At 44.9% G+C, this 63,113-nt stretch overlaps 3 protein-coding genes and 1 long non-coding RNA gene across 5 annotated transcripts; all 4 read left to right on the top strand.

Moving 5' to 3' along the window:
- Positions 1-18,673: 18,673 nt before the first annotated feature.
- LOC116989786 (zinc-binding protein A33-like) lies at positions 18,674-29,728 on the top strand. 2 transcript variants are annotated; one of them, XM_033047364.1, is made up of 6 exons: positions 18,674-19,130; positions 19,222-19,317; positions 25,367-25,600; positions 27,662-27,684; positions 27,777-27,913; positions 29,462-29,728. In XM_033047364.1, the coding sequence occupies exons 1-6, from the start codon at positions 18,720-18,722 to the stop codon at positions 29,650-29,652; spliced, it is 1,092 nt and encodes a 363-aa protein (XP_032903255.1). In that variant the 5' UTR covers positions 18,674-18,719; the 3' UTR covers positions 29,653-29,728. The 2 variants fall into 2 exon arrangements, with proteins under 2 accessions (XP_032903255.1, XP_032903254.1); XM_033047363.1 differs by having other exon boundaries at positions 29,459-29,728.
- Positions 29,729-29,828: 100 nt separating this feature from the next.
- Positions 29,829-30,380, top strand: LOC116989810 (E3 ubiquitin-protein ligase TRIM39-like). The gene has a single exon (XM_033047395.1). It carries the CDS (start codon positions 29,835-29,837, stop codon positions 30,294-30,296), a length of 462 nt encoding a protein of 153 aa, XP_032903286.1. The 5' UTR covers positions 29,829-29,834; the 3' UTR covers positions 30,297-30,380.
- Positions 30,381-31,864: 1,484 nt separating this feature from the next.
- Positions 31,865-36,719, top strand: LOC116989839. The gene is made up of 3 exons (XR_004416342.1): positions 31,865-31,976; positions 32,696-32,703; positions 36,709-36,719. It is a non-coding gene; the product is annotated as an uncharacterized LOC116989839 (long non-coding RNA).
- Positions 36,720-40,345: 3,626 nt separating this feature from the next.
- On the top strand, positions 40,346-62,823 carry LOC116989919 (nuclear factor 7, brain-like). Its single transcript, XM_033047473.1, has 8 exons — positions 40,346-40,386; positions 42,878-43,073; positions 43,159-43,254; positions 50,538-50,771; positions 54,350-54,372; positions 54,465-54,601; positions 56,632-56,675; positions 62,623-62,823. Exons 1-8 carry the CDS (start codon positions 40,346-40,348, stop codon positions 62,821-62,823), a joined length of 972 nt encoding a protein of 323 aa, XP_032903364.1.
- Positions 62,824-63,113: the final 290 nt, after the last annotated feature.

The following is a 63,113-nucleotide window of genomic DNA, read 5'->3' as shown; positions in this document are numbered from 1 at the left end:
CCCCCCCCCCCCCCCCCCCCCCCACCACCTCTCTCTCGTTGTCTCTGCCTCGGGGAGGGGGTAGATGCAGCAGCTACCGGTCATGGAGCACAAGCCTCCCCATCGGGCACCGGGCCCAAGTGTAGTTGGATGATCAGCCATGATCATATTGAATGGCGGTGCAAGCTCGAAGGGCCGAATGGCCTACTCCTGCACCTATTTTCTATGTTTCTATGTCTATGTTTCTATGACTTTTTTTAATACTGAAGATATGAAAGTGAATTAGGTGACAAATTAAACTTCTTTTTATGCTTTATCTGATGGGATAAATTGCAGACTTGATTTTTTAAATCTCAAAATTTTGTAACATTGCTTGATGGGGGCATGCACATTGATTTCTCCCAATTTTGTTAGCCCTTGCTGTCTCCTCCCCTTCCTACCTCTCCTTCAGCCCTCTGGCTGTCTCCTCCTCCTTTTTCCTCTATTCTCCCCGCCCCCCACCAGTCTGAAGAAGGGTTTCGGCCTGAAACGTTGCCCATTTCCTTCGCTGCATAGATGCTGCTGCACCCGCTGAGTTTCTCCAGCATTTTTGTGCACCTTCGATTTTCCAGCATCTGCAGTTCCTTCTGAAACAAATAACATTCACCAAAGATCCTATAGCTCCGCTATGGGACCTTTGCTGCCGCATTGAGTCAGTCGCATACTGGTGGGACAGGCCTCGTAAACATTGCCTCGTTAACCTGCCGTCACTCATGAGCGCGCTCCAGTTAAAGCTCCATTCACAAAATCCTTTGTTCTCTCTGACATCACCGGCCCGCCCACTGACGCGTGATTGGCCGGTCCAGATCACTATGACCCGCCCACTGACGCGTGATTGGCCGGTCCAGATCACTATGACCCGCCCACTGACGCGTCATTGGTCAGTCCAGATCACGATGTCCCGCCCCCTTAAGCGTGATTGGTGGATCCAGATCACCATGTCCCGCCCACTAACGTGTGATTGACCGGCCGAGAGATCACGATTGCCCGCCCCCAGATGCATGATTGGTCGGCCCAGACCAATATAGCCCGCCCCCCCCCCCCCACTGACCGCGTGATTGGCCCGCGCCATCCCTTCTCTCCAGGGATGTCAAGTCAAGTCAAGTTTATTCGTCACATACACATACGAGATGTGCCATGAAATGAAAAGTGACAAATGCTCGCGGACTTTGTGCAAAAAGACAAACAACCAAACAAACTATAAACGCAATCATAAACACACACATATTCTTTTACATATTAAATATTGGAAGGAAAAACGTTCAGTAAAGTTAGTCCCTGGTCCTTTGGGACTGCCCTGAGATACTGGAGGAGGAGCAGGAGCAGCATCTTTAGCTGGGACAGCCCTGAGATACTGGAGGAGCAGCAGCAGCATCTTTAGCTGGGACTGCCCTGAGATACTGGAGGAGGAGCAGCATCTTTGCTGAGACTGCCATGAAATACTGGAGCAGCATCTTTGGCTGGGACTGCCCTGAGATACTGGAGCAGGAGCAGCATCTTTGGGACTGCGCTGAGATACTGGAGCAGGAGCAGCATCTTTGGGACTTCCCTGGGATACTGGAGGAGCAGCAGCAGCAGCAGCAGCATCTTTGCTGAGACTTCCCTGAGATACTGGAGCAGCATCAGCATCAGCATCTTTGCTGGGACCAAAGATCTTATAAGATCTTTAGCTGGGACTGCCCTGAGATGCAGGAGCAGGAGCAGGAGCAGCATCTTTGTCAAGTCAAGTCAAGTCAAGTTTATTCGACACATACACATACGAGATGTGCAGTGAAATGAAAAGTGGCAATGCTCGCGGACATTGTGCAATAAGACAAACAAACAAACAACCAAACAAACTATAACCACAATCAGAAACACACACATATTCTTTTACATATTAAATATTAGAAGGAAAAAACGTTCAGTAAAGTTAGTCCCTGGTGAGATAGGAGTTTACAGTCCGAATGGCCTCTGGGAAGAAACTCCTTCTCAACCTCTCCATTGGCTATTTCCATGCCTGACCTGTCCCGCTGAGTTATAGACCCAGAGACAGACAAAACAAACAGACAACCGTGCAAGCTATTCATTCACACATGGTCAGTATCTGTACATTTAATAGTGTTATTTATTCATGCGGTGACTTCGACTTCTGTACATTCATCACCTATCGTTCCAGAGAGTACTCGTGAAAAAACGTTAAAACACGTGCAAAGGTTGTAATTTGTCTGTACACAAAAATGCTGGAGAAACTCAGCGGATGCAGCAGCATCTATGCAGCGAAGGAAATGGGCAACATTTCAGGCCGAAACAATTCTTCAGACTGGTGGGGGGGCGGGGAGAATAAAGGAAAAAGGATGAGGAGACAGCCAGAGGCCAAACTATCGCCAAGCCTACGCTTGGTCTCAGACTCTGTACAATAACATCACTTCAATACCAGACACTGTAATGAAGAAGGGGTCTAGTCCCGAAACGTCACCCATTCCATCTCTCCAGAGATGATGCTTGTCCCGCTGAGTTACTCCAGCTTTTTGTGTCTATCTGCAGTACCTTCTTATACGCTCGATTTTTATTTAATAATCTCATGTGTAAACTTGAATTCAATGATTCAATTATACTCTATTGTCACGTGTATCTTGTGACAGTGGAATTATTTGCTTTTGCATGCAAACCGGTAAAATACAGACCTCGCCTCCTCCATGGCCAGAGTGAGTCCCACCGCAAATTGGAGGAGCAGCACCTCATATTTCACTTGCGTAGTTTGCACCCCAGCGGTATGAACATTGACTTCTCCAATTTCAGGTAGTCCTTGCTGTCTCCCAGCTCTCTCACATCCCACTGTCTCTACCTCCTCCATCAGCTCATTCCATACACCCACCACCCCTTGTGTGAACAAAGTTACCCTTCAGGTTCCTATTAAACCTCTCCAACCTCACCTTAAACTTATGTCCTCTGGTACTTGATGCCCCTCCTCTGGGCAAGAGGCTCTGTGCGGCTACCCGATCTGTTCCTCTCATGATTTTTTTACATCTCTTCTAAGATCATCCCTCATCATGGAAAAGCAGCCAACATAATCAAATACTTGTCCCACCCCGGTCATTCCTTCTTCTCACTGTTCTTGTCGGGCAGAAGGTATAGAATCTTGAAAGCGCGTACTACCAGTCTCAGGAACAGCCTCCTCCCCTCTGTTATCAGGCTTCTGAATGGCCCTTCCATAAGCTAGACATTGTGTGTTGAAGGGCCTGTTCCTGTGCAGTATTGATGACGACTTGTTTTCTCTGTTGAGCGGCAGTGCAAGGTTGATTTTCTGACCAGAGTGGAGCTTACTTTACTTTAGAGATACAGCATGGAAGTAGGCCCTTCGGCCCACCGAGTCCACATCGACCATCGATCAACAATTAACACTTGGTCTCTGTTATCCCACCTTCCCGTTCACTCCCAACATATTGGGGCAATTTACAGAGGGTCAATTACCCTACAAACCCGCATGTCTTTTGAATGTGGGAGAAAACCGGAGCACCCGGAGGAAACCCACGCGGTCACCGGGAGAAAGTACACGTTCCGAACAGTGAACATGGTCAGGATCGAACCCGGGTCTCTGGCCCCGTGAGGCAGCGGTTCAATCTGGTTCTCCATATTACCTCAGAAATATGAACCCTTCCCTTTCCAGATACTGTACACTGCCCGACCTGCTGAATGCCGACAACGTTTTCTGTTTTTTTGTTGGCATTTTATGGTCAGACTCACGTTCCAATCACCCATTTAACTGGAAAACCTTTAGTTTAAGGGAATGAAATTCATGTGTGTATATATTTATATCATGGTGTATGGACAAATTTATCTGTACTGTAGTAAATGCCTTACTATTTTTCTGTGTGCTTAAGCAAAGCAAGAATTTCATTGTCCTATACAGGGACACATGACAATAAACTCACTTGAACACTTGAAATTTACCCGAAGCTGATTACAAATGACATCGGCTTTCTGGTCAGGGCTGTGATTGACGGGGCTGAGCTCCGCCCCCACCCCCAGTCGTGCCCCGCCCCTTTCATTGTGCCCCGCCCCTTTCATTGATTGATCCACAGCTCCGGGCTCCCCCGGGTCCTAAACCCCGCCCATACGTTGTTGTCCAGCCTCACTGACCTCCTCTGGCAGCTTGTTCCATTTCCCCACGACCTTCTGTGTGAAAATATTGTTCCTCAGGTTCCGATTAAATCTTGCACCTCTCACCACAAACCTGTGTCCTCTAGTTCCCGACTCCACTACTCCGGGTAAAAGACTGTGCATTCACCCTATCCATTCACCTCTTGATCCCATGCACTTCAGCCTCCGGCGCTCCAATTAATTGCTGCAGGGCGTCAGCAGTTTCAGCGAATGGGAATGCGTTTTGAACCAGGACGTGGAGGTTAAAATGGCTGCGAAAGACCCGGTCGAGAGTTTAACCGAGGAGGCAGTTTGTCCCATCTGCCTGGATTTCTTCACCGATCCGGTTATACTGGAGTGCGGGCACAACTTCTGCCGCTCCTGTATCACACAGAGTTGGGACAGGGAGGGGAGAAACTCCTGCCCGGAATGTAGAGAGGAATTTGCAGACCGCACCCTCAGGGTGAATCGGGCCTTGGCGAGACTGTCTGAGAAAGCTCGAACACTGAGCCTGAATCGGACAGAGAAGGAAAGTAAACTTCACTGCGAGGAACATCAGGAAGAACTGAAGCTGTTTTGTGAAACTGACAAGAAGCTGATCTGTGTGATTTGTGCAGCTGGGCGGGAACACAGAGATCACCGCTTCATGCTGGCGGATGAAGCTGCTGAAATCTACAAGGTAAAAGCAAACCGATTTTGATCGCATCTTTGTTTAAATCCATCTTTATAATCTAACACTTTTATTCTCTGATTTTCAACCACAATCCCAGGATCAGGCGAAAGCTTCCATCCAGTCTCTCACAAAAAAAGAAATCAAAGATCCAGCGAATGGAGCAGCAACAGAAACAGAAGATTTCTGGAGTTCTGGTGAGGCTTTTAAGTTTCGATTTCCTGATCTGTGATGTGTGTAATAAGGGCAGCGCAGTGACACAAGTAGTGCTGCTGTCTCCTAGTTCTGGTGAGCGGGTTCGATCCTGACCTCGGGTGCTGCCCGTGTGGTTCACGACTTCTCTATGTGACCGCGTCGGATTCCTTCCACGTCCCCAACACACGCTGGTTCAATGGTCAATCGGTGATTTATAATCCCTGGGAAATTGGGTGATGGACGGATAAATGGGATTTAATGGCCATGTGAAAAGGAATAGGCAGCAGGGAATTGTATTGGGGGTAGAGGATTGATGGGTTATAACATTACCTTCACGACATTTCAGAAGCATTTAGACCGGGGGTGGGGAACCTGCGGCCATTACGTGCGGCTTTTTGAATGAATCCAAATTTTGTAGAACAAATCCATTCATTTTAATTAATATGTTTTTGTTTGTCTTTTATTAATTTTATTTTATCTTAAAATGAACGTATTTAAAATACCGAAGAGTAAAAGAAGATTCAACTAAATAAGCCTCCCCGACTGACGGCCACAATTAAAACATTAGTGAGTCATGAGGGCTATTTTAAAACCTGTTATGTTCATGATTTAGTTCTAATGCGACTCTACAATGTACGTTAACCTCCCTGCCTAACTGGCGCCACCACCGCCTGAGGCTGGTTGACCAGAGGGGAAATGTCTGGGAGAGTCCGCTGGCCGTCCAGTCTTCAGTATTATCAACTTTTGATAGTGGTACACGTGCCTTTACGTTTGAAGTTGAATTTGGGAATAGTTAAACAGCGTATTTGAACGACTGTATTTTTAAAAATTCTGTCTGATTAACAGCCCATCATGTAAAAAAAAACCCCAAAAGAACGCTGAGGGAAGAAAAAAAAAGTTTTTAATGAGTATTGCGAACTGCAATATTATCAAAGCAAGAATTTCATTGTCCTATCAGGGACACATGACAATAAACTCACTTGATTTGACTTGACTTGTTTCTGCTCAAGTTAAGATGATTTGCTTGCTTTGTGATACTGTAATATCAACATTGAAGAAATCCAATGCTCATCAGCATTATGCCACTCCTAAGGACCACAAATATTTCAACTTAGAGAGTGAGGTGCGAAAGGTTGCATTGCAGAAATTAAAAGATGAAAAGCAAAAGCAGTTATTTCAAGCAGCGGCAAGACCCGGAAATAATGCTACTGAAGCGACTTGTATACTGGGGGGGTGAAGGGAAGCCATTTAGCGATGTAGAAACCGTTAAAGAATGCATTGTCAAAGTTGAAGGATGCTTAGACCCCGATAAGGTTTCACAGTCCAAACAACTGCCTCTTTCAAGGAGAACTATCATTGATCAGCAGCATGAATTAGGCCTCAACGTCACAGAACAACTTCACGCAATACTCCAAAGGAAAATACATATTAATCAATCGCTTTGGATGAATCAACTGATACTACTGACTCGGCGCAGGTTTTATACTTAATTCGGGCCATAACAGAAGATTTTCTTTGCCACGAAGGGTTAGTCGCTTTGGGCACTCTTACAGGTAGAACACGAGGAATAGATTTCTTCAACAACTTTCAAGATAAATGTCGTGAAGTTGGACTGGATTTGGTTAATTTAGTGAGTGTATGTACAGACCTTCCATGACAGGAAAACGTGAAGGGTTTATTACACAGATAAAAAAGGTATTATCAGATTCAGATGCTCTAATTTCATTTCATTGTATCTGACATCAGCAAAATCTCTGTGCTAAATCTACTATGTTGCAACCAAATATTCAATGCTTTCCCAAAAAAAAGCAGTTATAACAAAGTCATTAAAAGTTTAGTTAACTTTAGAATTCACAAAATGCTTTCATTTTCTTGAAGTTAGTACATAGTTGTTAGATTTTTACAAAACAATGTACATTTTGAAATATATCTAATTGAAGTTTCTTGGATGCGGCCTTATTAGATTACAGCTAACTTAATGTGGCATTCCAACATGAAAAGGTTCCCCAACCCTGATTTACACAAACTGTCTAAATGCTTTGAAAGTCTGAAGAAGGGTCTCGACCTGAAACGTCGCCTATTCCTTCTCTCAATAGATGCTGCCTCACCCGCTGAGTTCCTCCAGCATTTTTGTCTACCTTAGACAAACTATTGAATTGCCAAAGCAAATAAAAATTGCACAAGCCAATTGTCACCGTTAAAGTCGTGAGGAAACACAATAAATATTGTTCTTCACCTCTTATTTCACAGGAACAATCACACATCCTTCAGTCCAAGATCACATCCCAGTATGCTGAACTGCACCAGATTCTCACTGAGAAAGAGCAGCGCACACTGGCAGATATCCGGGAGGAAGAGAAGAAGATTCTGAATACAATGGAGAAAAATCTTGGAAAGATTCAAGAGAATTTAAATTCCATTCAGGAGGAACTCTTAAAGTTGCAGCAACAGATGGATCAAAAAGACAGTGTGGTGTTTCTGAAGGTGAGGGGTTACACTACAGTTTGGTGAAGTGAAAGTGCAGTCACAAAATGGTGGGTGACATTTAAGAAATAAATGCTGCATTTACCAGTAATTCGTAACTGAGTAAATGTTCCCTCTGTTCCAGCTGTTGTTGTTCAGAAACTAATTGGCCTCCCGCTGAATCTATGGGATCTCAGGACTGTCTGGCCGGAATGTAGAGAGGTGTTTGTATTATGTGGAATTTAAAACAATGACAGGTGATCCTATATCTGATCCCAAGGACCACGAATGGACAGAGGGCAGTGAATATCTGGGATTCTCCAACCAAGAGACTCTGAGAGGTTTTACATGTTAGATGTATTTAAACCAGAGGAAGATACATTTTAAAAATGGGGGGCATTGTAATCGATGGAAATGAGGCAAAGAGGGGGAGTTCAGTCCTGGGCTAGATCAGCCATGACCACATTGTGGGGATTAACATTGAAATCTAGAATGTGGCGCACACATCAGATTGATCATCTATATCCGGTTCCCATCAGCAGTGGGTGGTCACCTTGAGGGAATTTGCACTGTTTGATCTGTCCATCTTGTTTCACCATAGAATGACATCCCATTCTACATCATAGACAGGCCATTTGGCCCATCCTATCCAGTCAAGATTTCTGCTCCACTCATCATCCCTCCTATCTACTCTCCATACCCGGTAACTATATCCCAAATTCCAGGAGCGCTAATGTGTTTATCCCGCTTGCACTTAAATTTATCTCAGCTGTTGGCGTCAGTCCCTCCATTGCAAGTGAGTTCCATGTTTTCATGACTGCATTCCTTTCGGTATTTATTGAAGACCACATTACATTTCAGCTTTGATTATTAGTCTCCCCTTCGATTTGAGATATAATTTCATCCCCACCCATTTAAATCCACCGATAATATTAAATTCTCTCATCATTCCTGACATCTCCAGATAAAATCCCACGACCTGCCCAGTCTTTTCATTAAGTTCAATCCTCACAGTTATGATGTCATTCTCATGAACATTCCTTGTGCTTTCCCCCATCGTTCTACATCTCTGCGACAATATCCGCTTTCTTTCTGCATGACAGTGGTGATAAGTGTTGGGAAATGGGAATTTTCAGAGGGTTGTAGAAATTTGGTGAAATTCCCGCTGTCGGGATGAGGACGGTCCATCTCAGTCAATTGAGATTTGTGTTTTATTTCTTTCAGGAGGAAGCTGGTGGCAAGCGAAGTTAGGACATTGTCTTGACGGAAACATTGTAAGTGTTTTGTGGAACAGCTTAAAACATTTCTAATGCTCAGTTTGTAACCAGCTGTTCAATATTTGCAGGGTTCGTGATGAAGCCAAACCACTGTCGGTGGTAGATGATGCCTTGCCGATTGAAAAGTTTCATTGCCCTGTTTTGTTCAACACGGCATTCAAAGAAACATCTGATGACTTCAAGCAAGGTAAAGCTTGTACCTTTTCCATTATTCTTGTTTCTGATATCTTTAAGCAATACCTAGATGCAAACATTAATAGTATTGTGGACTGAAGGGGAATTGGAGATACTACTAAACCCATCAGCTGGGAAGCATCACAGAGTCAGACGTTCATACTCATGCTTTGGGTGAAATACTGTGGCTATTCACCCTATCTGTGCACCTTATATAGATCTTATACACATCTATAAAAACACCTGGATGGGCTCCAAAGACAAATGTCCCTGCCTGTCCAACGTCTCCTTATAACCCAGCACTTCAGACCTGATGAAATTATCATAAATCCTTTTGCACCCTCTCTAATAGAGTGACAAACACAATCTTCACCACCCTGCCTGTCACTGATGCATCTTCCATGGCACTGTGTACCTGCAGCCCGAGATCTCTCAGTTCTATAAAGTTCCCCGTTTACTGTGTATGTCCTGCCCTGGTTTGTCTCAGCAAAGTGCATCACCTCACCTTCACATGAATAAATCCCACCTGCCGTTCCTGAGCCCATTGGCCCAGTTCACAGGGATCCCATTTACTCTCAGATAACTTTCTTCACTCTCCACAATGTCACCAATTTTAGTTCCATCTGCAAACTGACTAACTGTGCAACCAACATACACACCCAATCGTGTATATAAATAAGGAACAACAGTGGACTCTGTTTCCAGTCTGAAAAACAACCCTCTACCAACGTCTGAAGAAGGGTTTCGGCCAGAAACGTTGCCTATTTCCTTCGCTCCATAGATGCTGCTGCACCCGCTGAGTTTCTCCAGCTTTTTTGTGTACCCTCTACCAACATCCTCTGTCTGCGACCTTCAGGTAAATGTTGTATTCCATCGGCTAGTGAATATCTGGAATGTTGTTTCCAAGGTGGTGGTAAAAGGCTGAGTTATTGGATATGTGCAACTTGGCTACAAATAAATATTTGATAGATCGAATATTTAAGATTATGGGGAACTCACACAGAAGAGGAATTGGTGGCAGCTTAGATCAGCCATGATCACATTGAATGGAGGGGCAAGCCTGAGGAGCGGATCCTAATCCTGCTCCTGTTTTCTTGTGTTCCTATGCTCCTGTGTACCGATAAATTGACAGACTTGACACAGAGGAAATGCAGCAAAGATTAACAATACTAGTTCCTGGGACAATGAGTTTGTTGTGCGGGGTGAGATTGAGTAGACTAGGCCGGTGTACTCAAGAGTTCGGGTGTATTGGGGCAGATCTCAGTGAAACACAAAGGGCTCAGTGGGCTGGATGCGGGGGGATGTTTCCCCTGTCTGTGGGGTCTGGAGAACGGGCACCCTCTCAGAATGTGGGCTGCACCTTGTAGGACAGAGATAAGGAGACATTACTGCACGTAGAGACTGGGGAACCTTTGGAATTCCCTGCACAGGTGGCTGTGGTAACTCAGTCATTCAGTGCTCTTGGAGCTGAGAGCCGTGGTTGTACATTACAGAATCAGGCCCTTCGACCCTTCATGTCCATTATCACCTATTTCCCAGCTTTACCAATCGATTTGCCCACATTACATTGGTATTCTTCTGCACTTCACCTAGATAAGTGCCTCAAATATAATGATTAGATCTCTCCACCACCTCCTCTGTAGCATGTTCCAGATATCACCCACTCTCAGTGTAAAGAAAACATACTACTCAGAACCACTTTAAAATTCCTTGCTCTCAAGATAAACCTGCACTCTTGATTTGATATCCCTGCTGCAGCACCGATCTCTGCTGCACTCCACCAGTCACAGACCTCCAAGCAGAAAACTCATCCTTCTACCGCTACCTTCTACCTCCAACCACCAAGCCAATTGTGGATCCATTTCACCAGCTCGCCTTGGATCCCACCTGCCTTCACTTTCTGGACCAGCCTTACATGCGCAACATTGTCAAGTCCCTCAGTGAAGTTCATATATTGGTTCACAATGAGATCAGTGTGCTCTTGGTTGTACACATCCATCAAATCCACCCGTGAATCCCCTCTCTTTCAGCGACCCCACAACCACAAGTCTCCACCCATTCTGTCCAACACCCGATCATTCAACCTCTGCTTCCTTCCATGGCCCAAGCCACCCCTCCCTCTATCTCACCCTCCACTCAAAGAAACAGGGGCAGGTCCTCTGGCCCCTCATGTCTCCCCCCCCCCCCATTCACTATGATCATGGTGACTCCACCCCATACCTCTACCTCCTCTTTAACAACCTCAAACTACCACTCACCTCAATATCCTCTTGCTCCAATCTGCCTCCATATCTGATTAGCCCGCTTCATTTCTCCATCCCCACTGCAATCTCGTAATCCTCCTCTGCGCACTCGTCCTGCCTGTCTACCTTCCCCCACCCCACGAAATTCCATCTGTTGTCCACCGGATGTGTTTGGGGTGAAACCCCGGTCAAGGTGTCAGTTGTCCGCCCGCCTGTGCCTGAGGCCGAGCGGCTTCTCCCCCGGTCCCGGGGCCGCGCTGCCCGAGTCTCCCCCCGACCCCCGGGGACTCTCTGATTCTCTGCTTCTCCCCCCAGTCTCCGTCACCCTGGATGTGGAAACAGCGCATCCGTGGCTCGAGGTGTCTGAGGATCGGAAGAGGGTGAGATGGACCGGGACCCGGAGGAGTCTCCCTGACACCGGGAAGAGGTTTACATACTGGGAGTGTGTGCTGGGATCGGAGGGATTCACATCGGGGAGACATTACTGGGAGGTGGAGGTGGCGGGGAGTCGGCGCTGGTGTCTGGGAGTCGCCGCAGAGTCTGTGGAGAGGAAGAGGCAGGTCGCACTGACCCCGGAGACTGGAGTCTGGAGCATCTGGCGGGTGGGTGACGATTTTGATTCATTCACCTCCCCTCGATCTCGTCTCCCCGCCCGTCCCATCCCCGGGAGGGTGGGAGTTTATCTCCGTTACGAGTCCGGGACAGTTTCATTTTACGACGCGGACACCAAGTCCCATCTCCACACCTCCACTGGGAATAAATTCACTGAGAAACTTTATCCTTTCTTCTGGACTTGGGATGAAAACTTGGGATGAAATCAGAGCTGTCTGTCTGTCTGTCGATCCGTTCATTTTAACGCGTTAACCGCGTCCGGCAACGGAACAGAAATTACTTTAGTGAAAATATAAAGGTTGAAACAATCTCCCTTCCCGCGGGTTCAGCAGCAGCCGCGGGTGGGCGGCGGGTCCTGAGCTCCGGGCTCCCCCGGGTCCTAAACTCCCCCCGAGTAACAACGCGACACAGGCGGTGTTGGTGCGGAATTCAACAGCGGCGTAAAGGCGAGTTTGGGGATAGGTGGAGATAGAAGGGCGGAATTACTTCGGAAGTGGTCAAGATCTTACTTTTGATATAGATATAAATTAAAATGTATTTACAAATAAAATCCGACATAATATTTATAGCGGATAGATGGATAGAGGTGTTTTAGAAATTGGTATATATGAAACATAGAAACATAGAAATTAGGTGCAGGAGTAGAGGCCATTCGGCCCTTCGAGCCTGCACCGCTATTCAATATGATCATGGCTGATCATCCAACTCAGTATCCCATCCATGCCTTCTCTCCATACCCCCTGATCCCTTTAGCCACAAGGGCCACATCTAACTCCCTCATAAATATAGCCAATGAACTGGCCTCAACTACCTTCTGTGGCAGAGAATTACAGAGATTCACCACTCTCTGTGTGAAAAATGTTTTCCTCATCTCGGTCCTAAAAGATTTCCCCCCTTATCCTTAAACTGTGACCCCTTGTTCTGGACTTCCCCAACATCGGGAAAAATCTTCCTGCATCTAGCCTGTCCAACCCATTAAGAATTTTGTAAGTTTCTATAAGATCCCCCCTCAAACTTCTAAATTCTAGCGAGTACAAACCGAGTCTATCCAGTCTTTCTTCATATGAAAGTCCTGACATCCCAGGAATCAGTCTGGTGAACCTTCTTTGTACTCCCTCTATGGCAATAATGTCCTTCCTCAGATTGGGAGACCAAAACTGTACACAATACTCCTGTTGTGGTCTCACCAAAACCCTGTACAACTGCAGTAGAACCTCCCTGCTCCTATACTCAAATCCTTTTGCAATGAATGCTAACATACCATTTGCCTTCTTCACTGCCTGCTGCACCTGCATGCCTACTTTTAATGACTGGTGTACCATGACACCCAGGTCTCGTTGGATCGCCCCCTTTCCTAATTGGACACCATTCAGATAAAAGTCTACTTTCCTGTTTCTGCCACCAAAGTGGATAACCTCACATTTATCCACATTATACTGCATCTGCCATGCATTTGCCCACTCACCCAGCCTATCCAAGTCACCTTGCAGCCTCCTAGCATCCTCCACACAGCTAACACTGTCCCCCAGCTTTGTGTCATCTGCAAATTTGGAGATGTTGTTAACGCTAAGAGCTACACTTAACTCTCTCTTGAACACACCCAGTGAATTGGCCGCTGCTGCCTTCGTTAACAGAGAATGCCACAAATTCACAACCCCCCGGGTGAAAAGGTTCTCCCTCATCTCAGTACGATTGGACCTTCTCCTTATTTTTAAACTGTGACCCCTGGTTCTGGATTCCTCCAACATCGGGAACATGTTTCCTCTATCCAGCCTGTCCAATCCGCTAAAAAAAAGTATATGTTTCTATCAGAGCCCCACTCATTCTTCTAAATTCCAATGAGTGTTAGCCCTGTGGACCCATTCTTGATCACCCGTTCACTAACACTATCCTACATACTAGGGACAATTTATTTTAACCAATGTTAGTCTCATCTCAAACTGGCTAACCATTAGAACAGAGATGAGGAAAGCCTTTTACACCCAGAGAGTTGGGTGAATTTGTGGAATTATCTGCCTCAGAAGGCAATGGAGGCCGTTTCACTGGATGCATTCAAAATAGAGTTAGATAGAGCGCTTAGGGCTAGAGGAATAAAGGGGTATGGGGAGAAGACAGGAACGGGGTACTGATTGTGGATGAACAGCCATGATCACATTGAATGGCCGTGCTGGCTCGAAGGGCCGAATGGCCTAATCCTGCACCTCTTTTCTATGTATCTATGTAACCATGCCGCCCACATACACATCCAAATCGTCTACATGGTTTAAACAATGTCAACAGTTGAGCCAGCACCGAGCCCTGCGGCAACCCACTTGCCCTCTGTCTCCATTCTGAGGAGCAACCCTCTACCATCGCCCTCGGAATCCGACCTTCAGGCTAATGTTGTGTCCCATTAGCTTGTGGAAAGCGTCAAAACGCACACCTCCAGATTCAGGGACAGTTTCTTCCCCGGTGTCACCAGGCAACTGAATCATCCTACCACAACCAGGGAGCAGTGCAGAACTACTATCTACCTCATTGGTGACCCTCGGTCTATCCTTGATCGGACTTTAACCTTGCACTAAACGTTATTCCCTTATCAGTATCAATACCGGGTGGCTACGTCAGCGATGGTAGCCTCGCCAACAGCCTGTCTGTCTTTTCGTCTTTTTTGTTATTTTCAGTGTGATTTAAAATATGGTTTAATCTTCTCTGGTGTGTTTTATGTGGGGGAGGGGGGAGGCGGACGGGCGATTTTTTTTTAAAATCTCTTACCTTGCCGGAGATTCGATTGTTTTCCGGGTCATATCTCCGGTCGCTCTGCGGCCTAACATCATGGAGCTGGCGGCCTTGATTATGATGATGATACACTGTAATGTCTCGATTGTAATCATGCATTGTCTTTCCGCTGTCTGGAGTGGACGCAACTAGAGCTTTTCACTGTACCTGATTTTAAAACCAAGCACTAAAGTCCGTACATTTGGGGTTTATTTCATTTAAACACTGAAAGCACCAAGGTACGAAATTCGAATAAATAAAACGTGTCTATTAGGTTCTTGTGCATTTTACTGGTCGTGTGTATTATCCAAATTTAACAAATGGGGATTAAATGTATCTATTGCATTAATCTATTAATGTATCAATTCGTCATGTTTAGGGGGTCTTTACCCTAAAAGAGGATCCGCTCATAGCTTCCACAAATGCTTCTTGATCAATTTAATTCTACCAGAAGTTCTCTTCTCGCTCCTGCATTGAGGGTCTCTCCACTATTCCACCTCATGCATGTGCCGCATCTGCAGACTCTTGTGTCCCAGTGAATTCTGGACATCAACAACGATGAACCAAGCATTATAAATTATTACATTAAACGAAACGCATGCACGTAGAACTTCAAAATAGCAGAATATGGTTTAAAAATATGCAGCACGCCAAGACGTTATAGGTGACGTTTCGGGTCGAGACCCTTCTTCAGGCTGCCTCAACCGCTGAGTTTCCCCAGCATTTGTGTCTACCTCCGAGCTGTCTAAATGTTTGCGCGGCGCAAGGTAAAACCTGCTGGTAAAACCCGATACTGCAGAATCGGCCGATATATGAACCCATTGCCCGTGGGGATGGTGAATCTGGGGCAGAGAGAATGAACAGATTACGATGCTGGAGGCCGGCATCTACGTGGGAGCAGCGGCGGTGACTGAGACACATGTCAGGAAGTTCAGTTCGCTGCAGTGCCGCTTTCAACTGATGTCGAGCTGTCAAAATGTTTACGCGGCGCAAGGTCCCCACCTGCTGGTAAAAACCCGACACTGCGGAATCGGCCGATATATGAACCCATTGCCCGTGGGGATGGTGAATCTGGGGCAGAGAGAATGAACAGATTACGATGCTGGAGGCCGGCATCGACGTGGGAGCAGCGGCGGTGACTGAGACACAACCCGGCATGACGAGAGAAACGAACAGGAGAGACCGCAAGAGCTACCTGGTTGTCTAACGTGAGTAATACATTGTGCTATTATTTGCATTGTTTTATCATCAACTTCACAAGTTAATAAAATACTGTTCTTAATAAACAAAACTTAATCTTCTTATTAAGGAATTAATGTAAGTCAGTGATCAATTTCTCATGATGTAGATGTCGCTGCAAGACCAGCATTTATTGCACATCACTAATTGCCCTCTGAGTAGATCACTCGGACAATTCCAAGGACATTTGATCTTCAACCACTTTGAACGAGTTGGATCTTAAACAAAATAAGAGTGTTGCGGAGATTGTATTACAGACAGTTTATTTCTTTCTAGCATTTGTGGTGATTAACTGTATTTACGGTGGGGGGGAATATTTAAAATTGTGTCCCTGGATTGTGCCACTGATTACAATCAAGTCAAACTCCAGTACAATAGATAGGGAAAAGGGACAGTGCCACTGGGCAGCGTATAGTTCTCAGTATTGCAGCGTCACAACCCGCTAACATTTATACAATGTCCTCGCATCTCTTTTCGGAGACCACAGAGTGCTTTACCTGCGTAAATCACATTGAAGTGCAGCCAGTAAAGGCAACGGGAATCCAGAACCTCATCAATGAAGGCCCAGAGTACAACATCAGGACATAGTCACAAATGCTGGAGTAACTCAGCGGGACAGGCAGCATCTCTGGACAGAAGGAGTGAGTGACGTTTCGGGTCGAGACCCTTCTTCAGACCGAGAGTCAGGGGAAAGGGAAGCGAGATATATAGACGGTGATATAATGAGGTAGAAAAAAATGTGAATGAGTCCGAAGAAGGGTCTCGACCCTAAACGTCACCCATTCCTTCTCTCCTGAGACGCTGCCTGTCCTGCTGAGATACTCCAGCATTTTGTAACTGTCTTCGATTTAAACCAGGATCTGCAGTTCCTTCCTACTTCATCAGGAGGTTATGTTGAATCGGTATAAAACACAGGTTTGGACCCAACTGGTGCATCAAGCCTATTTCTGGTCACCAAACTTAATGAATGAAGCGAGGGTCATCGGGAGGGCGCAGGAGATATTCACTGGAATGGTTTCAAGGATGAGGAGATTCGGTTCGAGGGTGAGGCTGGAGAAGCGGGTGCAGGTTCTCTGTGGAGAAGGGAATTTGAAAGCTTTCACAGAGGGTTCAAGCTCGGGTCCGGTGTGGAGAGGGGGAATGGGGAGCAGGGGGTCGGGGTCTTTCCCATGTGAGCGAGGTTCAAATGGGCACAGATTTGAGAGAGAGAAGCAACAAGGGAAATATGGCTCGGAGTGTAGGAAGGAATTGCAGATGCTGGTTTGACCGAAGATAGACACAACATGCTGGAGTAACTCAGCGGGACAGGCAGCATCTCTGGAGAGAAGAAATGGGTGACGTTTCGGATAGAAGCGGTCTCCGGCATTTTGTGCCTATCTGAGGGGAATAAGGCTTTTCAGTTTAGTTTATTGTCACGTGTTTCGAGGTACAGTGAAATACTTTTGTTGCGCGCTATCCAGTCAGCAGAAAGACAATACATGATTACAATCGAGCCACTTACAGTGGACAGATACTCGATGATGGAATAACGTTTAGTCCAAGGTTAAACCAGCAAAGTCCGATCATAGTTAAAGTGAGAAATGTTGAGGAGGGAGTAGAGATTTAAGAGTGTGGGGCGATTGTAATATGTGATTGTAGATCTGCATCGCACGCAAATAGACGCCTTGGTTGGGCGCCATCTCGGAAGCATTAGCGGCAAGAATGACCTGCAGGGGCGGGAGGAAATGCTGCCAATTGGGCTTTCGAATCTGAGTGTTCCGTGTTCCACACTCACTGATTCCACGGTGGCGCAGTGGTAGAGTTGCTGCCTTGCAGCGCTTGCAGCGCCAGAGACCCGGGTTCGATCCCGACTACGGATGCCGTCTGTACGGAGTTTATAGGTTCTCCCCGAGACCGCGTGGGTTTTCTCCGAAATCTTCGGTTTCCTCCCACATTCTAAAGACGTACAGGTATGTAGGTTAATTGCCTTGGCGGATGTGGACATTTGTTCCTTATGTGTGCACTAGAGTGTTAATATGCGGGGATCCCTGGATGCACGGACTTCGCATGTCGGTGCGGAATCGGTGGGCCGAAGGGCCTGTTTTCGCGCTGTATCTCTAAAGTAAACCAAACTAAAATAAACTGATCAGTAGACACGGTGAACCTTTGCAACCTGCAATGAATTTTAGAGGGTCATATAATATCCTTTAAACAATACACGCAAACATAGATTGCCCCGAAGACTGCTGCATGAGAGACAGGTGCACTGTTGTGGAATAAAATAAGGGCGGAGGGAGGTCTCCGTCCATCCTGATCCCGGGCTGTGAACGGAGATGCGGGCGGCGGGTTCCACTGCCCAACAGGTGCAACACCTCCTCAGGCTATACCCGAGGCTTCCTTAGCGCCGGGCCCCGTCCCTTTCTGTCCTGCCTTACTCTTTCTCGTCCATATTCAGGCCATTGTAATATCCAATCTACCCCTCCCTCGTGTGAGACGAGCTGAAAGCGGCCAGGACATCATCACACTGAACACTTGCAGCCAGATAGCATTCATTGCCCGGGACAGCAGCGGGCGCAGCGACACGGTACAGTAGGAGTTTAATTGGTTGAGAGATACAGCGCGCAAACAGGCACTTCGGCCCACCGGTTCCGCGCCGACAAGCGATCCCCAGACATTAACACTATCCTACACCAACTAGGGACATTTTTTACATTTACCAAGCCATTTTTTAAAAAACATTTTCCAAGCCCCTGAAGAACCGAAGCGGAGAAAACCCGCACAGATTAATGGGAGAACGTACAAACTCCGTCCAGACCGAACCCGTAGTCAGGATCGAACCCGGGTCTCGGGAAGCAATTCGCTGTCAGGCAGCAACTCTATAGCTGCGTCACCGTAACTGCCACGTGACCATGGCCATATTCGGCAGCTCCACGTCAGTGAATACATTTTGAACCAGGAAGCGGAGATAAAATGGCTTCGAAAGACCAGGTCGAGAGTTTGACCGAGGAGGTAGTTTGTCCCATCTGCCTGGATTTCTTCACCGATCCGGTGATACTGGAGTGCGGGCACAACTTCTGCCGCTCCTGTATCACACAGAGTTGGGACAGGGAGGCGAAAAACACCTGCCCGGAATGTAGAGACGAGTTTGTGGACCGCACCCTCAGGGTGAATCGGGCCTTGGCGAGACTGACTGAGAAAGCTCGAGCACTGAGCCTAAATCTCAAAGAGAAGGAAAGTAAACTTCACTGCGAGAAACATCAGGAAGAACTGAAGCTGTTTTGTGAAACTGACAAGAAAGTGATTTGTCTGATCTGTCGAGATGGGCGGGAACACAAGTCTCACAGCTTCATACCGATAGAAGAAGCTGTTGAAATTTACAAGGTAAAAGCAAACCGATATTGATCACATCATTGTGTCATGTTTTTGTTTATTTCCTGAGATTCCTCTTGTCTGATCTGAAACCCAACCCCAGGATCAGGTGAAATCATCTTTCGAATCTCTCACAGAAAAGAAATCAGAGATCGAGCAAATGGAGCACGAACAGAAAGAGAGCATTTCTGGAGTTCAGGTGAGGCTTTGTACTATCGATTTCATTATTTTGTGTAGATTTGATCCCTGTGATGCGTGTAATAATGGGCACCTCTATAGAGCTCAGTAGTCGAGGACCCGAGATCTTGGGAGCGGTTGGGCAGCCAAGGACTTTACTCACTGGAGCGCAGGAGTCTGAAGAATGATCTATTGTAGGTGTATAATATAACGAAACGAAATGTCAGGGTGAATACTCAGTCTCTTACCCTGAGTAGGGCATCGAGCATGCGAGGGCATAAGTTTAAGATGGGAGGGAACAGATTTAATAGGAACATTAAGGGCAACTTTTGTGGTGGGTATATGGGACGAGCTGCCTGGGGAGGTAGTTGATTCAGGTACCATAACAATATTTAAAATATATTTGAACAAATTGGTGGAGAGATAATATTAGCACCTGGTGGGCCAGGTGGAAATTGCGCAGATGGGGCAATGGACAATAGACAATACACAATAGACAAGAGACAATAGGTGCAGGAGTAGGCCATTCGGCCCTTCGAGCCAGCACCATCATTCAATGGCTGATCATCCCCAATCAGTATCCCGTTCCTGCTTTCTCCTCGTATCCCCTGAATCCGCTATCATTAAGAGCCCTATCCAGATAACCAGCCTCCACCACCTCTGAGGCAGAGAATTCCACATTCACAACTCTCTATGTGAAAAAGTATTTCCTCATTTCCGTTCTAAATGGCTTACCCCTTATTCTTAAAACTGTGGCCCCTGGTTCTGGACTCCCCCAAAATCGGGAACATGTTTCCTGCCTCTAGCGTGTACAAACCCTTAACAATCTTTTCTGTTTCCATTAGAACCCCTCTCATCCTTCTAAACTCCAGAGTGTACAAGCCCAGCCGCTCCCCTCTCTCAACATATGACAGTCCCGCCATACCGGAATTAACCTTGTAAACCTACACTACGCTCCCTCAATAGCAAGAATGTCCTTCGTTAAATTATTGGTTCAAATCTGCACACAATACTCCATATGTGGTCTCACTAGGGCCTTGTACAACTGCAGAAGGACCTCTTTGTTCCTATACTCAACTCCTCTTCTTATGAAGGCCAACATGCCATTCGCGTTCTTCATTGCCTGCTGTACCTGCATGCTTACTTTCATTGACTGATGAACAAGGCCCCCAGATCCCTTTTCCCAACTTGACACCATTTAGATAATAATATGCCTTCCTGTTGTTGCTTCCAAAGTGGATAAACTCACATTTATCCACATTAAAGTGCATCTGCCCACTCACCCAACCTGCCAAGTCACCCTGCATTCACATAGCATCCTCCTCACAGTTCACACTGCCACCCAGTTTGGTGTCATCTGCAAATTTGTAATGTTACTTTGAATCCCTTCATCTAAATTATTAATGTATATTGTAAATAGCTGCGGTCCCAGCACCGAACCTTGCGGTACCCCACTAGTCACTGCCTGCCATTCTGAAAGGAACCCGTTAATAACCATATAACCATATAACCATATAACAATTAGAGCACGGAAACAGGCCATCTCGACCCTTCTAGTCCGTGCCGAACACGTATTCTCCCCTAGACCCATATACCTGCGCTCAGACCATAACCCTCCATTCCTTTCCCGTCCATATAACTATCCAATTTATTTTTAAATGATAAAAACGAACCTGCCTCCACCACCTTCACTGGAAGCTCATTCCACACAGCCACCACTCTCTGAGTAAAGAAGTTCCCCCTCATGTTACCCCTAAACCTCTGTCCCTTAATTCTCAAGTCATGTCCCCTTGTTTGAATCTTCCCTACTCTCAGTGGGAAAAGCTTATCCACGTCAACTCTGTCTATCCCTGTCATCATTTTAAAGACCTCTATCAAGTCCCCCCTTAACCTTCTGCGCTCCAAAGAATAAAGCCCTAACTTGTTCAACCTTTCTCTGTAACTTAGTTGCTGAAACCCAGGCAACATTCTAGTAAATCTCCTCTGTACTCGCTCTATTTTGTTGACATCCTTCCTATAATTAGGCGACCAAAATTGTACCCCATACTCCAGAATTGGCCTCACCAATGCCTTGTACAATTTTAACATTACATCCCAACTTCTATACTCAATGCTCTGATTTATAAAGGCCAGCACACCAAAAGCTTTCTTTACCACCCTATCTACATGAGATTCCACTTTCAGGGAACTGTGCACAGTTATTCCCAGATCCCTCTGTTCACCTGCATTCTTCAATTCCCTACCATTTACCATGTACGTCCTATTTTGATTTGTCCTGCCAAGATGTAGCACCTCACACTTATCAGCATTAAACTCCATCTGCCATCTTTCAGTCCACTCTTCCAACTGGCATAAATCTCTCTGTAGACTTTGAAAATCTACTTCATTATCCACAACCCCACCTACCTTAGTATCATCTGCATACTTACTAATCCAATTAACCACACCATCATCCAGATCATTGATGTACATGACAAACAACAGTGGACCCAACACAGATCCCTGTGGCACCCCACTAGTCACTGGCCTCCAACCTGACAAACAACCATCCACCATTACTCTCTGGCATCTCCCATTCAGCCACTGTTGAATCCATCTTGCTACTCCACCATTAATACCCAACCATTGAACCTTCTTAACCAACCTTTCATGAGGAACCTTGTCAAAGGCCTTACTGAAGTCCATATATACAACATCCACTGCTTTACCCTCATCAATTTCCCGAGTAACCTCTTCAAAAAATTCAAGAAGATTAGTCAAACATGACCTTCCAGGCACAAATCCATGTTGACTGTTCCTAATCAGACCCTGTTTATTCAGATGCTTATATATATTATCTCTAAGTATCCTTTCCATTAATTTGCCCACCACTGACGTCAAACTAACAGGTCTATAATTGCTAGGTTTACTCTTAGACCCCTTTTTAAACAATGGAACAACATGCGCAGTACGCCAATCCTCCGGCACTATTCCCGTTTCTAATGACATTTGAAATATTTCTGTCATAGCCCCTGCTATTTCTACACTAACTTCCCTCAATGTCCTCGGGCATATCCTGTCCGGACCTGGAGACTTATCCACTTTTATATTTCTCAAAAGTGTCAGTACTTCCTCTTCTTTGAATCTCATAGTTTCCATAGCTACTCTACTTGTTTCCCTTACCTCACATAATTCAATATCCTTCTCCTTGGTGAATACCGAAGAAAAGAAATTGTTCAATATCTCCCCCATCTCTTTTGGCTCTGCAGATAGCTGTCCACTCTGACTCTCTAATGGACCAATTTTATCCCTCATTATAATTTTACTATTAATATAGCTGTAGAAGCCCTTTGGGTTTACTTTCACCTTACCTGCCAAAGCAACCTCATATCATCTTTTAGCTTTTCCAATTTCTTTCTTAAGATTTTTTTTACATTCTTTATACTCCTCAAGCACCTAATTTACTCCATGCTGCCTATAATTATTGTAGGTCTCCCTCTTTTTCCGAACCAAGTGTCCAATTTCCCTTGAAAACCATGGCTCTTTCCGATTTTTACTATTTCCTTTCAACCGAACAGGGACATAAAGATTATGTACTCTTAAAATTTCACCTTTAAATGTACTCAATTTCTCTTCCACATCTTTCCCATAAAACAAAATGGCCCAATTTACTCCTTTTAAATCCATTCGCATCTCCTCAAAGTTAGCCTTTCTCCAATCAAAAATCTCAATCCTAGGTCCAGTTCTGACCCTCTCCATAATTATATTGACACTAATTGTATTGTGATCACTGGTCCCGAACTGTTCCCCAACGCATACCTCTGCCACCTGACCCGTCTCATTTCCTAACAGGAGGTCCAGCACCGCCCCTTCTCTAGTAGGTACTTTAAATTAAATTAAATTTCTTTATTTATATAGCACATTTTTAGTTAACTTGCATTGACCCCAAAAAGTGCTTCACATAATTACATTCACACACACAGGCAAAGGTGTGTGAAGTGTCTTGCCCAAGGACACACACAGGCAAAGGTGGGTGAAGTGTCTTGCCCAAGGACACAACGACAGTATGCACTCCAAGCGGGATTCGAACCAGCTACCTTCCGGTTGCCAGCCGAACACTTAGCCCATTGTGCCATCTGTCGTCCCCACATGTATTGCTGCAAAAAACTATCCTGCACACATTTTACAAACTCCAACCCATCCAGCCCATTCCCAGTCTATGTGTGGAAAATTGAAATCTCCCACAATCACTACCTTGTGCTTACTACTAATATCTGCAATCTCCTTACATATTTACTCTTCCAATTCTCGCTCCCCATTTGGCGGTCTATAATACACCCCTATAAGTGTTGCTACCCCTTTCCCATTTCTCAGTTCCACCCAAATAGCCTCCCTAGACGAGCCCTCTAATATATCCTGCCAAAGCACTGCTGTAATATCTTCCCTGATAAGCAATGCAACACCTCCACCTCTTGCCCCTCCAATTCTATCACACCTGAAGCAACGAAATCCTGGAATATATCGTTTCCCTGCTCTTTGTTTTCTGTCTGCCAACCAATTTTCTATCCATGTCAGCACTCTACCCCCAATACCATGTGCCCTCAGTTTGCCCACTAATTTATGTGGGACCTTATCAAATGCTTTCTGAAAGTTCAGGTACTCTACATCCACTGGCTCTCCCTTGTCGATTTTCCTGGTTACACTCTCAAAAAATTGCAGAAGTTTAGTCAAGCATGATTTCCCCATCGTAAATCCATGCTGACTCGGACCGATCCTGTTACTGCTATCCAAATGTGCCGCTAATTCATATTTTATGATTGACTCCAGCATCTTCCCCACCACCGATGTCAGGCTAACTGGTCTATAATTACCTGGTTTCTCTCTCCCACCTTTCTTAAAAAGTGGGATAACATTAGCTACCCTCCAATCCACAGGAACTGATCCTGAATCTATAGAACATTGGAAAATGATCACCAATACATCCACGATTTCTAGAGTCACTTCCTTAAGTACCCTGGGATGCAGACCATCAGGCACTGGGGATTTATCAGCCTTCAGTCCCATCAGTCTACCCAACAACATTCCTGCCTAATATGGATTTCCTTCAGTTCCTCCGTCACCCCAGATCCTCTGGCCACTATTATATCGGGATGATAGTTTGTGTCGTCCTTAGTGAAGACGGATCCAAAGTACATGTTCAACTCAGCAGCCATTTCCTTGTTCACCATTATAAATTCACCTTTTTCAGTCTTCAAGGGTCCAACTTTGGTCTTAACTAATGATCTCTTCTTCACATACCTAAAGAAGCTTTTACTATCCTGCTTTATATTCTTGGTTAGCTTACCTTCGTACCTCATCTTTTCTCCCCGTATTGTCTTTTTGGTATATTCTGTTGCACTTTAAACATTACCCAATCCTCTTGCCTCCCTCTCATCTTTGCTACGTTGTACTTCTCTTTTATTTGTATACCGTCCCTGACTTTCCTTGTCAGCCATGGTCGCCCCTTATTCCCCGTGGAATCTTTCTTCCACTTTGGAATAAACTGATCATGCACCTTCTGTATTATTCCCAAAAATACCTGCCATTGTTGTTCCACTGTCATCCCTGTTAAGGTATCTTTCCAGTCATCTTTGGGCAGCTCCTCCCACATGGCTCCATAGTCCCCTTTGTTCAACTGTAACACTGACACCTCCGATTTACCCTTCTCCCTCTCAAATTGTAGATTAAAACTAACCATATTATGGTCACTACCTCCTAATGGCTCCTTAACGTCGAGTTCCCTTTATCAAATCCGGTGCATTACACAATTAAACTGATTTGATAAGGTCTTGGTCTGTTACATTACTTTCACCAGGTATTTCAGAATTATCAAGAAGAACTCTTGATTTGCCAAGGTAATGAAAGCTATGGATTACATACGGGTAAATTGAATTAGTGTAGATACGTACAGAGCCCAGCATGGACATGTTGGGCAGAAGGGCTTATTTGTGCACCTCAGGACTCGAGATTCACTCGCCAAATGTCACCTTCCATGTCATGAAGAAACACAGCAGAGTGACATAATATATTGATTTTAATCTTTCATCTGACAGGAAGAGTCACACAACCTTCAGTCACAGATCACATCCCAGTTTGTTGAACTGCACCAGATATTCACTGAGAAAGAGCAGCGCTTACTTGGAGATATCCGGAAGGAAGAGAAAAAGATTGTAAAAAGAATGAAGAAAAATCTTCAAGAGATTCAAGAGAATTTAAATTCCATTGAAGAGGAACTCTCACAGTTACAGGAACAGATCGATCACAAGGACGGCGTGACATTTCTGAAGGTGAGGAGTTACACGACAGTTTGGATAAGACCACCTGATATTTTATCACCAATTCAGTTTCTTCTCATTATCTGATATTTCAATGTTTAATCTTGCACTAAATGTTGTACCCTTTATCCTTTATCACTACACTGTGGACGGATTGTGTTTATAGCTTAGGTAAGGGGAAGGTACCGCGAGACCTGGGTGTCCTTGTACACCGGTCACTGAAAGTTGGCGTGCAGGTACAACAGGCAGTGAAGAAAGCTAATGGAATGTTGGCCCTCATAACAAGAGGATTTCAGTATAGGAGTAGAGAGTGCAGTATGTGTTCAGTTTTGGTCTCCTAATTTGAGGAAGGACATCCTTGTGATTGAGGCAGTGCAGCGTAGGTTCACGAGATTGATCCCTGGGATGGCGGGACTGTCATATGAGGAAAGATTGAAAAGACTAGGCTTGTATTCACTGGAGTTTAGAAGGATGAGGGGATATCTTATAGAAACATATAAAATTATAAAAGGATTGGACAAGCTAGATGCAGGGAAAATGGTCCCAATGTTGGGCGAGTCCAGAACCAGGGGCCATAGTCTTAGAATATAGGGGAGGTCATTTCAGACTGAGGTGAGAAAAACTTTTTCTCCCAGAGAGTTGTGAATTTATGGAATTCCCTGCCACAGAGGGCAGTGGAGGCCAAATCACTGGATGGATTTAAGAGAGAGTTAGATAGAGCTCTCGGGGCTAGTGGAGTCAGGGGATATGGGGAGAAGGCAGGCACGGGTTATTGATAGGGGACGATCAGCCAGGATCACAATGAATGGCGGTGCTGGCTCGAAGGGCCGAATGGCATCCTCCTGCACCTATTTTCTATGTTTCTATTCATGTACAGGCTTTTCTTTGACAGGATAGCATGTAAACAAAGGCTTTTCACCGTACTACATGTAACTATAATAAGTTCATTCGTTCAGAAATGTTAGGAGCAGAATTAGCCCATCAAGTCTATTTCGCCATTCAATCGTGGCTGATCTACCTGTGCAAACCCCATTCTCCTGCCTTCTCCCCAAATCCCTGACACCCGCACTAATCAAGATAATATTCAACTCACGAATTGTGTAGTCTTTCCTGTAAGTTTGATCCTTGGATCAATGGCAGATTTTTCACTAACACTCCTTGCACATTCTTGGTTCTTTGTTCTTTGTGTAATACCCTCAAGCTGTGTCAGCTGGGGTCAGAGTTGGACAATGGGAATTTTCAGCTGCTCCTAAAGTTCTTTGGAATAGTTTCTGTTGTGATGTGAACCATCAGTCCCAATAAATTCAGGGGGGAAAAAATAAAGTGTTGGAGCAACTCTGCGGGTTCGGCAACATCTGTGGGGGATTTGGATGGGTGACGTTTCGCATCGGGACCCTTCTTCAGATTGTTGTTGTGAGGGGTGGGGAGCTGGAAAAGCGATGGAGTTTGACAAAGCCTCATGACAGGCAAAGAATACAGGTGAGGGATGGTTGACTGGCAGTTGTGTGGACATCGGCTAGAGATGAATAGCATAGAAAGGGGGTCAGGTCCGAAAAGAGGAGAGATATGTTGCCAGATGGAGGATTAGAGGAGAAAGGGTTCTGGGGGAATGGGTAAGAGAGCGGGTTGGTGTGAAAAGTGGAAGGTCATTAAGCTGGGCACATGGAAGAAATGGGGTAAAGGGGAGAGAGATGGTGTAACCTAACATTGGAGATGTCAATGTTCATTCTGCTGTGTTGTAAACTACCCGAGCGGAAGATGAGGTGCCGATCCTCCATTTTGCGTGTGACCTCACTCTGTCAATGGAGGAGGCCCAGGACTGGAAGAACAATATGGAAATGAGAAGTGGAGTTGGAATGTTGAGCAACCGGGATGTTCCGCAGATCTGGGTCACTTAGTCTACGCTTGGTCTCGATGATGTACAGGAGGGGGCCGAATCGAAGCATCAACAATCCACATCCTCGTGAAACGCTGCCTGCTACGCCGTGTTCCAGCACTTTGTGTTTTATATAAGATGGCATTTTGCATTTCTTGTATCTCAATGAATTGAGCTTTGTGTTTTATTTATTTCAGGATGAAGCTGGTCGGGAGAGCAGGTAGGACATGCTCTTGACTGAAACTGTGTGTGGATGTGTAATGTAACACCAATCACATGCTCAATGTATCACCATGTGTTTACTGTTTGCAGTGCGAGTGTTGATACTGAATCGTTGTCAGTGACAGACGCTGCCCCGGCCTTTGAAACGATCTATCGCCCCTTTGTGTTGAGCACAATGATAACAGAAATATCTGATGCCATTAAGCGGTGTAGCTTTTCACCTTACGGTAAAAATATTGAATTCTCTGTTTTTTTTAAACTAACATAATACCCCCCCCCACACACACACACACACTCACACACACACACACACACACACCTTCTCCCTCCAACCCCCACCCCATCCTCCTGCAGATTCTTGACCCCCCCACCACCACCACCATCATTTCCCTGTACCTCACCTGCACTCATATCCATTTCTCCCCTCCACCACATCCTCCACCACATCCTCCACCACATCCACCATGGACATCCCTACCTCGGGCTTCACAATGCACACCCCCTTCCATCCTTATCTCACACCGTTTTTCCTTTCCTCCCTGGCATTCATCCAACAATTCGCCTTTCAAAACAATCCTCTCGCTGGTATCCGCCTCTCACTTGTGTTGGGTGGATATAGAATCCCACCACTAGCCACAACTTCCCATCCCCACCCCTTTCCGCTTTCCGCAGACCGTTCCCTCTGCAACTTCCTGTTTCACTCATCCCTTTCCACCCAAACCTCCCTCTCTCCAGGTACTTCTCCCTGCAACCGCAGGAGATGCAACACCTGTCCCTATACCTCCTCCCTCCGACTTCGTCCAAAGACCACGACAGTCTTTTCAGGTGAAGCAGAGATTCATTTGCACCTCCTCCAACCTCATCTACTGTATCCACTTTATCAGGTGTGGACTCATGTACATTGTGGGGTACTGATTGTGGTGGTGATCAGCCATTATCAGATTGAATGGCGGTGCTGGATCGAAAGGGCAAATGGTCTACTCCTAAACCTATTGTCTATTGTCTATATGGCGAGACCAAGTGCAGGCTTGGCGATCGCTTCACTGAACACCTCCGCTCAGTCCGCCTAAATGTACCAGATCTCCCGGTTGCTAAACACTTTAACTCTCCCTCCCATTCCCACATTGACATTTCTGTCCTGGGCCTTCTCCATTGTCAGTGTGAGGCCAAGCGCAAATTGGAGGACCATCAGCTCATATTTAATTTGCTTACAACCCAGAGGTATGAATATTAAGTTCTCAAAATTCAAGTAGCCCTTCATTTCACTCACTCTATATCCCTCCCCATTCACAGTTCTCCAACCAGTTTGACTGTCTCCGATTACATTTTATCTCTGTTAGCTTTGTTGTTACCTTCTCCCAGCTAACAATGATCTATGCTACATTTATCTTGAACTTCATCCCCTTGTTAACGTTTTCACACCTTGTACTTCCTTATCTCGGTCTCTCCCTCTCCCCTAACTTCGGTCTCGACACGAAACGCCACCCAATCCTTCTCTCCAGAGATGCTGCCTGTCCCGCTGAGTTACTCCAGCATTTTGTGTCTGTCTTTGAAACAAAACGTATCCATGTTCTGCAAAGATGCTGACGCAGCCTCTGTTAATTACTTCAGCACATTCTGTCTCTTTAGTAAACTTGGATCTGCAATTCATTCTGTTAAATAAAACGGACATAGATTAATTTATCCTCATTGATCAGACACATCTGAGTAACGTGTAGTTGCAGAGCTTGTGTGGAATTATGGGCTGAGGGGGAATTGTCGTTTTGTTCCAGTAGCAAACGCAGCTGCCGGGAAGATTCACTTTCACACAGGCAGCTGGAGATGGGAGATCCCTGAACACAACCGACAGCCACACCCCTCCCTCTGTCTCTGTCTCACCGCCTCTCAAGAAAACAGGAGCGCGTCACCTGGCCCCTCATGTCCGGCCTCGTTCAGTATGAACAAGGCGACTCCACCACAACTCTAACTCCTCTTTAACCACCTCTAATGACCACTCGCATCAACCTCCTCTTCCCACAATCTCCACCCCACGTCCCCCCCCCCCCCCCCCCTCTCTGATTCTCTGCTTCTCCCCCCAGTCTCCGTCACCCTGGATTTGGAAACAGCGCATGCGCGGCTCGAGGTGTCTGAGGATCGGAAGAGCGTGAGATGGACCGGACCCGGAGGAGTCTCCCTGACACCGGGAAGAGGTTTACAGTCAAAGCGCGTGTGATGGGATCCGAGGGATTCACATCTGGGAGACATTACTGGGAGGTGGAGCTGGCGGGGAGTCGGGAATGGAGGCTGGGAGTCGCCGCAGAGTCTGTGGAGAGGAAGAGAGATGTCACACCGACCCCGAAGACTGGAGTCTGGAGCATCGGGCGGTGGGGTGACGTGTTTAATGCATCCGCCTCCCCTCCATCCCCTCTCCCCGCCCGTCCCATCCCCGGGAGGGTGGGAGTTTATCTCAGTTACGAGTCCGGGACAGTTTCATTTTACGACGCGGACACCAAGTCCATTCTCCACACCTTCGCTGGGAATAAATTCACGGAGAAACTTTATCCTTTGATCGGTATTGCGGATGAAAACCATTGGCTGAGAATCTGCTCCGGTTCCGCTCCGGGTGTGTAAAAGGGTCGGGTCCCGGGACCGGCGTCAGGAGCGGGGCTCAGGGGCTGTGGGGTAGAAACCCGGTGGACAACAGGTCGGCGCTGAACGAACGGCTCCCATTTATTCCCCAAAATCCGCGTCGTGAAACCCCAGTGAGCGCGGAAATAAAACCAGGGGGAATGTAAATGTGGGAAGAGTGAAATAAACAGCAACTGAAATCAGAGCTGTCTGTCTGTCGACCCGTTCATTTTAACCCGTTAACCGCATCCGGCAACAGAACAGAAATTACTTTTGTGAAAATATAAAGATTGAAACAAACTCCCTCCCCGCGGGTTCAGCAGCAGCCGCGGGCGGCGGGTCCTGAGCTCCGGGCTCCCCCGGGTCCTAAAGTCCGCCGACACAGATAGCGTGTTTGCAGCATTTGCTCTCCACACAACAGATTAGTTTTCTTCGCTACGGATCTTTGGAAGAATGGGTTCAAACCGAATTCCCAGTTCCAGGTGGGAGCCCGTTGTGCTCAGGCTCTGCCTGTCTCTCTGTAGGATATGTAGATCATTCCTTGTTTCTCTCGCCGCCAGACCCCTCCCTCAACTCTCTCCCAGGTAGTTCAATGGTTCTTTATTGTCACCTGTTCCATCAGCTACAATGGAATTTGATTTATCATACATACAACAAAAACAAAATGACACAAAAAAACGAAACATAAGCAGCCACGTCAGCGGCGTGTGAGAATCCTTAGGCACACAGCCATCAGTCCAATGTCCGGGACACACACGCATTCACCGTGATGTGGCCAGTGATTCACCAACCGCTTAGTTCTCTCTGCAGTCCCTGTCCGCCCGAACAGTCACAAAGCCGTCCGCCCCCGCACCAGACTCCAGGACGCCGCCGTGGCGCAACGTCCCCGTAAACACCGACACCACCGCACTCACAGTACTCCCTCTGAATCCCCACCAGTGCAGGCAGTATCAACCTTGCTTTCGGTGACCTCGCACTCCTCACTGCGATGGAAGATTAATAACATTTACCTTCTTCCTCCTTATCTCCCGCGGTCGCGGCGATCGAATCGCCCGCAGTCGGGGCGATGGAAACTCCTGCAGCTGGAGCTCCCGAAGATGACCCCTAACAAAGGGGCCGCCAGATCCACGATGTGTGGCCGCAGTGCGGACGGAGATACGATCGGAAAAAAGTCTCATGCCGTCGGAGGAAGAGAGTTAAACAAGTTTCCCCCATTCCCCCGTCCCCCACACAATACAAAAAACCCAAAGGTCAAGTAAAACATACAAATAAAACGGACTAAAAAGCAACAAAGAAAAAATGGGCAAGACAGACTGTTGGCGAGGCTGCCTCTCACGGAGCCATCCTGTACATCATGTCTGTATCGCTCCTGGTTCCTGCTCTCGATCACCGCTTTAACGCTTCATCTCCCTCACTGCCAGTTTCCAACCAGCTCCCACTTTCCTCTGCTCGAGCCCCGACTCTTCCCTTCGCTTTCCCGCCGTCTCCGTTTCAGAGAAAACGCGAGTGACCAAAGTCCATTCCAAGCCCGCGGACGTCACCGGCTATTTCGTCTATCCACTATCCCTGTTTGCGCATCGAAATGGAATATTCCCTCCAAGATCGAGTGCGTACAACAACATCCCGCTTACATTTACACAATGTCCTCGCATCTCTTTTAGGAGACCACAAAGTGCTTTACTGGTGGAATTCTCTTTGAAGTGCAGCCAGGTATGGAAACTGAATTGCAGGAGTCAATTTACAGACAGGGACATTCACAAACAGAGTTTAAAAGCAAACTATACTGTCCAAAGCGATTTGTGTTTATTTCAATTGGAGTATTAGAAGCACCAAGCACATCATTCAAATAAACACAATCTTTCTATTCGGTTCTTATGAATGTTACTGGTCGTGTGAATTATCCAAATACAATAGGGTATTAAATGTATCTGTTTTATTAATCTACTGACCTACAATATTGTAAGTGGGTTTGATTTCAATGAACCAACCCACTTTTACATTTTCCTCTGATTATCTGCCTCTGTTTCTTCCCTTCTTTCACCCAATCCATCAGGTGAAACTTTAATCGCCGCCCTCAGCCCAAGAGAGATAAATTGTCATGAGTTGTTAATTGTCATATGTACCGGGGCGGAGTAATGACATTCTTACTTGTCCTTAATCTGAGTTTGCATCTATATCAGTCCTCACAACTTTCCCTCCTTAAGCTTCTGTTCCTGACTCCAATGTTAGTAAATAATCCTCACTCCTCATTCAAGGAATGTTGCCATTCCATCCCCCATGTCCATAATCTTCCAGATTTGTAATCAGCATTCCCAACTCCCAACAAAGTCGGTTGCAAAATCTCTGACTCAGAGTTTTTTGCCTGAGCCCAGACCTCTGTTGTGTGGGTGGACAAAGCTGAGATAGTCAAGTGGGCTTGGGATGGGTCTGCAGTTGGTCAGGCAGGATCTGTGGAGAGAGGACATGAGTTCGCATTCCCGAGTCTCTGGTCGAAATTTGCCCTGACCCTGTCAGTCCTGCTGCCCATAAAATAATACTGTTATTGATGTTGTTGGGAATATGAGGCACTTGTTTCTCCAGTTTGTGTATGGCCTCATTCTGGCAACGGAGAGGGCCCAGGACAGGAAGGTCAACGTGGGAATGGGAAGACGAGTGGTTGGCATCCGGCAGCCCTTGGCGGACCGAGTGCAAGTGTTCAGCAAAATGGTCGGCGACTCTGGACTTTCACACGAATGTGCACCAGGCGTCACCAGGGATACAGGATGCAGTAGATGAGGTGACCGTGAACCTCTGTCTCATTTGGAAGGACGGCTGTGATCCCTGATGGAGGTGAGGGGGAAGGTACTATAAATGCATCCAGTGTGTACATACATGACAAGGGAAGAACGTTTAGTGCATGGTAAAGCCGGCAAATTCCGATCAAGTACAGTCCGAGGGTCACCAAAGAGGTAGATAGTAGTTCAGTACTGCTGTCTGGTTGTGGAAATATGAGTGAGTTGCTTGATAACAGATGGGCTGAAACTGTCCCCGAATCTGTAGGTGTGGAACTTACTAGTGTATTGTACAGTTGTATCAAATCCTATATTTCATACCCTCACGGACCCAGCAAATACGCCAAACGCCTTCGTCATCACCCTGCCCATCCATGGTGCAATGTTCATGGAGCTGTGTGTCTGCATTCCAATGTCTCTCTAGTCTGCTAAAAAATAACGCAGGGTGTAACTTTATAATGTGTATAAACTGCCCTGGCCTGTTTACCAATTTGCATCACACTTTTCCGAGTTAAATAAATCAGCCTTTAATACGCCCATTGGCCCAGTTCCATCCCAGATTAATGGATTCACTCTCCAAAATGTCACCATAGAAACGTAGAAACATAGAAACATAGAAAATGGGTGCAGGAGTAGGCCATTCGCCCCTTCGATCGAGGGGCATTTAATTGGAGCGTGGGTGATCATTCAAAAATCAACACCCTGTTCATCCCTTTGTAATATAGCTCTCATACAGAGCTATATCACTTTTAAATACAGATCAGAAAATCTTAGCAAAGACTTTAGCAATAAGATTAAGCAAATATATTAGTAAATTGATAAACCCTGATCAAACGGGCTTTACACCCAAAAGATACTAATTTAATAATTTGAGACGCCTGTTTAATATAATGTACTCGCATAAAGTAGAGCAAGAAGATATATCAATTGTTTCTTTGGATGCAGAGAAAGCATTTGATCAGGTAGAGTGGCAATACTTATATAAAGTACTACAAAAATTTAATATGGGAGAGAATTTTATAACATGGGTAAAATTATTATATGATAAACCGATGGCAAGAACTTTAACTAATAACATGTTATCTCAAAAATTTCAACTATCAAGGGGTAATAGGCAGGGATGTGCACTATCACCCCTGCTATTTTCCCTTATGATAGAACCCCTGGCTGTAAGTATAAGAATTCATCCGAATATTCAGGGCTATAATACCAGGTACTCAAAGAATAAAATCTCATTATATGCAGACGATATACTTTTATATATTACAAAGTCACAAACGAGCATACCAAATTTATAAGATTTAATAGAGGAATTTGGGTATTTTTCTGGATATAGAATAAACTGGAATAAAAGTGAAATCATGACCTTAAAACCTCAAGAACCTACACACTTATTGAAGTTCCCCTTTAAAATCGCAACAGAAAAATTTAAATATTCGGGTATTCAGATTACTAGAAAATATAAAGCATTATTCAACGCTAATTTCATACCTTTATTAAATAAACTTAATACGCTGATTACATTTTGGAAAACACTTCCTTTATCATTATTAGGTAGAATAAATGCAATAAAAATGATCTTCCTACCACAATTACTATACCTATTTTAGTCTATACCGGTATATATACCAAAATATATATTTTTTAAATTAGACTCTAATATTACTAATTTTATTTGGGACTATAGATCACATAGAATTACAAAAAATCACTTATGTAAACCAAAAGAGGTCGGGGGACTTTCACTTCCGAATGTTATGTATTATTACTGGGCATTGCATATTAAGAATATAATTTATTGGCTTGATAGTTCTACCCAACAGACAGAATGTATAAAAATGGAGAAAGAGGATTGTCATCCTTGTAATATAGGAACGATCCTCTTCTCCCCGAAAAAACTGAATAACACAATATATAAGAAGAACCCAATTATATGTGGTACAATAAGAATTTAGAAACAAATAAAATGACTTTAAAATTAAGAAACTTATCATTGTTAATGCCAATAGAGAATAACCCTTTATTTAAACCATCTCTTATTGATAAAACATATAACCAATGGGAAAGTCTCGGAATTAGAAAGATCGAGGATATGTACGAAATGGGAAACCTACTATCATTCCAACAATTACAATTAAATTTTAAACTGAAAACAAACAATATTTTCTATCCTTTACTATCTAATTTCTTTTCCTTATTCTAATCTTTCTTTAATATAACAACAACAAAAAAGAAGCTGTACATAAAATGTATTATGCAGATATATATTAGGCACGTTGGTGCCATATGATTGTACTTACTTCTAATAAAATAAAATATTACTTCCAAATAATACTACCAAAAATTGTATTCATCTAAAAAAACAGAACAATCAACGGGAATGGAAACATTTTTACAGAATTGTAAGTTTGCGGGTCTAGATCAGAAAGAGAGAGAATTGCTAGGGGCTGAAATTACGATAAAAGACATTGAAGAATCAATAGTCCTTAAAAAACGGAGTCGGCAGGACCCGATGGTCTAAATTCGGAATTTTATAAAAAAAATTATGATTTGCTTTCCCCACGCCTACAGACAATGTACAAATACGCTTATACTCAACAGAAACTCCCAGAAACTCTAATTGAATCAACAATCATACTTATACCAAAAACGGACAAGGATCTTGAAGACCCAGGTTCATACAGAGCTATAGCCCTCTTAAATACTGATCAGAAAATATTAACTAAGATTCTATCTAATAGATTGAGCTTAGTGATCAGTAAATTAATACATCCTGACCAAACAGGGTTTATCCCCAAACGGTATTCATTTTGTAATCTGAGAAGATTATTTAATATTATATACTCCAATAGAATCCCCAACGCAGAGCTAGCAATTATCTCGTTAGATGCTGAAAAAGCATTTGACCAGGTAGAATGGCCATATTTATTTTCGGTGAAGGAAAATTTTCAACTAGGAGAGAAGTACTGTACATGGGTTAAATTGTTATATTCTAACCCAACAGCTAGAATATTAACAAACAAAATGTTATCAACTAAATTTAATCTCTCTAGAGGCTGTAGACAAGGATGCTCACTGTCCCCACTATTATTTGCTCTTGCAATCGAACCCCTAGCAGAAAGCGTTAGAAACCATCCAGGAATATTTGGATACAATACTAGAGACACAAGGAATAAAATCTCCTTATATGCAGATGATATACTAATATATATTACAAAATTAGAAATTAGTATTCCAAACCTATTAAATCTAATAACTCAATTTGGTCAGTTTTCGGGATATAGAATCAATTGGAATAAAAGCGAAATCATGCCAATAACAAAATTCAATTTACATACAATACAACAATCCCCTTTTAAAATAGTTAAAGATAAATTTAAATACTTAGGAATCTGGGTAACTAAGACATAACCCTCTTTATTTAAACTAAATTTCCCACCCTTACTGAATAAACTACATAAGAATATTCAATACTGGAAAACACTCCCCATTTCAATGCTTGGGAGAATTAATGCTATAAAAATGATTTTTTTACCGCAAGTACTGTACCTACTTCAATTAATTCCGATATATATCCCAAAAACTTTTTTCAAAAAAGTCGACTCCATTGTTACAAGTTTTGTCTGGTATTATAAGAATCATAGAATAAGTAAAAAACATTTATGTAAATCAAAGATAAATGGAGGTCTGGTTTGCCAAATTTCTTATTTTATTTTTGGGCAGTCCATATTAAAAACATGAATTTTTGGCTGGAAGAAATGGACCAACAACCAGATTGGCTAATGATGGAAAAGGAAGACTGTCTACCTTTTGAAATTGGACCGATCATATTTGCCCCCACAAAACAGCACAAAAAAACCTATAAAGAAAACCCCATAATACATAGTGGAATACGAATTTGGAAACAAATAAAAAAAGATTTAAAATTGAATAATATACCACTCTGCCTTCCCATTGTAAATAATCCTTTGTTCAAATCATCCTTTATGGACAAAGGTTTCACACAATGGAAAAATCATGGAATCAAAAATATAGGACATCTTTATGGGAAAGGTACTTTTCTTTCATTTCAAGAGTTACAACTGAATTATGGACTGCACTCAAATAATTTTTTCAGATATCTACAAATTAGAGATTATGTTAAATCTAATACACAAGTTTACAGGAATAGGGAATCAGAAATTCTTGATGAGTGTCTGAACAAGCATCCTAATACTGAAAAACTAATAGCTTATATTTATAACACCCTACTAAATAACGAGGTACCACCGACCGAACCACATAGATACAAATGGGAAATTGAAATAGGTCATCCTATCACGAAAGATATGTGGGACGAAAGTTTACAACAAATACATCAATGTTCATTAAATGCCAGACATACTTTAATACAATTCAAGGTCTTACATAGACTACACTTCTCTAAAATAAAACTAAATAGAATCTTCCCACAAATCTCTTCTATTTGTGATAAATGTCTACATTTAGAGGCTAATTTAACACATACGTTTGCAAACTGTATAAAACTTAAACATTTCTGGACAGATATTTTTGAAATAACTTCAGAAGTTATTAATACAAAACTGGACCCAGACACAAAATTAATAATACTTGGAATATCAGAACAAAGCTTAACACTCACAACAAACCAAAGAAACTTCCTCAATTACAGTATAATAACCGGAAAAAAATTAATATTAAAATTTTGGAAAGGCCCTACAACCCCCACAATCAAAATGTGGATTACGGAAATGTCGGAGACCCTATACTTAGAAAGAATTAGACTTGTCTTAATGGACAAACAAGATCTTTTCCATAAAATTTGGGCTCCATTCATTAACTATCTGAAGGGATAGATTGGCACAGCACGAGGACCCAGCTGAAACGTGAACTCAGGAACAGATGAAAAACTATACTCTATACTTTACAACCTACGAACCTATCTCCATTGATGTATTATAGGTAACCCATTCCACCTCCCTTGTTTTTCTGTTGTGTTTTTTGCTTTCTTTTTTATTTGTAACTTTCTACCCTCTCTTTTTCTCGCTTTCTATAAAAAATAAAAATACTAGAAGCAGAAGTAATTGATAATGGAAAATTTTAATAATGTATGACTGATGTATATGAAAAGTTTTTTTTTTTACTATAATATGTCTACTTCTAATAAATAAATAAAAAAAAAATAAATAAAATAAAATATTAAAAAAAAAAGAAACGTAGAAACATAGAAACATAGAAAATGGGTGCAGGAGTGGGCCATTCGGCCCTTCGATCGAGTTGCATTTAATTGGGTCATGGGTGATCATTCAAAAATCAACACTCTGTTCCTCCCTTCTCCCCCATATCCCTTGATTCTGTTAACGCTAAGAGCTACACTTAACTCTCTCTTGAACACACCCAGTGAATTGGCCGCTACTGCCTTCGTTAGCAGAAAATGCCACGAAAATGCCACGAATTCACAACCCCCCGGGTGAAAAGGTTCTCCCTCATCTCAGTCCGATATGACCTTCTCCTTATTTTTAAACTGTGACCCCTGGTTCTGGATTCCCACCCCCCCCCCCCCCCCACATCGGGAACATGTTTCCTCTATCCAGCCTGTCCAATCCGCTAAAAAAAAGTATATGTTTCTATCAGAGACCCACTCATCCTTCTAAATTCCAATGAGTGTTTGCCCTGTGGACCCATTCTTGATCACCCGTTCACTAACACTATCCTACATACTAGGGACATTTTTTTACCAATGTTTGTCTCATCTCAAACTGGCTAACCATTAGAACAGAGATGAGGAAAACCTTTTACACCCAGAGAGTTGGGTGAATTGGTGGAATTATCGGCCTAACATCATGGAGCTGGCGGCCTTGATTATGATTATGATTATGATGATGATACACTGTAATGTCTCGATTGTAATCATGCATTGTCTTTCCGCTGTCTGGAGTGGACGCAACAAAAGCTTTTCACAGTACCTGATTTTAAAACCAAGCTCTAAAGTGCATACATTTGGGGTTTATTTCATTTAAACACTGAAAGCACCAAGGTACGAAATTCGAATAAATAAACGTTTCTATTAGGTTCTTGTGCATTTTATTGGTCGTGTGTATTATCCAAATTTAACAAATGGGGATAAAATGTATCTATTGCATTCATCTATTAATGTATCAATTCGTCATGTTTAGGGGGTCTTTACCGTCAAAGAGGATCCGCTCATAGCTTCCTGATGCTTCTTGATCAATTTAATTCTACCAGAAGTTCTCTTCTCGCTCCTGCATTGAGGGTCTCTCCACTATTCCACCTCATGCATGTGCCGCATCTGCAGATTCTTGTGTCCCAATGAATTCTGGACATCAACAACGATGAACCAAGTATTATAAATTATTACATTAAACGAAACGCATGCACGTAGAACTTCAAAATAGCAGAATATGGTTTACAAATATTCAGCACGCCAAGACGTTATAGGTGACGTTTCGGGTCGAGACCCTTCTTCAGGCTGCCTCACCCGCTGAGTTTCTCCAGCACCGAGCTGTCTAAATGTTTGCGCGGCGCAGGGTACCCACCTGCTGGTAAAAACCCGATACTGCAGAATCGGCCGATATATGAACCCATTGCCCGTGGGGTGCTGGAGGCCGGCATCGACGTGGGAGCAGCGGCGGTGACTGAGACACAATCCGGCATGACGAGTGAAACGGACAGTAGAGAGCGCAAGAGCTACCTGGTTGTCTAACTTGAGTAATACATTGTGCTATTATTTGCATTGTTTTATCATCAACTTCACAAGTTAATAAAATACTGTTCTTAATAAACAAAACTTAATCTTCTTATTAAGGAATTAATGTAAGTCGGTGATAAATTTATCAGGGTGTAGATGTCGCTGCAAGACCAGCATTTATTGCACATCACTAATTGCCCTCTGAGTAGATCGCTCGGACAATTCCAAGGACATTTGATCTTCAACCACTTTGAACGAGTTGGATCTTAAACAAAATAAGAGTGTTGCGGAGATTGTATTACAGACAATTTCTTTCTTACATTTGTGGTGATAAACTGTATTTACGGTGGGGGGGAAATATTTAAAATTGTGTCCCTGGATTGTGCCACTGATTACAATCAAGTCAAACTCCAGTACAATAGATAGGGAAAAGGGACAGTTCCACTGGGCAGCGTATAGTTCTCAGTATTGCAGCGTCACAACCCGCTAACATTTATACAATGACCTCGCATCTCTTTTCGGAGACCACAGAGTGCTTTACCTGCGTAAATCACATTGAAGTCCAGCCAGTAATGGCAACGGGAATCCAGAACCTCATCAATGAAGGCCCAGAGTACAACATCAGGACATAGTCACAAAAACCTGGAGTAACTCAGCGGGACAGGCAGCATCTCTGGACAGAAGGAGTGAGTGACGTTTCGGGTCGAGACCCTTCTTCAGACCGAGAGTCAGGGGAAAGGGAAGCGAGATATATAGACGGTGATATAATGAGATGTAGACAAAAATGTGAAAGAGTCCGAATAAGGGTCACGACCCGAAACGTCAGCGATTACTTCCCTCCTGAGACGCTGCCTGTCCTGCTGAGATACTCCAGCATTTTGTAACTGTCTTCGATTTAAACCAGCATCTGCAGTTCCTTCCTACTTCATCAGGAGGTTATGTTGAATCGGTATAAAATACAGGTTTGGACCCAACTGGTGCATCAAGCCTATTTGTGGTCACCAAACTTAATGAATGAAGCGAGGGTCATCGGGAGGGCGCAGGAGATATTCACTGGAATGGTTTCAAGGATGAGGAGATTCGGTTCGAGGGTGAGGCTGGAGAAGCGGGTGCAGGTTCTCAGTGGAGAAGGGAATTTGAAAGCTTTCACATAGGGTTGAAGCTCGGGTCCGGTGTGGAGAGGGGGAATGGGGAGCAGAGGGTCGGGGTCTTTCCCATGTGAGCGAGGTTCAAATGGGCACAGATTTGAGAGAGAGAAGCAACAAGGGAAATCTGGCTCGGAGTGTAGGAAGGAATTGCAGATGCTGGTTTGAACCGAAGATAGACACAACATGCTGGAGTAACTCAGCGGGACAGGCAGCATCTCTGGAGAGAAGGAATGGGTGACGTTTCGGGTAGAGGCGGTCTCCAGCATTTTGTGCCTATCTGAGGGAATAAGGCTTTTCAGTTTAGTTTATTGTCACGTGTTTCGAAGTACAGTGAAATACTTTTGTTGCGCGCTAACCAGTCAGCAGAAAGACAATACATGATTACAATCGAGCCACTTACAGTGGACAGATACTCGATGATGGAATAACGTTTAGTCCAAGGTTAAACCAGCAAAGTCCGATCATAGTTAAAGTGAGAAATGTTGAGGTGGGAGTAGAGATTTAAGAGTGTGGGGCGATTGTAATATGTGATTGTAGATCTGCATCGCACGCAAATAGACGCCTTGGTTGGGCGCCATCTCGGAAGCATTAGCGGCAAGAATGACCTGCAGGGGCGGGAGGAAATGCTGCCAATTGGGCTTTCGAATCTGAGTGTTCCGTGTTCCACACTCACTGATTCCACGGTGGCGCAGCGGTAGAGTTGCTGCCTTGCAGCGCTTGCAGCGCCAGAGACCCGGGTTCGATCCCGACTACGGGTGCTGTCTCTATGTTCAACCCCGTGAGCGCGTGCGTTTTCTCTGAGATCTTCGGTTTCCTCCCACACTCTAAAGTCGAACAGCTATGTAGGTTAATTTACTTGGTGGATGTGTAACATTGTCCCTAGTGTGTACAGGATAGTGTTAATATTCAGCCTGACGAAGGTCTCGACCCGAAACCTGATATATTCCTTCGCTTCATGGATGCTGCCGCACCCGCTGATTTTCTCCAGCAATTTTGTCTACTGCTGCATGAGAGACAGGTGCACTGTTGTGGAATAAAATAAGGGCGGAGGGAGGTCTCCGTCCATCCTGATCCCGGGCTGTGAACGGAGATGCGGGCGGCGGGTTCCACTGCCCAACAGGTGCAACGTCTCCTCAGGTTACACCCGAGGCTTCCTTAGCGCCGGGCCCCGTCCCTTTCTGTCCTGCCTTAGTCTTTCTCGTCCATATTCAGGCCAGTTTAATGTCCAATCTACCCCTCCCTCGTGTGAGATGAGCTGGAAGCGGCCAGGACATCTTCACACTGAACACTTGCAGCCAAGTAGTATTAATTGCCCGGGACGCCAGCGGGCGCAGCGACACGGTGCTGTAGGGGTTGGGTTTAATTTAGTTTAGAGATACAGCGCGCAAACAGGGCCTTCGGCCCACTGGGTCCGCGCCGACCAGCGATCCCCGGCCGTTAACACTATCCTACAACAACTAGGGACATTTTTTACATGTACGAATCCAATTTTTTACATTTACCAAAAATTGGAGTGTGGGGGGGAAACGAAGATCTCGGAGAAACCCCACGCAGATCACGGGAAGAACGTACAAACTCCGTACAGACAGCACCCGTAGTCAGGATCGAACCCGGGTCTCCAGCGCTGCATTCGCTGTAAGGCAGCAACTCTACCGCTGCGCCATAGTGACGGTCACGTGACCGACCATATTCAGCAGATCCACGTCAGAGAAAACATTTTGAACCAGGAAGTGAAGATAAAATGGCTGCGAAAGACATTTTCGACAGTTTCAGCGAGGAGGCAGTTTGTCCCATCTGCCTGGATTTCTTCACCGATCCGGTGACACTGGAGTGCGGGCACAACTTCTGCCGCTCCTGTATCACACAGAGTTGGGACAGGGAGGCGAGAAACTCCTGCCCGGAATGTAGAGACGGGTTTACAGACCGCACCCTCAGGGTGAATCGGGCCTTGGTTAGACTGTCTGAGAAAGCTCGAGCACTGAGCCTGAATCTCAAAGAGAAGGAAAGTAAACTTCACTGCGAGAAACATCAGGAAGAACTGAAGCTGTTTTGTGAAACGGACAAGAAACTGATCTGTTTGAATTGTGCAACTGCGCAGGAACACAAGACTCACAGCTTCATGCTGATAGATGAAGCAATTGAATTCTACAAGGTAAAACCAAATCGATTTTGATCAATGTGTAATATTTTCTTTATTGTCTGACATTTTTATTCTCTGATCTGAACCCCAACCCCAGGAACAGGTGAAATCATCTTTCGAATCTCTCACAGAAAAGAAATCAGTGATCGAGCAAATGGAGCAGCAACAGAAAGAGAATATTTCTGGAGTTCAGGTGAGGCTTTGTACTATCGATTTCATTATTTTGTGTAATTTTGATCCCTGTGATGCCTGTAATAATGGGCACCTCTATAGAGCTCAGTAGTCGAGGACCCGAGATCTTGGGAGCGGTTGGGCAGCCAAGGACTTCACTCACTAGAGCACAGGAGTCTGAAGAATGATCTATTGCAGGTGTATAATATCACGAAACAAAATGTCAGGGTGAATACTCAGTCTTTTACACTAAGTAAGGCGTGCGAGCATGCGAGTGCATAGGTTTAAGGTGAGAGGGAACAGATTATGAACATTAATACGAACATTAAGGGCAACTTTGATAGTGGGTATATGGAACGAGCTGCCAGGGGAGGTTGTTGATTCAGGTACCATAACAATATTTAAATGATATTTGAACAAATTCTTGGATAGAAAATTTTAGAACCCGGTGAGCCAAATCCGGAGAGGTGGAAATAGTGCAAATGGGGCAATAGACAATAGACAATAGGTGCAGGAGAAGGGCATTCGGCCCTACGAGCCAGCACCGCTATTCAATCGATCATGGCAGATCATCCCCATTCAGTATCCCGTTTCTGCCTTCTCCCCATATCCCCTGACACTGCTATGCTATGCTGAAGAGCCCTATCTATCTCTCTCTTGAAAGTATCCAGAGAAACAGCCTCCAACACCATCTGAGGCAGAAAATTCCACAGACTCACAACTCTCTGTGTGAAAAAGTGTTTCCTCATCTCTGTTCTAAATGGCCAACCCCTTATTATTCAACTGTGGCCCCTGGTTCTGGACTCCCCCAACATCGGGAACATGTTTCCTGCCTCTAGCGTGTCCAAACCCTTAATAAGATTCCCTCTCATCCTAACTTCCAGAGTATACAAGCCCAGCCGCTCCATTATCTCAGCATATGACAGTCCCGACATCCCAGGAATTAACCTTGTAAACCTACGCTGTACTCCCTCAATAGCAAGAAAGTCCTTCCTCCAATTAGGGGACCAAAACTGCACACAATACTCCAGGTGTGGTCTCAGTAGGGCCTTGCCCATCTGCAGAAGGACCCCTTTGCTCCTGTACTCAACTTCTCTTGTTATGAAGGTCAACATGCCATTCGCTTTCTTCACTGCCTGCTGTACCTGCATGCTTACTTTCATTGAATGTTCAACAAGGACCCCCAGATCCCGTTGTACTTCCCCTTTTCCCAACTTGACACCATTCAGATAATAATCTGCCTTCCTGTTTTTGCCAGTAAAGTAGATAATCTCACACTAATCCACATAAAACTGCATCCAACCACTCCCCCAACCTGTCCAAGTCACCCTGTATTCTCATAGCATCCTCCTCACAGTTCACAATGCCACCCAGCTTTGTGTCATCAGCAAATTTGCTAATGTTACTTTGAATCCCTTCACCTAAATCATTAATATATAATGTAAATAGCTGCCGTCACAGCACCGAGCCTTGCGGTACCCCACTAGTCACTGCCTGCCAATCTGAAACAGACCCGTTAATCCCTGTCTTCCAACCAATTTTCTGTCCATGTCAGCACTCTACCCCCAATACCATGTGCCCTAATTTTGCCCACTAATCTATGTGGGACCTTATCAAATGCTTTCTGAAAGTTCAGGTACACTACATCCACTGGCTCACCTTTGTTCATTTTCCTAGTTCCATCCTCAAAAAATTGCAGTAGATTAGTCAAGCATGATTTCCCCTTCATAAATCCATGCTGATTCGGACCGATCCTGTTCTACTGATCTGCTATCCAAATGTGCCGCTATTACACCTTTAAGATTTGACACCTACACCTTCCCCACCATCGATATCAGCCTAACTGGTCTCTGTTTTCTCTAACATTAGCTACCCCCCCACCCCCCTCAATCCACACGAACTGTTCCTGAATCTATAGAATATTGTAAAATGATCACCGATTCATCCACGATTTCTAGAGGCACTTCCTTAAGTACCCTGGGATGCAGACCATCAGGCCCTGGGGATTTATCAGCCTTCAGTCCCATCAGTCTATCCAACACCATTTCCTGCCTAATGTGGTTTCCTTCAGTTCCTCCGTCACCCCAGATCCTCTGGCCACTACTGTATCAGGAAGAATGTTTGTGTCCTCCTTAGTGAAGACAGATCCAAAGTACCTGTTCAACTCATCTGCCATTTCCTTGTTCCCCATAATAAATTCACATTTTCGGTCATCAAAGGTCCAACTTTGGTCTTAACTAATTTCACATACCTAAAGAAGCTTTTATTATCCTGCTTTATATTCTTGGCTAGCTTACCTTCGTACCTCATCTTTTCTCCCCATATTGTCTTTTTGGTTATCTTCTGTTGTTCTTTAAACATTACACAATCCTCTTGCTTCCCGCTCATCTTTGCAACATTGTACTTCTTCGCATTAATTTTTATACTGTCCCTGACGTCCCTTGTCAGCCATGGTCGTCCCTTTCTCCCCTTGGAATTTTCCTCCTAGGAATGAACTGATCCTGCACCTTCTGTATTATTCCTAGAAATACCTGCCATCTTTGTTCCACTGTCATCCCTACTAGTGTATTTTTCCAGTCAACTTTGGCCAGCTCCTCCCTCGTGGCCCCATAGTCCCCTTTATTCAACTGCAACACTGACACCTCCAATCTACTCTTCTCCCTCTCCAATTGTAGATTAAACCTGACCATGTTATGGTCGCTGCCTCCTAATGGCTCATTAACCTCGAGGTCCTTTATCAAATCCGGTTCATTACATTACACTAAATCCAGAATTGCCTTCTCCCTGGCAGGCTCCAATACAAGCTGTTCTAAGAATCCATCATGAAGGCAATCTCCAGAGTCCCTTTCTTGGGGTCCAGTACTAACCTGATTTTCCAAGTCTACCTGCATGCTGAAATCTCCCATAACAACCACAGCATTACTTTTGCTACATGCCAATTTTAACTCCTGATTCAACTTGCGCCCTATGTTCAGGCTACTGTTTGGGGGGCTGCAGATAAGTCCCATTAGGGTCTTTTTACCCTTACAATTCCTTAATTCTATCCATACTGACTCCACATATCCTGTTCCATCAGTCTACCCAACACCATTTCCTGCCTTATGCGGATTTATTTCAGTTCATCCGTCACCCCAGACCCTGTGGCCACTAGTACATCAGGAAGCTTGTTTGTGTCATCCTTGGTGAAGACGGATCCTAAGTACCTTTTCAACTCATCTGCCATTTCCTTGTTCCCCATCATAAATTCACCTTTGATGTCTTCAAGGGTCCAACTTTGGTCTTAACTAATGTTTTCCTCTTCACATACCACAATAAGTTTTTACTCTCCTCTTTTTTACACTTGGCTTGCTTACCTTCGTACCTCATCTTTTCTCGCCGTATTGCCTTTTTGGTACCTTCTGTTGCTCTTTAAACATTACTGAATCCTCTTGCATCCCGCGCATCTCTGCTACGTTGTACGTCTTCTCTTTTATTTTTATACCATCCATGACTTCCCTTGTCAGCCACGGTCGCCCCTTACTCCCCTTGGTATTTTTCTTCCTCTTTGGATTCTGCACATTTTGTATATTCCCAGAAATACCTGCCATTGTTGTTCCACTGTCATCCCCGCTAGGGTATCTTTACAGTCAATTTGGCCAACTCCTCCCTCATGGCTCCATAGTCCCCTTTGTTTAACTGTAACACTGACACCTCCAATTTACCCTTCTCCCTCTCAAATTGTAGATTAAAACTCACCATATTATGGTCACTGCCTCCTAATGACTTCTTAACCTCAAGTTCCTTTTATCAAATTTTGGTTCATTACATAAGGTCATGTCGGTTACATTACTTTCACCAGATATTTCAGATTTAGCAAGACGAGCTCTTGAATTGCCAAGGCAATGATAGCTATGGATAAATACGGGTAAATAGAATTAGTGTAGATACGTACAGAGCCCAGCATGGACATGTTGATCCGAAGGGACTATTTCTGTCAAGGGACTGTACAAAAGGGACGGATTGCATCTTAACAGGTGTGGGACCAGCATTCTGGCAGGCAGGTTTGCCACTGCTACACGGGTGGTTTTAAACTGAATAAGGGGGGTGGGGTGTCGAATGGGCTAGTGGAGGATGGAGTTAAAGGGAAAGGGTTTCTTAAATGTGTGAGCGTAGAGACAGAGGGGTGTAAAATGAGGGTAGAAGCAATAGGTAGCAAGGTGAAAAGTAAAAGTGGCAGGCCGGAAAATCCAGGGCAAAAATCAAAAAGGGCCACTTTTCAACAAAATTGTATAAGGGGTAAGAGTGTTGTAAAAACAAGCCTGAAGGCTTTGTGTCTCAATGCAAGGAGCATTCATAATAAGGTGGATGAGTTGAATGTGCAGATAGCTATTAATGACTATGATATAGTTGGGATCACGGAGACATGGCTCCAGGGTGACCAAGGCTGGGAGCTGAACATCCAGGGATATTCAATATTCAGGAGGGATAGAGAGAAAGGAAAAGGAGGTGGGGTAGCGTTGCTGATTAGAGAGGAGATTAACGCAATGGAAAGGAAGGACATTAGTTTGCAGGATGTGGAATCGGTATGGGTAGAGCTGCGAAACACTAAGGGGCAGAAAACGCTGGTGGGTGTTGTGTACAGGCCACCTAACAGTAGTAGTGAAGTTGGAGATGGTATCAAACAGGAAATTAGAAATGCGTGCGACAAAGGCAAAACCGTTATAATGGGTGACTTCAATCTACATATAGATTGGGTGAATCAAATTGGCAGGGGTGCTGAGGAAGAGGATTTTTTGGAATGTATGCGGGATAGTTATCTAAATCAACATGTAGAGGAACCAACGAGAGAGCAGGCTATTTTAGACTGGGTATTGAGTAATGAGGAAGGGTTAGTTAGCAGTCTTGTTGTACGTGCCCCCTTGGGCAAGAGTGACCATAATATGGTTGAGTTCTTCATTAGGATGGAGAGTGACATTGTTAATTCAGAAACAATGGTTCTGAACTTAAAGAAAGGTAACTTTGAGGGTATGAGACGTGAATTGGCCAAGATTGACTGGCAATTAATTCTAAAAGGGTTGACGGTGGATATGCAATGGAAGACATTTAAAGACTGCATGGATGAACTACAAAAATTGTTCATCCCAGTTTGGCAAAAGAATAAATCAGGGAAGGTAGTGCATCCGTGGATAACAAGGGAAATCAGGGATAGTATCAAAGCGAAGGATGATGCGTACAAATTAGCCAGAAAAAGCAGCATACCGGAGGACTGGGAGAAATTCAGAGACCAGCAGAGGAGGACAAAGGGCTTAATTAGGAAAGGAAAAATAGATTACGAAAGAAAACTGGCAGGGAACATAAAAACTGACTGCAAAAGTTTTTATAGATATGTGAAAAGAAAGAGATTAGTTAAAACAAATGTAGGTCCCTTGCAGTCAGAAACGGGTGAGTTGATCATGGGGAACAAGGATATGGCGGACCAATTGAATAACTACTTTGGTTCCGTCTTCACTAAGGAAGACATAAATAATCTGCCGGAAATAGCAGGGGATCGCGGGTCAAAGGAGTTGGAGGAATTGAGTGAAATCCAGGTTAGCCGGGAAGTGGTGTTGGGTAAATTAAATGGATTAAAGGCCGATAAATCCCCAGGGCCAGATAGGCTGCATCCCAGAGTACTTAAGGAAGTAGCTCCAGAAATAGTGGATGCATTAGTAATAATCTTTCAAAACTCTTTAGATTCTGGAGTAGTTCCTGAGGATTGGCGGGTAGCAAACGTAACCCCACTTTTTAAGAAGGGAGGGAGAGCGAAAACGGGGAATTACAGACCAGTTAGTCTAACATCGGTAGTGGGGAAACTGCTAGAGTCAGTTATTAAAGATGGGATAGCAGCACATTTGGAAAGTGGTGAAATCATTGGACAAAGTCAGCATGGATTTACAAAAGGTAAATCATGTCTGACGAATCTTATAGAATTTTTCGAGGATGTAACTAGTAGCGTGGATAGGGGAGAACCAGTGGATGTGGTGTATCTGGACTTCCAGAAGGCTTTCGACAAGGTCCCACATAAGAGATTAGTTTACAAACTTAAAGCACACGGCATTGGGGGTTCAGTATTGATGTGGATAGAGAACTGGCTGGCAAACAGGAAGCAAAGAGTAGGAGTAAACGGGTCCTTTTCACAATGGCAGGCAGTGACTAGTGGGGTACCGCAAGGCTCAGTGCTGGGACCCCAGCTATTTACAATATATATTAATGATCTGGATGAGGGAATTGAAGGCAATATCTCCAAGTTTGCGGATGACACGAAGCTGGGGGGCAGTGTTAGCTGTGAGGAGGATGCTAGGAGACTGCAAGGTGACTTGGATAGGCTGGGTGAGTGGGCAAATGTTTGGCAGATGCAGTATAATGTGGATAAATGTGAGGTTATCCATTTTGGTGGCAAAAACAGGAAAGCAGACTATTATCTAAATGGTGGCCGACTAGGAAAAGGGGAGATGCAGCGAGACCTGGGTGTCATGGTACACCAGTCATTGAAAGTGGGCATGCAGGTGCAGCAGGCAGTGAAGAAAGCAAATGGTATGTTAGCTTTCATAGCAAAAGGATTTGAGTATAGGAGCAGGGAGGTTCTACTGGAGTTGTACAGGGTCTTGGTGAGACCACACCTGGAGTATTGCGTACAGTTTTGGTCTCCAAATCTGAGGAAGGACATTATTGCCATAGAGGGAGTGCAGAGAAGGTTCACCAGACTGATTCCTGGGATGTCAGGACTGTCTTATGAAGAAAGACTGGATAGACTTGGTTTATACTCTCTAGAATTTAGGAGATTGAGAGGGGATCTTATAGAAACTTACAAAATTCTTAAGGGGTTGGACAGGCTAGATGCAGGAAGATTGCTCCCGATGTTGGGGAAGTCCAGGACAAGGGGTCATAGCTTAAGGATAAGGGGGAAATCCTTTAAAACCGAGATGAGAAGAACTTTTTTCACACAGAGAGTGGTGAAGCTCTGGAACTCTCTGCCACAGAGGGTAGTCGAGGCCAGTTCATTGGCTATATTTAAGAGGGAGTTAGATGTGGCCCTTGTGGCTAAGGGGATCAGAGGGTATGGAGAGAAGGCAGGTACGGGATACTGAGTTGGATGATCAGCCATGATCATATTGAATGGCGGTGCAGGCTCGAAGGGCCGAATGGCCTACTCCTGCACCTAATTTCTATGTTTCTATGTTTCTGCACTTCAGGACTCGAGATTCACTCGCCAAATGTCACCTTCCATGTCATAAGGAAACACAGCAGAGTGACATAATATATTGATTTTAACTTTTCATCTGACAGGAAGAGTCACACAACCTTCAGTCACAGATCACATCCCAGTTTGCTGAACTGCACCAGATATTCACTGAGAAAGAGCAGCGCTTCCTTGGAGATATCCGGGAGGAAGAGAAAAAGATTGTAAAAAGAATGAAGAAAAATCTTCAAGATATTCAAGAGAATTTAAATTCCATTCAAGAGGAACTCTCAAAGTTACAGGAACAGATCGACCACAAGGCCGATGTGATATTTCTTAAGGTAAGGAGTTACACTACAGTTTGGATAAGTGAGAGTGCACAGTCACAAAATGGTGGGTTACATTTCTGAAATAAATGCTGCATTTACCAGTAATTCAGTACTGGGTCAATGTTCCGTCTGTTCCATCTACTCACCACATTCGACAACAATGCCCCAAATTCCCCTCTCTACATCATGGACATTCGGCCCATCCACTGCTGTCAGTTTTCCTGCTCCGCACAAGCCTCTCCCCACCTACTCACAACATCCACCAACAGTGCCCACAGTTGCCACATCTCTCGTGTTTATCCACATTTATCCACGTCCCCATGAAATTACCACTCCTGTGGTAGAGGGTTCTATATTATCTTGACTGAATCTCTAGTGGAACTTTTGAAAGACCACCTGATATTTCATCTTCAATTCACTTTCTTATTATGATCTGATACTTCAATGTTTAATCTTGCATTAAATGTTGTACCCTTTATCCTTTATCTCCACACAGTGGACGGCTTGTTTTTACACATGTACAGTTTTTTCATTGACAGGATAGCAGGCAAACAAAGGCTTTTTGCCGTACATCAGTACATGTGACTGTAATAAGTTAATTAGTTCAGAAGTGATCGGAAAAGTAGTAGCCCATCAAGTCTACTCCGCCATTCAATCGTGACTGATCTGCCTGTTCTAATCCCATTCTCCTGCCATCTCCCCATACCCCTGACACCCGTACTAATCAAGATAATATTAAATTCCGTTAATTTTCCTTTAATTAGCCAAAGAAACTCACGAAGTGTGCAGTCTTTCCTGTAAGTTTGATCCTCAGATCAATGGCAGATTTTTCACTAACACTCCTTGCACATTCTTGGTTCTTTGTTCATTTGTGTAATACCCTCAAGCTGTGTCAGCTGGGGTCAGAGTTGGGAAATGGGAATTTTCAGCAGCTCCTAAAGTTCTATGGAATGGTTTCCGTTGTGATGTGAACCATCAGTCCCAATGAATTCAGGTGGAATAAATCAAGTGTTGGAGCAACTCTGCGGGTTGGGCAACAATCAAAACAAAAGATGAAGCGTACAAATTAGCCAGAAAAAAACAGCCTACCAGAGGACTGGGAGAACATAGATTATGTAAGAAAACTGACAGGGAACATAAAAACTGACTGCAAAAGCTTTTATAGATATGTGTAGAGAAAAAGATTAGTTAAAACAAGTGTAGGACCCTTGCAGTCAGAAAATGGTGAATTGATAATGGGGAACAAGGACATGGCAGACCAATTGAATAACTACTTTGGTTCTGTCTTCACGAAGGAAGACATAAATAATCTGCCGGAAATAGCAGGGGACCGGGGGTCAAATGAGATGGAGGAACTGCGTGAAATCCAGGTTAGCCGGGAAGTGGTGTTAGGTAAATTGAATGGATTAAAGGCCGATAAATCCCAAGGGCCAGATAGGCTGCATCCCAGAGTACGTAAGGAAGTAGCCCCAGAAATAGTGGATGCATTAGTGATAATTTTTCAAAACTCTTTAGATTCTGGAGTAGTTCCTGAGGATTGGAGGGTAGCTAATGTAACCCCACTTTTTAAAAAGAGAGGGAGGGAGAAAACGGGGAATGGCAGACCAGTTAGTCTAACGTCGGTAGTGGGGAAACTGCTAGAATCAATTATTAAAGATGGGATAGCAGCACATTTGGAAAATGGTAAATTCATTGAAGGCTTTCGACAAGGTCCCACATCAGAGATTTGTATACAAACTTAAAGCACACGGTATTGGGGGTTCAGTATTGATGTGGATAGAGAACTGGCTGGCAGACAGGAAGCATAGAGTAGGAGTAAACGGGTCCTTTTCACAATGGCAGGCAGTGACTAGTGGGGTTACCGCAAGGCTGAGTGCTGGGACCCCATCTATTTACGATATATATTAATGATTTGGACGAGGGAATTGAATGCAACATCTCCAAGTTTACGGATGACAGCTGGGGGGCAGTGTTAGCTGTGTGGAGGATGTTAGGAGGCTGCAAGGTGACTTGGATAGGCTGGGTGAGTGGGCAAATGCATGGCAGATGCAGTATAATGTGGATAAATGTGAGGTTGTCCACTTTGGTGGCAAAAACAGGAAAGTAGACTATTATCTGAATGGTGGCCGATTAGGAAAGGGGGAGATGCAACGAGAACTGGGTGTCATGGTACACCAGTCATTGAAAGTAGGCATGCAGGTGCAGCAGGCAGTGAAGAAAGCGAATGGTATGTTAGCATTCATAGCAAAAGGATTTGAGTATAGGAGCAGGGAGGTTCTACTGCAGATGTACAGGGTCTTGGTGAGACCACACCTGGAGTATTGCGTGCAGTTTTGGTCTCCTAATCTGTGGAAAGACATTCTTGCCATAGAGGGAGTACAGAGAAGGTTCACCAGACTGATTCCTGGGATGTCAGGACTTTCATATGAAGAAAGACTGGATAGACTTGGTTTCTACTAGCTAGAATTTAGAAGATTGAGGGGGGATCTTATAGAAACTTATAAAATTCTTAAGGGGTTGGACAGGCTAGATGCAGGAAGATTGTTCCTGATGTTGGGGAAGTCCAGAACAAGGGGTCACAGTTTAAGGAAAAGGATGAAATCTTTTAGGATCGAGATGAGAAAAACATTTTTCACACAGAGAGTGGTGAATCTCTGGATTTCTCTACCACAGAAGGTAGTGGAGGCCAGTTCATTGGCTATATTTAAGAGGGAGTTAGATGTGTCCCTTGTGGCTAAAGGGATCAGGGGGTATGGAGAGAAGGCAGGTACAGGATACTGAGTTGGATGTTCAGCCATGATCATAGTGAATGGCGATGCAGGCTCGAAGGGCCAAAATGGCCTACTCCTGCACCTATTTTCTATGTTTCTATCTGCGGGGGATTTGGATGGGTGACGTTTCGGGTCGGGACCCTTCTTCAGATTGTTGTTGTGAGGGGTGGGGAGCTGGAAAAGCGATGGAGTTTGACAAAGCCTCATGACAGGCAAAGGATACAGGCGAGGGAGGTTTGCCTGGCAGTTGTGTGGACATCGGCTAGAGAGGAAAAGCATAGAAAGGGGGTCAGGTAAGAAAAGAGGAGAGATATGTTGCCAGATGGAGGATTAGAGGAGAAAGGGTTCTGGGGGAATGGGTAAGAGAGCGGGTTGGTGTGAAAAGTGGAAGCTCATTAAGTTGGGCACATGGAAGAAATGGGGTAATGGGGAGAGAGATTGTGTTACCTAACATTGGAGATGTCAATGTTCATTCTGCTGTGTTGTAAACTACCCGAGCGGAATATGAGGTGCCGATTTTCCATTTAGCGTGTGACCTCACTCTGTTAATGGAGGAGGCCCAGGACTGGAAGAACAAAATGGAAATGAGAAGTGGTGTTGGAATGTTTAGTAACCGGGATGTTCCGCAGATCTGGGTCACTTAGTCTACGTTGGGTCTCGATGATGTACAGGAGGGGGCCGAACCGAAGCGTCACCAATCCACATCCTCGTGAAATGCTGCCTGCTACGCCGTGTTCCAGCACTTTGTGTTTTATATAAGATGGCATTTTGCATTTCTTGTATCTCAATGAATTGAGCTTTGTGTTTTATTTATTTCAGGATGAAGCTGGTCGGGAGAGCAGGTAGGACAAGCTCTTGACTGAAACTCTGCGTGGATGTGTAATGTAACACCATTGACATGCTCAATGTATCACCATGTGTTTACTGTTTGCAGTGCGAGTGTTGATACTGAATCGTTGTCAGTGACAGACGCTGCCCCGGCCTTTGAAACGATCTATCGCCCCTTTGTGTTGAGCACAATGATAACAGAAATATCTGATGCCATTAAGCGGTTTAGCTTTTCACCTTACGGTAAAATTATTGAATTCTCTGTTTTTTTTAAACTAACATACACCCCCCCCTCCCACACACGCACGCACACACACACCTTCTCCCTCCATCCCCCACCCCGTCCTCCTGCAGATTCTTGACCCCCCCACCACCATCATTTCCCTGTACCTCACCTGCACTCGTATCCATTTCTCCCCTCCACCACATCCTCCACCACATCCTCCACCACATCCTCCACCACATCCTCCACCACATCCTCCACCACATCCTCCACCACTTCCTCCACCACATCCTCCACCACATCCTCCACCACATCCTCCACCACATCCTCCACCACATCCTCCACCACATCCTCCACCACATGGACATCCCCACCTCTGGCTTCACAATGCACACCCCCTTCCATCCTTATCTCACACCGTTTGTCTTTCCCTCCCTGGCATTCATCCAACAATTGGCCTATCAAAACAATCCTCTCGCTGGTATCCGCCTCTCACTTGTGTTGGGTGGAGATAGAATCCCACCACTAGGCACAACTTCCCATCCCCACCCCTTTCCGCTTTCCGCAGACCGTTCCCTCTGCAACTCCCTGTTTCACTCGTCCCTTCCCACCTAAACCACCCTCTCTCCAGCTATTTCCTCCTGCAACCGCAGGAGTTGCAACACCTGTCCCTATACCTCCTCCCAACGACTTCGTCCAAAGACCACGACAGTCTTTTCAGGTGAGGCAGAGGTTCATTTGCACCTCCTTCAACCTCATCTACTGTATCCACTGTATCAGGCACGGTCTCCTGTATATTGTGGGGTACTGATTGTAGATGATCAGCCATTATCAGATTGAATGGCGGTGCTGGATCGAAAGGACAAATGGCCTACTCCTGCACCAATTGTCTATTGTCTATATGGCGAGACCAAGTGCAGGCTTGGTGATCGCTTCACTGAACACCTCCGCTCAGTCTGCCTAAATATACCAGATATCCCGGTTGCTAAACAGTTTAACTCTCCCTCCCATTCCCACATTGACATTTCTGTCCTGGGCCTTCTCCATTGTCAGTGTGAGGCCAAGCGCAAATTGGAGGAACATCAGCTCATATTTAATTTGGGCAGCTTACAACCCAGAGGTATGAATATTAACTTTTCTAAATTCAAGGAGCCCTTCCTTTCACTCACTCTACATCCCTCCCCATTCACAGTTCTCCAACCAGTTTGACTGTCTCCGATTACATTTTATCTCTGTTTGCTTTGTTGTTACCTTCTCCCAGCCAACATTGATCTATGCTACATTTATCTTGATCTCCATCCCTTTGTTAACGTTTTCACACCTTGCACTTCCTTATCTCGGTCTCTCCCTCTCCCCTAACTTCGGTCTCGACCCGAAACGCCGCCCATTCCTTCTCTCCAGATATGCTGCCTGTCCCGCTGAGTTACTCCAGCATTTTGTGTCTGTCTTTGAAACAAAACCTATACATGTTCTGCAAAGATGCTGACCCAGCCTCTGTTAATTACTTCAGCACATTCTGTCTCTTTAGTAAACTTGCATCTGCAATTCATTCTGTTAAATAAAACGGACATAGATTAATTTATCCTCATTTATCAGACACATGTGAGTAACGTGTAGATGCAGAGCTTGTGTGGAATTATGGGCTGAGGGGGAATTGTCGTTTTATTCCAGTAGCAAACGCAGCTGCCGGGAAGATTCACTTTCACACAGGCAGCTGGAGATGGGAGATCCCTGAACACAGCCGACAGTCACACCCCTCCCTCTCCACCACATCTCTACCTCCTCTTTAACCACCTCTAGTTACCACTCGCATCAACCTCCTCTTCCTACAATCTCCACCCCATGCACCCCCCCCCCCCCCCCCCCCCCCCCCCCGCCCCACCACTATTTCCCACCACGACCAGCAAGGGGGAGAAACCCCGTGCAAGGCGTCAGTTGTTCTCCCGCCGGTGCCTGAAGCCGAGCGGCTTCTCCCCCGGTCCCGGGGCCGCGCTGCCCGAGTCTCCCCCCGACCCCCGGGGACTCTCTGATTCTCTGCTTCTCCCCCCAGTCTCCGTCACCCTGGATGTGGAAACAGCGCATGCGCGGCTCGAGGTGTCTGATGATCGGAAGAGGGTGAGATGTACCGAGACCGAGAGGCGTCTCCCTGACACCGGGAAGAGGTTTACAGTCAATTCGCGTGTGATGGGATCGGAGGGATTCACATCGGGGAGACATTACTGGGAGGTGGAGGTGGCGGGGGGTCGGAGATGGAGGCTGGGAGTCGCCGCAGAGCCTGTGGAGAGGAAGAGACGGGAGACTGGATTCTGGAGCATCATGCGGCTGGATGACGAGTTTAATGCATCCACCTCCCCTCCATCCCCTCTCCCCGCCCGTCCCATCCCCGGGAGGGTGGGAGTTTATCTCAGTTACGAGTCCGGGACAGTTTCATTTTACGACGCGGACACCAAGTCCCATCTCCACACCTTCACTGGGAATAAATTCACGGAGAAACTTTATCCTTTGTTCGGTATTTGGGATGAAAACCAGTGGCTGAGAATCTGCTCCGGTTCCGCTACGGGTGTGTAAAAGGGTCGGGTCCCGGGACCGTCGTCAGGAGCGGGGCTCAGGGGCTGTGGGGCAGAAACCCGGTGGACAACAGGTCGGCGCTGAACGAACGGCTCCCATTTAATCCCCAAATTCCGCGTCGTGAAACAAACCCCAGTGAGCGTGGAAATAAAACCAGGGGGAATGTAAATGTGGGAAGAGTGAAATAAACAGCAACTAAAATCAGAACTGTCTGTCGATCCGTTCATTTTAAACCGTTAACCGCGTCCGGCAACGGAACAGAAATTACTTTTGTGAAAATATAAAGATTGAAACAATCTCCCTTCCCGCGGGTTCAGCAGCAGCCGCGGGCGGCGGGTCCTGAGCACCGGGCTCCCCCGGGTCCTAAAGTCCGTCGACTCATTGTATTTACAGCCTGTTTGCAGCATTTGCTCTCCACACAACAGATTCGTTTTCTTCGGAACGGATCTTTGGAAGAATGGGTTCAAACCGAATTCCCGGTTCCAGGTGGGAGCCCGTTGTGCTCAGGCTCTGCCTGTCTCTCTGTAGGATATGTAGATCATTCCTTGTTTCAGTCGCCGCCAGACCCCTCCCTCACCTCTCTCTCAGGTACATCATGTCTGTATCGGTGCTGCTTCCTGCTCTCGTTCACCGCTTTAACGCTTCATCTCCCTCACTGCCAGTCTCCAACCAGCTCCCACTTTCCTCTGCTCGAGCCCCGACTCTTCCCTTCGCTTTCTCGCCGTCTCTGTCGCCGTTTCAGAGAAAACCCGAGTGACCAATGTTCATTCCAAGCCCTCGGACGTCATCGGCTACTTCGTCTATCCACTACCCCTGTTTGCGCATCGGAAATGGAATATTCCCTCCAAGGTCGAGTGCGTACAGCAACAACCCGCTTACATTTACACAATGTCCTCGCATCTCTTTTAGGAGACCACAAAGTACTTTACTGGTGGAATTCTCTTTGAAGTGCAGCCAGGAATGGCAACTGAAATGCAGGAGTCAATTTACAGACAGGGACATTCACAAACAGAGTTTAAAAGCAAGCTATACTGTCCAAAGCGATTTGTGTATATTTCAATTGGAGTATTAGAAGCAGCAAGCACATCATTCAAATAAACACAATCTTTCTATTCGGTTCTTACGAATGTTACTGGTCGTGTGAATTATCCAACTACAACAGGGTATTAAATGTATCTGTTGTATTAATCTACTGACCTACAATATTGTAAGTGGGTTTGATTTCAATGAACCACCCCCTTTTACATATTTTCCTCTGATTATCTGCCTCTGTTTCTTCCCTTCTTTCACCTAATCCATCAGGTGAAACTTTAATCGCCGCCCTCAGCCCAAGAGAGAGTAATAGTCATGAGTTGTTAATTGTCATATGTACCGGGGCGGAGTAATAACATTCTTACGTGTCCTTAATCTGAGTTTGCATCTATATCACTCCTCACAACTTTCCCTCCTTAAACTGCGGGACACACTTCTGTTCCTGACTCCAATGTTAGTAAATAATCCTCGCTCCTCATTCAAGGAATGTTGCCATTCCATCCCCCATGTCCGTAATCTTCCAGATTTGTAATCAACATTCCCAACTCCCATCAAAGTTGGTTGCAAAATCTCTGACTCAGAGTCTTTTGCCTGAGCCCAGGCCTCTGTTGTGTGGGTGGACAAAGCTGAGATAGTCAAGTGGGCTTGGGATGGGTCTGCAGTTGGTCAGGCAGGATCTGTGGAGAGAGGACATGAGTTCGCATCCCGAGTCTCTGGTCGAAATTTGCCCTGACCCTGTCAGTCCTGCTGCACATAAAATAATACTGTTATTGATGTTGTTGGGAATATGAGGCACTGTTCCTCCAGTTTGTGTATGGCCTCACTCTGGCAACGGAGATGGCCCAGGACAGGAAGGTCAACGTGGGAATGGGAAGACGAGTTAAAATAGTTGGCATCCGGCAGCCCTTGGCGGACCGAGTGCAAGTGTTCAGCCAAATGGTCGGCGACTCTGGACTTTCACACGAATGTGCACCAGGCGTCACCAGGAATACAGGATGCAGTAGATGAGGTGACCGTGAACCTCTGTCTCATTTGAAAGGACGGCTGTGATCCCTGATGGAGGTGAGAGGGAAGGTACTATAAATGCAGTTAGTTCAGGCGTTCAGTTTAGTTTATTGTCACGTGTACCGAGCTGCAGTGAAAAGCTCTTGTTGCGTGCGATCCAGTTAGCAGAAAATCAAGTCACATCCAGTGTATACATACATGATAAGGGAACAACGTTTAGTGTAAAGTAAAGCCAGCAAATTCCGATCAAGTACAGTCCGAGGGTCACCAAAGAGGTAGATAGTAGTTCAGCACCGCTCTCTGGTTGTGGAAGAATGATTCAGTTGCCTGATAACAGCTGGGAAGAAACTGTCCCTGAATCTGTAGGTGTGGATCTTACTAGTGTATTGTACAGTTGTATCAAATCCTATATTTCATACCCTCACGGACCCAGCAAATACGTCAAACGCCTTCGTCACCACCCTGCCCATCCATGATGCAATGTTCATGGAGCTGTGTGTCTGCATTCCAATGTTTCTCTAGTCTGCTAAAAATAACACAGGGTGTAACTTTATAATGTGTATAATCTGCCCTGGCCTGTTTACCAACTTGCATCACACTTATCCGAGTTAATTAAATCAGCCTTTAATCCGCCCATTGGCCCAGTTCCATCCCAGATAAATGGATTCACTCTCCAAAATGTCACCACAGAAACGTAGAAACATAGAAAATAGGTGCAGGAGTGGGCCATTCGGCCCTTCGATCGAGGAGCATTTAACTGGACCATGGATGATCATTCAAAAATCAATACCCTGTTCCTCCCTGCTCCCCCATATCCCTTGATGCTGTTAACGCTAAGAGCTACACTTAACTCTCTCTTGAACACAACCAGTGAATTGGCCGCTACTGCCTTCGTTAGCAGAGAATGCCACGAATTCACAACTCCCCGGGTGAAAAGGTTCTCCCTCATCTCAGTCCGATATGACATTCTCCTTATTTTTAAACTGTGACCCCTGGTTCTGGATTCCCCCCAACATCGGAAACATGTTTCCTCTATCCAGCCCGTCCAATCCGCTAAAAAAAAGCATATGTTTCTATCAGAGGCCCACTCATCCTTCTAAATTGCAATGAGTGTTAGCCCTGTGGACCCATTCTTGATCACACGTTCACGAACACTATCCTACATACTAGGGACAATTTATTTTAACCAATGTTAGTCTCATCTCAAACTGGCTAACCATTAGAACTGAGATGAGGAAAACCTTTTACACCCAGAGAGTTGGGTGAATTTGTGGAATTATCGGCCTCAGAAGGCAATAGAGGCCGATTCACTGGATGCATTCAAAATAGAGTTAGATAGAGCGCTTAGGGCTAGAGGAATAAAGGGGTATGGGGAGAAGACAGGAACGGGGTACTGATTGTGGATGAACAGCCATGATCACATTGAATGGCTGGTGCTGACTCGAAGGGCCTAATGGCCTAATCCTGCACCTCTTTTCTATGTATCTATGTAACCATGCCGCCCACATACACATCCAAATCGTCTACATTGTTTAAACAATGTCAACAGTTGAGCCAGCACCGAGCCCTGCGGCAACCCACTTGCCCTCTGTCTCCATTCTGAGGAGCAACCCTCTACCAGCGCCCTCGGAATCCGACCTTCAGGCCAATTTTGTGTCCCATTAGCTTGTGGAAAGCGTGAAAACGCACACCTCCAGATTCAGGGACAGTTTCTTCACAGCTGTCACCAATCAACTGAATCATCCTACCACCGCCAGCGAACAGTGCTTAACTACAAACTACCTCATTGGTGACCCTCGGTCTATCCTTGATCGGACTTTAAGCTTGCACTAAACGTTATTCCCTTATCAGTATCAATACCGGGTGGCTACGTCAGCGATGGTAGCCTCGCCAACAGCCTGTCTGTCTTTTCGTCTTTTTTGTTATTTTCAGTGTGATTTAAAATATGGTTTAATCTTCTCTGGTGTGTTTTATTTGGGGGAGGGGGGAGACGGACGGGCGAAATTATTTTATAATCTCTTACCTTGCCGGAGATGCGATTGTTTTCCGGGTCATAACTCCGGTCGTTCTGCGGCCTAACATCATGGAGCTGGCGGCCTTCATTATGATGATGATACACTGTAATGTCTCGATTGTAATCATGCATTGTCTTTCCGCTGTCTGGAGTGGACGCACAAAAGCTTTTCACTGTACCTGATTTTAAAACCAAGCTCTAAAGTGCATACATTTGGGGTTTATTTTCTTTAAGCACTGAAAGCACCAAGGCAAGGAATTCGAATAAATAAACTTTTCTATTAGGTTCTTGGGCATTTTACTGGTCGTGCGAATTATCCAAATTCAACAAATGGGGATTAAATGTATCTCTTGCATCAATCTATTACTGTATCAATGTTTAGGGGGTCTTTACCCTCAAAGAGGTTCCACCTTCAGTTTCCATAAATACTTCTTGACCATTTTAATTCTACCAGAATATACACAAAAATGCTGGTGAAACTCAGCGGGTGCAGCAGCATCTATGGAGCGAAGGAAATAGGTAACGTTTCGGGCCCGAAACGTCACCTATTTCCTTCGCTCCATAGATGCTGCTGCACCCGCTGAGTTTCTCCAGCATTTTTGTGTACCTTCGATCTTCCAGCATCTGCAGTTCCTTCTTGAACACTAATTCTACCAGAAGTTCACTTGTCGCTCCTGCATTGAGGGTCTCTACACTATTCCACCTCATGCATGTGCCGTATCTGCAGACTCTTGTGTCCCAGTGAATTATGGACATCAACAACGATGAACCAAGCATTATAAATTATTATATAAGTAAGTAAGTAAGTTTATTAACCAAGTATTCACATACAAGGAATTTGCCTTGGTGCTCCGCCCACAAGTAACAACATGACATACAGTGACAGTTACGAATGACTCAGAAAACACTAAACATTAATAATAATAAAACATTAATGATAAAACACCATTGATCAAGCATGTGAACCAACAAAATACCAGATCAAAGGGAGGCTACAGATTTTCGGCTGTTGAGTAGAGCAACTACTCGTGGATAAAAACTGTTTTTATGTCTGGCTGTGGCAGCTTTGACAGTCCGGAGTCGCCTTCCAGAGGGAAGTGATTCAAAGAGTTTGTGGCCAGGGTGAGAGGGGTCAGAGATGATCTTACCCGCTCGCTTCCTGGCCCTTGCAGTGTACAGTTCGTCAATGGAGGGAATATTAACCAACAGAGGGAATGGGGGGGGGGATATGGAGGGAATATATTAAACAAATCGCATGCTTGTAGAACTTCAAAATAGCAGAATATTTTTTTAAAATATGCATCATGTCAAGAAGGTTGGTACAAATTTCATGTACGCAACCTCATGCATGTCAGGAAGTTCAGTTCGCTGCAGTGCCGCTTTCAACTGATGTCGAGCTGTCTAAATGTTTACGCGGCGCAGGGTCCCCACCTGCTGGTAAAAACCCGACACTGCGGAATCGGCCGATATATGAACCCATTGCCCGTGGGGATGGTGTATCTGGAACAGATTGCGATGCTGGAGGCCGGCATCGACGTGGGAGCAGCGGCGGTGACTGAGACACAATCCGGCATGACGAGAGAAACGAACAGGAGAGACCGCAAGAGCTGCCTGGTTGTCTAACGTGAGTAATACTTTGTGCTATTATTTGTATTGTCTTTCATCAATATCACGAGTTATAAAATACTGTTCTTAATAAACAAAACTTAACCTTCTTTTTAAGGAATTAATGTAAGTCGGTGATCAATGTCTCAGGGTGTAGATGTCGCTGCATGACCAGCATTTATTGCATATCACTAATTGCCCTCTGAGTAGATCGCTCGGACAATTCCAAGGACATTTGATCTTCAACCACTTTGAACGAGTTGGAACTTAAACAAAATAAGAGTGTTGCGGAGATTGTATTACAGACA

Source organism: Amblyraja radiata, chromosome 30 (genome assembly GCF_010909765.2).
Source record: "Amblyraja radiata isolate CabotCenter1 chromosome 30, sAmbRad1.1.pri, whole genome shotgun sequence".
Lineage (NCBI taxonomy): Eukaryota > Metazoa > Chordata > Chondrichthyes > Rajiformes > Rajidae > Amblyraja > Amblyraja radiata.
This window is presented reverse-complemented; position numbering and strand designations above follow the sequence as displayed.

Coding starts and splice junctions, on each gene's coding strand:
- LOC116989786 (XM_033047363.1), top strand. CDS start 18,720: ATGGCTTCGAAAGACCAGGTCGAGAGTTTGACCGAGGAGGTAGTTTGT. Junction 25,601..27,661: donor ACGGCGTGACATTTCTGAAG/GTGAGGAGTTAC, acceptor TATTTATTTCAG/GATGAAGCTGGTCGGGAGAG. Junction 27,685..27,776: donor GAAGCTGGTCGGGAGAGCAG/GTAGGACATGCT, acceptor TACTGTTTGCAG/TGCGAGTGTTGATACTGAAT.
- LOC116989810 (XM_033047395.1), top strand. CDS start 29,835: ATGGACCGGACCCGGAGGAGTCTCCCTGACACCGGGAAGAGGTTTACA.
- LOC116989919 (XM_033047473.1), top strand. CDS start 40,346: ATGGCAACGGGAATCCAGAACCTCATCAATGAAGGCCCAGA. Junction 43,074..43,158: donor AAGCAATTGAATTCTACAAG/GTAAAACCAAAT, acceptor CCCCAACCCCAG/GAACAGGTGAAATCATCTTT. Junction 50,772..54,349: donor CCGATGTGATATTTCTTAAG/GTAAGGAGTTAC, acceptor TATTTATTTCAG/GATGAAGCTGGTCGGGAGAG.